The following is a 54,817-nucleotide window of genomic DNA, read 5'->3' as shown; positions in this document are numbered from 1 at the left end:
AGGGCCTTTGTAATGCACTGTATTTAAAAAAACATGTTTTACAGGCCTATTGTGAGCCATATTGATGATTTGGTTGTTGACATTAGTTTTTAAACCATAATAATTGCATTTTCAGCTCATCGTTTCTAGACAAGTTTATTTCCCAAAGGATTCAGTTACATTTGTCTAAACTTCACAGTGCCTGCTATTTTGTTAACAAACACATCATACTGATTTAGATTGACAAACTTTAATGAAAAGATGACATCATTCTTATGTAAATTTTTTAACGATATTCTTTCTATACAGCCTATCACATATAATAATTTATAATTATTAATCCATTCAATTAAATACATTGAAAGCACTGAAATTATTCAGGTGATGTTTACAAAACTTTTTCTTTTCTTTTCTTTTTTTTTGGTTTTAGCCTACGGCTTTACCCAAAGGAACGGTTGAAAGATGTAGATTACAGAAGAGAGAAACCCTTTTTGCTGCCTGTTTCCAAACTAACTTTTTTGTTTGATCCATCTGTCTTGAGACATGCAAGATGAGCATAATGAAAAAAAACATGGATAACACTCAGGAGGCACACTTACATTATGCTCCAACCCATCACTTCTCAAGAGGTTCACTTAACTGAGCAAACGATAAGATATTTTAATCAGTTTTTGAGCTTTTAAAATTAAGATAAAATAATGGCTTAGTTTATAACTATGCAATGGTCTTTTCTTATGTTATCAAATAATGTACGCTGACAGTAATGACAGATTCATAAAAATAAAAAAAGACTGCTATTTGTGTACGATAAATAAAACAAGCCCAAACATCGGAAGAGTTGGAGAAATTTCAAACATCACCTACTCACCAATGGAGCCTCCAAAGTGAATGGGTGCCGTCATAATATTCCACACGACTTCAGTCCATCAAGTATTGTGAAAAGCTGTGTGTTTGTAAGAAAAGTCTCGAATACATTTTTAGCTTGATCTGTGCCTGTTTATTTCCTGATTTAGACTAAACTACTTTTTCACTGGAGAAAGCAATATTATTGATAGAGGACCCATATTTTAGCCTACTTGCATTACTTGGATTATTGTGATGTTTTTATCAGCTGTTTGGAGTCTTATTCTGACGGCACCCATTCACTGCAGAGGATCCATTGGTGAGCACATGACAAAGTTTCTCTAAATCAGGTTCAGTGAAAATACAAACTCATCTACATCTTGAATGAGAGTGAATACATTTTTACGAAATGTTCCTTTTTGGGTGAACTATTCGTTTAATGACTCTCTTTCTCAGGGCAAGATTCTACATGGGGTTTTTGACAACACAAACCATTTCATATAAAACTGCTAATGTGAACTGCCAACTCAGCACAAATGGCTCTCCAGTGCATTCTTTAAAACTGATTCAGAGGCCTTAACCAACAATAAGCAAGTGACTTAGCAAGAAATACAATCCTATGCATTTGTTTTGGCATTTTTAAGATCTCATATTTAAAAAAAAGTTTTCTTTGAAAGGGGCTGGAGAGCACTTGTTGCTCAGACTGTCTGCTTTCTAATTTAAATCAATAAACATTAACATACTCAAATGTGTGTCCCTAAAATCTATTACAGTACAGGCATCACAACTCTGTCATGTGAAGTGAGTTCAGTGAGGAAGGATGAACTGTTGCCTGTGTGGGGTGTCAATAATTACTTTCCCATCTGAAACTCTCCCTTCTCCTATTACCATGAGTTGAGCCATTACAGAGCCACAGAACAGAGAAAGCACCACAGCTAATTCCAGCAGGACTTGTGCCCAGTGCCCAGAGATTTTAAAGCCAGAAAGTAAGCCAAAATGCCTGCAAATGTATTGTTACAGATTACGAACCATAGGCCATTTAATTCTATTAAAGATGACTAAAAATAATCCCAGAGTATGTGAAAGTTTACTACTCAATAATCTCAAGTATTGCACTTTGGCAAGTCATAACAAAACTATCCTCTACTAACATGTGGCATTAGGCTCATCACATTCTTGGAATCACATCCTGTTCCCTAGACTAGCAATAGACCCCTTGTTCTTATAATAACATGGCATGATATGTTTTAGAGTGCACTTAAAGATCACCAAAAGACATTAACAAAGGTTTCTATGGCTTTTTCTGCTATTTTTAATGATCGTTCCTTAATGTTGTTGCCCCTGTATTGTTTACATAAAGCACATAGCAGTGTATAATACTCCAATTTTCATTCATTCTTGTCAGCAATAGCTTTTGGCAGTGTCTCATAATTAAATCATGATTGACGTGAATGGCCCCCGTAGCGTGTCAAACTCCTATATAACCATTTATGACTAGCATTCTTTGTAACAACAGACAAATGATGAAATGAATTGGTGCTTGTCTGTTCAGTCTGTTTGCGCGGCCCTCAGGGGATGGGCCCATTCTATATATTTCAGCAGGAACATCAAACTGTGCCTGACATAAAATGGAGACTCAGAATGAAACCAGATTGTTTCCACCATCAGCTGGATGACAGAACGCTTGAGTAGATGCAGCAGATGCTTAAGGCATTTAGTGAGCTGTCTTCGGTGCAGCACAACATTACTGAGCACGAAACATAATGTGCAATATTCCCAAATGAAAGGGACTGGTGGTATTAGCAAAGTCCATTTAATGTAACATACATAAGTTTAAGCAGACTGTGGAGGTCAGTCCTTGGAACACACAACTCCTTTCAATTGCCAAAAGCAAAATTAATCTGCAATAAGAGCGGGCTATGCATTCATAACACATGCAAGTATCTAAAATATAAATGGTGATCAGTGCAAGAGCAATAAGGATTTTTAGGGGCATTATGATTGTGAAACTGAAACACAACTGCCCCCAAAAGCCCCTCATTCTCCCTGCGGCATTACATTTAGACTCTAGGGTTTCAGATCAAATGCTTTTGCAACAGTCTGTGTTGATTTTGTGACTACACTGGTTCCAAGAAGAATCTTTAACATTAATGGAACCTTTCCATCGCACTGGAAAAGGGTTCTTTCGATTATTAAAATATTATTTGCCTTAAAAAAAGAATGGTTCTTTTAAGAATTGTTCACTGAAAGATTCTTGGAGAAACCAACAGTTTTTCTTTTATGCAATCATTGTGGAAACTCCCTTATGGAAGTGGTATAGTGTGAACAAGTTTATGCACAACTTTTATGCAATAAAACCATTTGCATCACAATCAGGCACAAACATGTCAACATGATGAAATCATAGTCAATTAAGTACCTGTTACTCATACAGTTGTTTGAGAAATAACTACTTTAAGTTTAACTATGTACTCTTGTCACGCTGTTAGAGTGAGTCCCAGAAGCGGGACTTTGCGGGCCAGTTGGATTGATATTTATACTCATCTTGCCCCCAAAGTCCCGTCACTGAAATCACAATGCATAAAATTCAAACACAGAATAACAATATTATGACTAAATATATTCATATTTATATATTTTGACAGATAATAATATAATGAATAAATATATTTAACACAATTATGACTAAAGCATTAATTTCCTCTGTAATTTGATATACATGACTAATATTAACCAAACTTTTTTTTTTTTTTACACTAAGCACATAACTCATCTCTGACTGATGACAGAACACTTCCTGATTGTAACACTGAAACATATGCATTTCTGTGAAGCTGTTTTGTATTGTGAAAAGTGATATACAAATATGTGAAATGACATGCATGCTCATTAATTCAACAATTTTAGGCTTGTTTCGAAGACATCTGATAACAAATCACAGCAAGTGACCTTCTTCAGCCATGACTCCAAGTGAAAAATGTGACACATATGCATGCACTAAAATAATAAAGTGGGTACAAAATCGATCACATGAACTTTTCAAGCGTATGACTTGAGGAAGACGTTAGAAAGCTTTATTAAAACGCTATCCGACCGTCCTACTACGGGCTTTTGTTAGGAGACACAGGCATCAGTTGAGTCCCAGACAGTGTGTTCGGCTCCCTAGAGAGTTCAGGTACTCTCTCAGACACAATCTGTCTGCTTCTGTCGGGAAGCAATATCCGCGAAAAGGAGCAATAATCACCTAAAATGGCATGCTGTTGCTTTAAAAGACACATCTCTATACGTCCCAGTTAAAGTCGAAAGCAAATTTCCATTGTACGGGTTCGAAGAATGTCTATTATGACATCATCAGTGGAATGAATAAGTATTCTGCCCCAATTCCGATCACACCTGCCACTGAAAACACGCGCAAACGCATATCGATGTAATATCGGTTAAAACTTACCTCGAATGAATAAAGCAGAACAGGGGGACTGAAAGAAACATCTGGCCGATCTGAATGAGATCTTGTTTCTTTAAGTGCACGCTATACGTGCTCCTGCTGGTGGGATGAGCAAGCGTCTGGAGCAGCAGACTGACTCTGTGCATGTTAAGATCTCTCTGCTCGTGCATTGCTTCATGGTCACGCTACTAGGTAAGCAGGGGCCGTGCAGGGGGAGATTGCATTTTCAGCAACACACGCCAATTGTGCGCTAAATTCCTTGCCGACATTCTCCAGTCTATTAATGATCATCAATGGGGTGGCTGATCATCTTGCTGTCCGATGCTTTTCCTCTGCTTTAAAAGGGAGCGAAGTTAAACACGTAGAACTGGATATGGGGCTGGCAGTTTCTATTTCCCTAGAAGTCATTTCCAAATATAGAAACTAGGAAAGGATGTTCTTAGAAACCCCCGAGTCCTTATGAGCGAGTTTACTTGTTTTGTCAGCTAAATGCTCGTGTTAATTGAACGGAAGACCTAAATTATATTAATGATGCAACTGTATATGTGCATGCAGTTATATATCGCGCTTGTTCTGCGCTGAACGTCACAGATATGTCAGACGCGGAGTCTTTGAATACGTGAAAGTGTGATTTATTAATCTGCAATCAAACCTGTAGGATTACTGTATTGATTTCTTGCTCTTTGTCGCCCTCTGTTGCTGAGATTGTGACGTTGCTTTTTTGCGAAAGATGAAAATGCCGTCACGTCACGCACAGACAACCTTCCGGGTTCCTCAGACAAGATGCTGCTGATACATTTTTTCCACGTGTACTGTATATATAATCATATTAAACATGCATCAGTCATACTTACCGTTTTATAAAATAGATTTAATTCAGCATTTGAATTTGGCTGACGTGTCAGGTTGCTGAATAAGTTTATTTTTTTTTTTAAATAAAATTGAACATACTCAGCAGACCAACACAATTTAAGACAAAATTTCACCACATTACAAGTTGATATTCATTAGATCGAAAAGCATTTTTTAATGCAGCTCAGTCAGTCGTTTAATTGGATCCACTGATATATAGCTGTATATATATATAGTACAGACCAAAAGTTTGAACACATTTTCTCATTCAAAGAGTTTTCTTTATTTTCATGACTATGAAAATTGTAGAGTCACACTGAAGGCATCAAGGGCTATTTGACCAAGAAGGAGAGTGATGGGGTGCTGCGCCAGATGACCTGGCCTCCACAGTCACCGGACCTGAACCCAATCGAGATGGTTTAGGGGTGAGCTGGACCGCAGACTGAAGGCAAAAGGGCCAACAAGTGCTAAGCATCTCTCGGGGAACTCCTTCAAGACTGTTGGAAGACCATTTCAGGTGACTAGCTCTTGAAGCTCATCAAGAGAATGCCAAGAGTGTGCAAAGCAGTAATCAAAGCAAAAGGTGGCTACTTTGAAGAACCTAGAATATGACATATTTTCAGTTCTTTCACACTTTTTTGTTATGTATATAATTCCATATATAATTCCACATGTGTTAATTCATAGTTTTGATGCCTTCAGTGTGAATGTAGAAATTTTCATAGTCATGAAAATAAAGAAAACTCTTTGAATGAGAAGGTGTGTCCAAACTTTTGGTCTGTACTGTATATATATATATATATACATATATATATATATATATATATATATATATATATATATAGCCTATATATTCATACACACACACACACACACACACAAACACGCACACATATATAACAGGAAACTGATGAGTGTTTTGTTTTTAACACGGTACTATATCTGTAGGGATGGCAACAAATCTTAGAAGTAAATGCAAAAAAAACGAGTGTATCACAGGCTGCAAGATTAAAGAGGTATTATAACACACATTATACCACTGGGTTACTGGGTTATTTTAGGTAAACCAATGCACTCAATCAATCAAACAACATCCACTGCCTATAAGTGAGATTTCTCATGATTTATGATATGATCTTACACTCCGCTTCTGGGTAACCCACTGTCCTGGGCAGTTCCAACCTGTTCCAGCACAACTGGCCGAAATCTTAAAGTGTTTAGAAGACCTGGTTCATGTTTGTTTCATTTTATGACCCCCGGTAGCCCATACAGACAAATCATATTTTGCCCATTTCTGAGTTTATTTCGTTCCCAACTTTACAAGACCTTGAGGTAAACCCTGAGCATGTTAAGGAGCGGTACAGTATTGTGGTAAATCTGTTTGGTTCATCAAGTCCATGCATTTTGAGCCCATGTTGGACTGTATTGGACTTAAAAGGCACGGACGGGGTTCGAACCCGTGATCTTCGGTTTACGAGACCGACGCCTTACCACTTGGCCACCGCGCCTGCGCTCTGAGATACAGCTTCCGACTTTATATTACGAACATCACTCAGCTTCCAGTCTCTATCCTGAGAATCCATGAGTGATCAGAGGATACTCGCATCATAAACAGCATTTAGCTTCTACAAAACTACCCATGAATGTTCAGATCGCATGAGAGCAATGAACGCAAGACCATCACATCACATCTGATTTTCTCTGTAGAAATGTCAAGTGTCGAGAACAAGCATCCATCAGAGAAATGCCTGTGATTTTTATGTTTTGGACTGTTTTCACGCTGTCAGTGGATTGTATGAAGTGGAAATATGTTGCAATTCACATAAAATGGTAATTTCCGATCGTTTTAGCCCAGAAGAAAAGTCTCATGAATGATCATAAATGGTTGATGATGAGTGATTCGTTCTTATGTTAGGAATTTGTTTGGGACTTTAACAAAACTATGCTGTGACATGTTGAAATTATAAACGATAGACTTTTGACATATATAATTATACAAACTGAAAGGGAGTATTTCACATTTGTTTTCTTCTGGAAACATTGCTTATAGATGAGTAGTGTCTCGGTGAATCAGCTCATTGCAGTGAATTGTCCGAGTGAACCGATTCGCTAAAATGCATCGGTCTGCTAAGGACTTAGTTCGCATCCAGTTCATTCTCGTTAAAAGTGATTCGTTACATCCACCAGGGGAGGCTGTTGAATCGTGGCTTTACTTACGATAAAAATCATAGTGGAGAGTAGGTTTTGTGCTCTGTCATGATTACCATGGCCATAATATAAATTGAGGCTCTGGAGCTTCTGTCTTGACCTGATAATATGTGAAAAGTAATGGAAGGATTCTTAACGCAGTGTTGTGTACGTGGGTCAAAATATCTGCATGGAAAATAACCCTGGCATCGGACTGGATTGCTTAAACTCTAGGATTTGTTTTGTATCAGAGTAAACAGTCCAGTGTGTTCAAAATAATGAGTTTTACATGATCATCTTAATCAGAACCCAAATCTGTTCCTCATAGCTCTAAATTCTATTTACAGAATCTTTGTGGCTGTGGCTGCAACTCACTCAGAATTATATAAATACACATAATTGGAACCCCAGCCTGACTCGGCTGTGAAAATAAATCTGATTTGTTTATCCCTTTGATTGTTCATTAAAAAAAACCCACAAAGATCTAAACTGTCACTGAAACAAAACAAAAAATTGAACAAGAGGGGGAAATCTCGTCATGAAATAAACATTCTCCAATACACGTTGGCCACAATTATTGGCCCCCTTTTATTCAATACTTTTTGCAGCCTCCATTTGCCATGGTTACAGCTCTGAGACTTCACCTATAATGCCTGATGAGTTTGGAGAACAGCTGACAAGAGATCAGAGACCATTCCTTCATCCAGGATCACTCTAGATCAGATCCTTCAGATTCTAAGCTCCATGTCGGTGCTTCTCCTCTCTAGTTCACTCCACTCATTTTCTAGAGGGTTCAGGTCAGAGGACTGGGATGGCCATATCAGAAACTTTGTTTTGTGCTCAGTGACCCATTTCTGTGTTGATTTTAAATTTGGTTTTGGATCATTGTCCTGAATGAAGATCCAACCAAGGCCCATTGTAGGATTTCTACCAGTGGCAGTCATGTTTTTTAAATAAAATGTTTTAAATAAAATGTTTTTTAGTTTTATCTGACCGTTACCTGACTCTGTTTAAATTTCCAGTTGTGTCTGGCAACTGAATATGCTGGAGTTTGTTTTTGGATGAGAGCAGAGTTTTTTAGGCTTTCTGACCCCAAGACTCTCCTTCTCATCCTGCATTAAGACGATATAGACACACTTCCTCTTCAAGGCAGACTCCTAACATCTACAGTTGATTTGGAACGTCTTAATTATTGCCTTGATGGTGGAAATGGGCATTTTCAATACTTCAGCTACTTTCTTAGTCACTTTTTCTGCACATCTGAACTGTGTTCTTTGGTTTTTCTCATCGTGATGGATTATTAGGGGAATTTGGACTTTGTAATACCTGATATTTATACTCCTGTGAAACAGAAAGTCGGCTGGACAATTTCATGCTCCTATACACCCTGGTGATCTAAAAATGGGAATATACTTAAGAAATATTTTACTCAGAATTTCTAGGAGTAATACAAATTGTGGCCAACATTTATTGGTGAAAAACATTTATTTCATAATGTGATCCCCCACTTTCAGTGCAGTTTTTTTGTGATTTTTTTTTTTTACCTTTTCAAAAGGTCAAGGAATGTACATTTATTTACACAGCCTTCTTTTAGCCCCCTTTGCTAATATATATATATATATATATATATATATATATATATATATATATATATATATACACATATGTATATAACTTAAGTTATATACATAACCTTGCTTTCAGACACAAACCCTTCTTGCACAAAACCTACTGCATGATCATTATTTTGCACACACTTAAGGGCCAGACCATTTTCAATTTTATCATTTGTGAGTATGTGAATACGTGGTCTCTTTTCTTTTATAAACGACCTCCACAGCGAATTCCATATTCTTTTCTGTAAGCCCAAATAAAATTGTTAAATGCAGATTTTGAAGAATATGCATTAGCTAGATTGTGTCCTTCCAGAAGTATACCATTTGCATTTTCCGTTCAGCTCAGTCAAGCTCATGAATTTGTATTAGAAATATAATTTCTCCCTCCCTAAATACAACTGCATAAATCTGCAGTATTTGTTATTCATCCATTCCAGTAGATTGCACTGGGGGAAGAGCTACACTAGATTTTATGTTGGTTTTTGTGGTATTTCTCAGAAGGTTCTATGGGGGTCAATCGTTCTTCTAGTTTGTTCTTGCTGAACTTATTGTATACTTTGCAGCATCTATGTCTGAATCCATAAATAAACCCTCATATTTTGTGTTTATGTTGCTGCTTCCTATATGTGGTTGCCTGCACTGCGGTTCTTACACCTCTGCATGTAATTGTAGGGTTAAAAAAATGGTTTTGAGTAGCACAGATGGTTTGGTCAGATGCACTCCTTATATGTCTCGGTCCTTTAATCTTCTCTTGTTTTGTGTGTGCTCTTTCATGGCAGGCCCGGGCTCCAATCTTACAGCCTGAGGGGAGGAATAAACAAGAGTCTCTGAGAGAGACAGCCAGAGGTGGGAGAGGGAGAGCTGCACAGAGATGGGGGTGGGAAGAATGCAAGAAGAGCTCATTTTTGTTGCTGAAACCTGAGCAGGCTGAGCTCTGGACTGAGATTTTAGAGCGAATAGGAAAGGCACTGTATAGCAAAGGGCCATATTTTGAATAATGCTCTGTAAGTGATATATTTTCAAAGCGCTGCGTGATATCTGCCCATTTGTCTTCTGTGTTTGTGCTGCTTTTGATGTATATTAATGTAGACCAAGATGAAAAAGGTATATATAATGACATTCATTCATATTTCACACAGTTCATAATTTAATATACAGTACATAATGTCAGAAAGAGTTATGATACCCTTTTTCACAAATGTAAAGAAAGCCATCTGATCATATATTATATGTGTGAATATATATATAAATTTTTTTTTTTTTTTTTTTTTTTTTTTCTCACACACACACAAACACACACACACACACACACACGCACACAGTAATTGCTATAGCTGAGCAAATATTTAATGTCTATTAATATAAACATTAATAGATATTAAATTATAATAATAAATATGATTATAATAGTTGGAATTTTAAAAAAGTGTTGATTATAGCATTCAAACTTTTACCAGAGCTTCCAGGTATGCAGTATTTAAGTAGATCTTAGAAAGTGCTTTCAGTTACTGCAAAAAAAAAAGAAAAAAAAAGAAACAATGGTAATAAGTAGCACATAAAGCAAAGATAAACAAAAGTAGAATATAAGAAATAAAAAGGCAAAACATTAGTATTTTTTGTTTAGTGTTATTATCCACACAATTTTATTTTATTTACTGTGTCAAAACATACTTTTGGAATTTGTACTTTTCAATTTTGTATGCTTTATTTGCATGTTTTTCTTTCAAAAAATGCATAGAGCTATCAACACTTAGCTTTATTATGCTTCTCTTCATTTTCGTTTTAGTTAACTAAGATGTAAAATAAAAATTAATGGAGTTTTCGTAATTGTAGTTACTATAGTCAATTCTATACTAGATACTATAATTCAATACTATAGTCAAGTTTTTCGTCAAGATGTCAACCTTCTTCTGTAATAATAATTGAGAGATAATAATTATTTCTAGAGATAACTAAGACTCAGAAGGCTATACACTTTGCAAATATGCTGTAATTGAATTTGGTTGTTTGGTTTGTGTGTTCGTACTTAAATATGACATTTTACAACATGCAGATTTGCAAATCCTATACTGTCTCTTTGTAATTTATGAGGTGGGATTTGATTTGTGTTCATCAAACATCAAAATCAGCACACTATGTCTCATCTTAAGCCAGAAGTGAATGTGTGTCATTGGGGGATGGAGCGATGTTGTATTTTATTGTAATGCAGAATTGATTCAGTTCTCTGAACACCTTTGCTCTCCGCTGATCTTCAAATCAATGCAGCACCGCAGTCGTATAACCATCCCTGAGTCTCAATATCCCTTAATGAGACATTTTTATTCATGCAACAGTCGACTAAAAAGTCTGTTCAAACCGTCTCAGTGAGAACAGGGAATTCTAGGTGAAGCAGTTCACTGTTTGAGGTGAGAAAAGCCTTTCTCGGAAGCTCTTGCAAGACAGTTCTGATTGGTGATCCTGGGGATAAAATGACAGACTGTCTGCCTTACAAAGGAAAATAGATTTCAGCACGTGACGTGCAGTCCTCGAGGAGGATAACAGAGATCTAGAACGGATGATTCTCTTGATTGATCTTCAGCTGTTGTCATTTTTATTAGAATTTAATATGCTTTTTTTCTGGAGCAGTTCAGCCAGTGTACGTTTGATTTTAATAGATGCCAGTGGGTATGCTAATGTTAGCTCTATTTTAGAGCTGTTACATTAAAGTGATAGGAACTGTTCGCCGCCCTTATTTTACCAGCAAGAAACTGGATACGCTTTTGACACACCTTCAAAGCCTCAGGATATTTCACTCTGTTTTGGCTGACACTTTTAAGCCACTCCTCTTGACATTTCCAGTCCGTTTCAGTGCTTGAAATCGATACCCTACTATTATTTGACACTTTTCTGTCTTCTTATCTATTTAATCAGTCATCTTGAGCTAAAATGTGCACTCACAACATCAGTTCAGTCTATATTTAAGATCTTGTAAATCACATGTATCACAATCATGCCACTCACAATCTAAGAGGCAGTAAAAATGGTTTAATCTCTTGTATTATTCAGAAGAGAATTCTCTTATGAATAATACATCAGTCTGCTCTATAATGACCTATACATCGACCTCAGCTACAGTATGACTAGGTATTGTTTGTTTATGAGCCAAATAAAAGTATTTTGAATCTCCCCTGGTGCATAAGGTTGTTTTGCTCTGTACGTGGTGTGCAGTATTTTAATGATGTGCTGCCATTGTTTATTATGTGCCCTTTTTTCACTGCTGAAGGGGAAAAGCGAACTGATCTTTCATCAGCAAAAGACAGTCCCACTGCAGCAACTGCCAGTACTTTGATTAAAATATATCATCTATTTACTTAATACTTCCACTCATAATATTATTTTAAAGCTAGTTTGGCTGGTTGATTTGTTATTTACCTATTGTAACCGGGCTACTTACTTTGGAAATTATTTTACTTATTTTGTAAAATGAAAAACAAATGTAGCTATTTTAGCAATGCTGTTGCTATTGGGCTGAAATAGCTCTTATTAGTTGACTAAAATAACTAGACATTCTTTGATGAACTAGACAGTCCTGACAAAAACAAATGTTATCCTCTGGGTTTTGAAATTTTCTTTTTTCTTTCTTGTGAGCATATTTGACATTATCAAAGTAATTGGTGTAATCATGCTTATAGTATTTAAAATCTGTAAATTATGTCCATAATACTTATCTGTATAGTTATTGTACATATTATAGACCTTGTATATTCTGTACTTACTGCTTATTGCACTTCTGGTTAGATGCTAACTGCATTTCGTTGCCTTGTACCTTACATGTGCAGTGACAATAAAGTTGAATCTAATCTAATTGGAATTTTTATAGTAGCATTAATATAACATTATAGCATGTTGCATTTGTGTTTTTAGATGCCTGCTAAAAAGTGTGGTCTAAAACCAAAAGGTGAATTTAAAGGTACAGTGCCATTCAAAAGGTAAGGTTTTTAATATGTTTTTGAATGAAGTCTCTTATTCAAGGCATCAAATATTTGAAAAAAAATTATAATAATAAATAAGAAACCTAATATTGTGAAATATTATTAGCGTTTTTTTTTTTATATACATTTTTAAAATGTAATTTATTTCTGTAATGGCAAAGCTGAATTTTCAGCTGCAGTCTTCGGTATCACACAACCCTTCAGAAATCATTCTATTATGCTGATTTATTAATATTATCAATGTTAAAAAATAGTTGTGCTGCTTAATATTTGTGTGGAAAATTTGAAAAAAAAAATTCAGGATTTTTTTATGAACAAAGATTTAAAGAATGTGTATTTGAAATTTAAATCTTTTGCAACATTATTTAATTTATTTTCTGTCACTTTTGGTCAGTTTAACACATTCTTGCTAAATAAAAATATTAATTACCCTAACTTTTGAAGGATAGTGTATTTTAGAAGAACTGCATTATTTATTTATTCTAAGTTTATTATATACATTTATTATATTAATATGTCTTCCAATTATCTATAATTGTGCTCCTTCTATGAAAGAAATTTTCTCTTTAAATATGTAAAATAATAACTTAAACAGCTTTAGTTTTCAAATGGCTAGTTTCTACTGTAGGTTTTCTTTTTTGTGATAAACAATGAAAATGACTCATTAAACATAATGTATCTGTGATCTCCCTCCCTCGGTCAATAACCCCCCCCCCCCCCCCCCAAACATATGAGCCTGTGCAGGGTACTGAGGGGCCACTGAGACTAATGGCCAGCTGCTATTTTGTAGTGACTTTCTTTTCTCACTAGCCACATCGCTGTTCTTGAACGTGTGGCGTGCGGAATCAAAACTGTCTTTTCAATAAGAGTCCACCGCTAGCCGACGCGAGCCTAAAGACACCATGATGTGAAGTCCTGAAAACAAGACAAAGTGTGTGTGGTAAATTTGTTTGAGAGTGGCGGCGCCAATGCAAATGCAAGTGGCAGGCAATACCAAGGATCCACGCCAGGATGGTTTGAATGGAAAATCGGTCATTGTGGGAAGGGTTTGCTGGGTCTGACCCTGGCTTCTACTAGACAAGCAAGTGTGAAATCCGTATGAAAGGTAAGCAGCTGATAACATTTCCCAACAAAGGCAATATCATCTTTCGCGTTCTCTATGTTTTCCTTTCCAGCACTCTCATCTGCCTACACCGATTTTGTTCATCTCGCCTCGCCATGTATATTTGTGCATTTTTTCCCATCGATGGTCTGTTGTTGTTTTCTTGTGATGAATGAAATGCTCCCAAACATCAAATAGCATTGGCGTGAAGCACTGAAAACTGCATAGCTGTTTGAAAAGGACCGCTACTCTGTGGTCTTTGTGCTTCCCTTTTCATCCTGCTTAGAATAGGCAGCGTATTGGACAGCGCTCAGCTTTGTTTTCGTTTTAAAGCTTATTGCATTTTTGCAATCGTCACCCCAAGGTTCGTCACACCTTGTGATAATATCCAGTTCCATTCCTAATGTTTACTTTGCAATTAGGAGCAAAACACTCATGCCTGTGGGGTCTGTTGCTATAGTTACAATAGGGTTCTGAGGTCTATCATCTGGTCTTTGCGTCCACCAATCAGGTTGCAGAGCTGGAGCTGCAACATAAAGTAAAGATGCACATCTTTCAGCAACACAGTAGTAAGAAACAGAAAGAGATTCATGAGTATAAGAAAGTACTCTGGGGTTGCAAGTAGGCGACTGCGCCCAGTCATGGCGGACCACAGAAATCACAGCGGAGGAGACACCCAGCAGGAGAGGCAGGTAAGAGCATCAACCATTTTGAGACTAAACTCACATTATTGGTCTCGGAGTCGACTCTGTGAAATGTGTCAGAGATGTTGGTCAACGAGATTAGCATTACCAGTACAAATAAATGCTGGTCGTCCTGGAGCTCGAAGAATAATAGTCTGGACGGTGAACATTGGGCAAATGAAAGCGAGAAAAAAGCGACGCAGGCGTAGTTTTCAATTTGGTTGTTGAAGCCTCTTCAAATCAATTTTTTTCCAAAGCGCGATCAAAGAAATCCAGCTGGGCTGTTGTTCGGTTTTCGTATATATTTTTCAGTTGATTCGCGGATGGGAGGAATCGCTGTGTAAACTTAATTCGATCAGTCAGTATGCATATGTCCATGTCTTTGTGTTTTCATGTGTGTGTGTGTGTGTTTGTGTGTGTATGAAATTGGCCTAGATTAATCATAGCACTCTAAATCTCATTACTTGGAACATCTGAGGGAACGCTGTCTATAAAAGGGCTCTTTGGAGGGGGCTTTCAAATCGGGCCTTCATCAGATCAAAGGCCTCAGATCTGGGATGAATATTTGTCCTTAGTGGAAATGTTTTGAGATAATCAAGCATGGTCAGAGAATCCACCATTGGATGAAGCGCAGCAGCAAGAGCTCCATGTTCTCACCGATTCCCAACCGAGCCGTCCATGAACCTGTCGATATCACAATATGATGTCAAAAGAAGAGCTCTCATAACAAACTGAGAGGGGGCTTGGTGGAAAGCAGAAGATAAAGAAAGATGGAGGGGAGGACCATAGCCAACTAAACCCAGTTGTGATTAAAGATGGCGGCCGGCGATGTTGCAGACTGCGTAGCACGAGACCCAATCAGTTGAGACAATCAGGAAAGTCTACGACGAAGAACGCCGAAAAAGTTGTTCTTCCGTACACTGAGGTAACCCTGAAGATGGCTTGTGCATCAATTGTGTACCATTGATAACGGCGGCAGTTTCTTCTTTCTCCATGTAGCGCTGTTTGCCAGTGTCTTTATTATTTACGTCTCGTAGACTCGTGTCTGTCACGGCCCTCTTGCTTTCAAAGACGCTGCTTCAATTGTTGCGACCGCTTGCTGTGTATTTCTAGTTCATAGCATTGGCGATAGTAACAAGCTTTTAAGCTTCTCTGACTGCACATTTGTTAGCGTTCTGAGTCTTTCGCCCATTTGTCGCTGTAGCCCCGTGCCATTAGCGCCACATTGTTTGCAGACAAAATAAGCTAAAGCGCCCGAATGTGGCATACGTGCATGTTTTCGTATGGAAACATTAATCAGTAGTTTGGTTTTAGACAAACCTCAAGCAAAAACCTGTTTAATCCTCTGTGGCTAATCCACTCTTGGCCTTGTTAGTCACAATTTATTCAGCTATGACAAAAGATATCAGCAGGACTCCAGAGCCCATTCTGACAGTCTTTAGATACCACCTTTCTCCCAAGACTTGCAAGCACTAAAAAGAGCAGCTTATCAATACACCAAAGACATTTTCCCTTTCTGATGTCCCAATCATTAAAATATAAATCAGCTTTTCTGGACCGGACCCTCGTCGCCTTTGTTTCGTAGTGCTGCCAGCCCGAACATTTCAAGCATGTGCTTCTTTGTCTCGAAAATCTCAGTTTTTCCTCATAGTTCAAAGTCTTATTATTCCACTTTTTACAGAAGTGCTAAAAGGACCCTTGAAGTAACTTATTTGAAGGAATAATTATCTTTTGTAGAAATGAGAAGAGCAGCACTCAGCTTTAACATCTAAATGGGCTATTGTCAACTGATCAGGCCCCTCAAAAGATAAGCCTATTTCAAGCACAGCCTACAAGGAGGGGTAAATTTGCACTGGCAGCTGTAACAAAAACCAACACAGAGGAATGCTGGCCAGAAATGGGTTTTCTTTCTCCTGTCGAGAGGACTTATATCATGACATCAGAATGATCATTCATTTTTTTGCTCATAATGGTTCTTTGTTTAACCATGTGTCCACAGCAAATTACCAAGTTAAAAGTTGTACCGTGCACAAAATTGAACATCTGTCTAATTTCTAAAAAAGGGATTATGGAATATCTATTAGTTTTGACTTTCTTAATTTTAATAGTGGCATTTAACTTGCTTCAAAGCCATTAAAAGTTCCTACTGTGGTAGACGTGGTCATTTTACCTTTAGCTTAGTTGGGTAAATTCTTTCATCACACTAAAAAGTCCTACACTGAAAAAAAAATAATCGTTTAGGATTCATTTGAAACTATTTTCACTAAGAAACTGCTAGTAAATTTCACAAATATGTACAAGTGACAAGTAACATTCAATTAAATGTGAAATTTTAAAGTAGAAAGAAAAAGTATCTTCTTTAAAACCCACATTCATTGACAGAGTAGCGGTACAAGTGCCTAGTAAACATTTTGTCCTTTTGCATTTGATGATAAATGAATATCCAGTTTGTTGGAATCAGAAATAGTAACTAGAGTCTCAAATTGATTCATAGCCAAAAAAACACCTGCTGAACTCACTCCTTTTCTTCAAATCCTCATTCACCTAACATGGCTGTCATCGCCTTTTTTTTGAAGGCTTGAGTCGCATATTAGTCTGTCACAGCCGCTGAAATCGTTACGCCGAGGCCTGGTGACATGCAGCTGAGAGACTGGAATGTCTATTGTGTAGTTTATAGGCTATAGTTGTTGTGTTACAGTCATTGGTGTCACTGACCATGAAGATTAGATGCCGCGAAATCTATGCAAATGAATACTGTATTTACTCATTTTCCATGTTTTTAAAGGTAAAAACTGTAATGGAAAACAATACGGAGCTATTAAACATCTATGCAAATAAGTTTAATGGATCTGAAAATGTTTTAGTAACTTATGATTTTTTAGTTCCTTATGATTTAGTAACTTAATTTAGTAAGATATGTATGGAGATTCCCACCATACAACAAGCAACTGACCGTAAAGATTAATTTAAATATGGGTTATTCAAAAGAAGAAAGAGATAAGAAGTTATTTGGCGAGTGTGTTTTCATTTTTATTATCATGAGAAAATTAAATCTCCATTTTCTGAGGTTTCTTTTTTGGTTGAAGAGGGGTATTGGTTCAGTTCCTCAGATGAAGCATTCCTTCTGTGATGTTACAGCGGGGGTCCCCGTGGATGCCCACTCATCTGCTCCTGCGCTTGATACTGGCGAATCTGAGCAGATGGGACTGTCACAAACAATAGGTTCATGGAAGACCGCCGTGGGCTTGACTTAACTTATCCTGCTTAACCTACCAGATGTGAGATGCCTCAATGGGATGGGAGCCACCACATGTTTTAGTCAGAGGTGATTTAAAAATTAAAATGAATGACCGTGGGCCAAGAACTTATCCGTTTCCTGCCACATTTACTATCATGCTCCATTTTCATTTTCGGTATACCTGCTCCCTTAATAAGAATTTTAACATGACTGTAAATGTATGTCTGTTGCATGCTTCAATCTAATCTTTATTTATAGACAGTCAAAGGTGTCTTTGAGCATTATCCAAATGTTGTTGGAAAACTCTGCTGGTCATATGTTTTCTGTAAAAAAACAAACAATGGTTTCTACAACATTAGAATTAATACTCAGTGTACCAGTGATTTTAGTAAGGTATATCTTATTTTTATTTATTGTAATATTTCTGGACAAAGCTGAACCAAGTTACAAAACACCATGTTTAATCTCAGACGTTAAACAACAAAGATGTAAACATAAACCTGTTTTATGTATTTATTTACTCATTATTACTTCCTGCAGTGTCACATGTTGATGTAACGAACATTTGAAGAATGTTTGTGATGTCATCGGCAATGCTAAAAAATAGAAGGTAATAACTTTTATGGGCTTGCTATCATGCCGTGTGTCACGTATACCACAAATTTCCCGAGTTGCATTTATGGTGCGGGATGTCCTTGAAGCTGAGAATCACTCTTGCTGATACAGACAATACAGAGTGACACAGCAATCCTATTAGTCAGACCTGAAAACCTTTGGAATTTTCAATTACCACAGTTCAGCTGGAGGCCCATCAAACTACACCCCCCCCCCTTTATAATCATAAAGGCCATACCAATAAGTTTTTGTAAATTTAACAAATGTACTTTTAAAAATGCAATATAATGCCTTATAATACTACATATTTTAAATATATATGTGCAGTGATAGTAATAATGTGGGAAATCCAAAATAATAGTAACACTTTTTAGCTTTTGCCTATGAATTTAGAAGTTGTTCAGCCTAAAGCTTTGAAATGTTGCCTCAAACTTTTGTGGCATATCAGTCATCACCTGTCATTAAACGTGTAAGTTTAACAAGTTAGATAAGCCAAACTGGAAGTACATGTGTATGTATATTTTACACAAGATTATGTGACAGTTTCTTCCTAACATAGAATAACCCTCATGCTGGAGGAGCCTGTTACATTGCGTAATTTATTGTAATATTGATACCAAGTCAGGTCCAAAAAACAACAATAAAACATATCTAATTATTAAAGGAGAGAAAAGTGCTTGTATAGTTAATTAAGACATTTAATTCACTTCAAATGTTTATTTACTTAAGTTAATACTATGCGTTATGATGGAAGTGGATAATTTCATTGTGTGTGCATTAGGGTTATTTTCGTTAACTCTAATGTGAACTAAAACTAAAATCATACAATCTTGAGATAAAATAAACATTAACTGAAATAAAATAAAATATTTTAAAAATGTTCTTCTTTCATTTAAGCTAGCAATTCTCATTTTCGTTTAGTTTTAAGTTGAATTATTAAAATAGCTAAAACTATGTAAATTAAAACTAAAAACTCAAATTAAAATGAAAAGAAAAAAAGTAGAAATAAAATAGAATTCAAAATATTAACAAAAACTACGATAGTATAATATAAGGTTTCTGATAAGGTTACTGAAAGTGCATTGTGAGTTAAATTATTACAGGCGTTGCACTGATTTATCATCATATTTATACCGAGTATACCCTATTTTTTGACATGACTGCATCTAATTTATCAAAATTTATCTTGCAAAATGTATGCCTTAAGTGCTTCATTTTGACATTGCAGCTGTAACAGTTTCTTGAGTGTGTGTTTATTTGAGTATTCTTCAGAAGAAAAACAACGGGTTTATTCGATAGCTATGGACAGAATGGTGGGGAGAGCAGAACTGGAAAATATGAGCAAACAGTGTACTTCAGAGCAGACTTGCTGTTGTTTTCTTTGTCTTGTGCAACCTACCAGCAATCACCCCAGCTGCTTTGTAGAGGAGCAGGTACTTAAGCTGAAAGTACACCTGTCATGTCATTTGTCTAAGAGTTCCAAGGCCACTCAACAGGTAGCAGAATGGCAGCTACAGCTGCCAGTCACAACCTCCATCAAAACTCATGCAGGAAGCTCGCCAAACACAGCTGTCAAATGATTCCAATAGTTTCCTCCGGGACTGTGACTTTCACTATATGTAGAAGAACAACGATAGAACAATCTGACATTCACCCACGTGACTCTGACCTCTGGTTACAGTTTCCCAAATGATTCCTGCTCAAATGGTTCAAATGCAAGAATAATCTGGCTTTGAGCAATTACTAAATACTCTCCTAATCTCCACGATCTCTCCAAACCATTTCCAAACACCTCTATTTCATGCTATTTACCTCTTGATTGTTTTCAAGTGGTTGCTCAGAGGTTGTGCACTGGGTTGGTATGCGCTCATGGCCATGTGTTGGCTCGTGGTGGGGGGCCCAGTAATCAAAGCCAGGCCTCAGGAAGGGCCAGGATAGATCTGAGTTTGCAGCTGCTGATGCCATCTGATTTAAGCACTGGCCCAGTATTCACTAGCCCATGCATAGTCTGTTGACTGGAAAACATTATTGGAAAAATATGCAAATCATCCAAATTTACTGTATATATAAATATATATAAATAAAATATGCATGTGTGTGTGCGCGCATGTTTGTGTAGAAATAAACAGAATATAAAATGTAAAAAAACAAAAAAACAAGGAGCTACATTGTTAAAAAATTCTAATGATTTGATATTAAAGTTTTTTCATGTTTCAGATTCGAATGGGGACAGTCAGTTACCTGGAATGGACCATTTTTTTGTGGACTTTCACATTGGATTCTCTGAAAAAGAGGAGGATGCAGTTTTTACTGGAACTTGATCTAGTTAATGGTATTGAAATGGAATCTTCAGTCAATGGAGGGAGAGCTGGGGGAAGCCAGAAAACGCAAGACAGAAACTTACCGTTTCATCAGGTAATCAGTTTACCTTTTTTATTCATATTAACTGACTGAAGTATGGGAACAAAACAAAAGTGAAGTGCATATATATAGTTAGGAACTGCTATGCCTTGATAACAAATGTATTTACAGTACTGTGTGTGTGTGTGTGTGTGTGTGTGTGTGTGTGTGTGTGTGTGTGTGTGTGTGTATATATATATACTGTATACACACACACATACATAAAAAAAGTGATTTCATAATAATAATAAAAAAACACCCACCAAACCCAAACTTTTGAACAGCAGTGCATCTTGTATACAAAAAAAGAAAATGAAAAAGGAATTGTTCATTTGGCATGGTCATCAAAATTTCTTACATTTTCGGTAATCTTGGCTTGGCAAACCATGACAAATGTTCCTTTAATGTTCTTTTGTGAAAGTTAAGGTGTGTCAAATTCCGAGATGAATGCCTAACTACACCCAGCCTTGATTTTCCCATGAGCAGTTTGTAATATGTCATTAAATTCATGGTTCCTCACAAACCCCTCTTTCATTTTCAGATGAGCTAATCAAATAAAGTCATAAAAGGAGGAACAGGGCTTCACATTCCAAAGGCCTTTGATCTTTTTGCAATGAATCCATGAGATTACATGCCTGATTATATCCAGGTGTTGAGTCATAACTTCAGAGGTTCAGAGCATACAAAGTAATATTCGTCTTCAAGGCCTGCTAATTTTTTCAAAGGCAAGTCCTTTAACACTATACGGCCCGTTCAAAGTCATAAGATGTGAATTCCTTCACTGATTTAACTCATAAATCCAGAATTACCTTCCACATATCATCTGCAGAGGTTTTGACTCTCACATGTAATGTTCGCCTGTCTATCTCCACTCTGATGAAATACAGTATTTCTACCCTTCAATAGGCTAAATATGGGATGAAGGATATTTGTATTTCCAGTAATGTCTGTAAGGTTTATAAGACTTTAAAAACATTCTTGAACAGGATTATAAAGATACATACTTTCTGCTGCGTGCTTTTTCATGACTGAAAGAAAAGAGCAGTGTTTAAATCTCCTGCATTCTTTCTTTTACCATGTTGCTTTCATCTTTTGTCAGATGGAGAGATACAATGCAAAATGTACCTTGATTCTAATCTCTGCTCAAACTGAGAGAGTTGAGGAGGCTTTTTCATACTCAGGTTTTACTGTTCTAAGCTCAGGCTGGGGATTTTAGTTTAGTTTAGTTTTTTTGGTATGTTAAATTGAAATTTGAACAATAAATGTATGTGTAAACAGTATTTGAGTATTGCACACAAAAGGAACTTACTGTAAAATGAAGGGATTTACTTGAACCTGGTAAACTTTGTTAGATTACTGCACCTTGATATCTAGAAAAAAAGAATTGAAAACAGATAGCAAGTCCAAGCTGTCACGGCAGAGCCATTAAATGTGTCAATGACACTGCAGATGGAAAACTGATGACTTCCTCAAGTTTATAGTCCACTATAATTGTACTAATCAACATACATACAGCTGTGCATGCATACAGGAATATCCTCTAAATCCATCTTTTGTTTATTCCTTTTCGGCTGTTTATTTTGTGTTTTATACTACATATTCATATATATACATATATATTTTGTGTTTTATACTGCATATACTACATATTGTTTCATGTTGTTGGTGGCTCTGGTCTGGAGACGTTTTTGCAGTGTGGCAGCTGTGACTGTTGTTAATTTCCACTCTGTGCTTGAAGTCCTGCTGTTTACCCTTGGTCTGTATATATGGAAGCCGGAGGTCGTTGCTTATGTTTCATCACTATAGCAGAGAATGATTGCTTGTTTGGATATTTTTTGATTTTACAGATGCTGATGCACCATTGTAGACTCATTAAGTACATAAAATCAGTAAAAATAGGGCCCCATAGACAGGGTAAATGCCAAATGATTTTATGTGGATGAAAAAGAGGGTGCATTGTATAGACCTGCAGTCTTTATAATGGAAATCCCTGTATAAAGGTCCTAGATCACATGTGATTTTCAAAACACACAACTTTCAAAAAAATGACATACTTAAAGTCTTTTGGAAAGATGTTTCATCAAAAATGTGTATGTTGTGGAATATTACTGATAAATGCTTATATAAAGACAACCGCACACCGACCTGTGAATCTTTTTTTCCCCTGATAATATTTCAGCAATCAGTGTTTTCCATGAGCTGTTTAGACTCTGAACAAGTGATGCATGATTTGTGAATGAATCACTTTTTCGATCTAATCGGCCAAACTGATTTGCATAAAGGTATTTGATATTCAGTTTGATTCATTAGAATCAATCAAAACAAAAACAAAAGAGCACTGGATGAGATCAACAATTTACTATTATAGGAAACAATGATGAAGAAGCTCTTTATTACGTGTGCAGCAACATTATACTGCAGGTAAAGATTGTTCATATCCTTTTATATCCCAAACACCATTTAAAGAAGAGTACCAAAATATGGGCACTTTTTTTCCCACTGATGAAAGGCTAGAAACACCCCTATAGCAGAAAATTACTAGTACATCTTCCAACAGTTTGTTTGTTTTATTTCAGTGCAGATTATGTTTGTTTATATATTGTTCAGTATGCATGTTTGGTTTAGGTCATCTAGTGAAAAGTAAACAGTTTTAGTAGTAGTACTGGTAGCATCTGGTGCTCTAGTCTGTATGACTCGGCAGGTCATGTGATGTCAACATGGCGTCGTCCGTGAGAGGGCGACCTGCTCAGTGAAGAATCAAAGCGCTTTTTCTAGAAGACTGCTGGCTTCTCTTCTCATGCCTATGTCATTTTAATTATGTTCCTCGAGGCAACGTTCACCTCTGAATTGTTTAATTGGCAAAAAGTATTTCTGAGAGCACATTCACGGTGTAGTGGAAGTGAATCGAAGGCGCTCCTCCTCACACACTCCAGGGTTTCCTCGCCTTCATCCTCCCTCCCTTTTTTCTTTCTCCAGGCGGCAGTGTGATTTCTGGCCGTGTGCGGCGCTGCACATCTCCTGCTCCTCTCTCTCTCTCTCACTCGCACACGGGCACAGGAGTGTGAGAGACAGCCATGGAGAGGTGGAGAAGCGACTGTTTTCTTTGTTATTTTTAAACTCCGAGAGCCGCATCGATGACACGATTCGCATCTCGCCGCATACAACGCTATTCCCGATGCGCTCGGAAACGGAGAGTAGGTTCTCACAGGTACAGTACGGAGCACTTTTTTCCCTCCTCCTGGCTTGGGTGTAATGGGGGTTTGCGGTAGCGGAGTGTGTGTGTGTGAGAGAGAGAGTGTATGTGAAAAAGAGAGAGAGATGAAATGCACCGCTGCTTTTTCGCCGCTCGCGTTCGAATCCTCCGCGAGATCGAGGCGCGCGTATAAAGCTCTCGCGCTCGGTCTATCGGCGTGTTTTGGAGTGCGAAAACCAGTGTTGCAAAGTTGCACACTAGTCCCTGGGCTGCGGAAGGGCCTGGCTGTGTGTGTACGGAGTTTGTTTCTTACTTCCCCCTCCCCCATCCGCTCCTGCTGCTGCTGCTGAGGCCGAGACATGAATGCGATGAATGTGGGGCTCACTTCAAAGCAGATCGCGAGGGCTGTTGTAGTAATGCCGTCAGCGAAGGAAAAGCGCAGCGAACGCGATCCGTTTTTAGATGGCCGCGTTTTTCACCGTGCGTTAGTGGGATGATCGGATATATTGGCGTTTGTAGCGGTTAAAGATGGCTAGCGTGCTGTGACAACGTGTTTTCACACTAGTTGAGTCGGATGAGTAGATCAAGCTCGCTAGAAATGTCGGCCCGTGCGCTCAAGGATGGTCAAAGTGTTTTCACCATCTTTGCTCACTTGTTCGGGAAGGTGTCGCGCCGCACGTAACGTTACTTCCTCTCCTCGCGCGTTATGTTATTTGATGCGGTTAATGTTGGTTGTATCTGTGTTTTAAACTCATCATGTTTTGCTTTGTAGCTAGCTAGTAGCCTCCCCAGGTTAGCACTAGGAGCGTTTAGCTGGTAAACTACAGCATTAGTGCGTGTAAAATGTTTATACATTCGCGTCTTGTGCTGGATTAGCCTGCTAGCTCATCGCCATTGAAGTTCACGTTGGTGAAGTTATTGACTGGGATAGCTCAAGGTTTCTTTCCTCCTCCGCTTGCTTATCAAGAACATCAGACGAAATCTATTTGGCAGGCAGTCAAAGGTTTTAAGGTCGGAACTTGAAAGTGTTGGATTTATGGTTGGTGTCGTAAAGCGAGTCACAGGTGAGTGTTTGTGCCACGATGGCTGGCCTTTTTTTTTTGCTATCTTTGCTTTAAGATAGATGCCCGAGGCCACTGTAAACTTAATGGGATTGTACAGCCCTGCAGTGTTTAATTAAACCTAGATGCATAGTTTTTATGGGCCAACACGTGTACCGTTGGAGCTATTATTACAGTGTAATTGACTCGTATCTCTTTAAAGTTTAAAATGTTATGGTAACACTTATTTTACAGTGTCCTTGTCACACGTTGCGTGCACTAACAGTTAATTATGCATAGCTGCAAGCAGCTAACTTTATAGCAAATACATGTTGTTTAAATAAACTAACATCCTTTACTTGTCTAATCTTTTAATGCTGTATGCAATGTGCAGAATTTATGTTGGGAATACACTTGATCTGCTTCTTGTGACAATTGGTGATAAAAATTATTGTTTTGCTTGATGCATGTGCTAAGGTGTGACACAACTTATCACTTAAAATCCAGCACACTGAGAAAGCACTATATGAAATCAATTCGAGTAGTTAGTGACACTGTTGTCCTCTATGTAATGTTATTTTCTCATGGATATTCTGTTTATGAAATGTTACACCCACATTCAGGTAAAAGTGTTTGCATCAGATATTTGGTTCTTGAACTGATCAGCACTGCTTTATACATGGTTTTACACTGTTTTTACACTGCATCATCGTTTCAAGCATTTCTGAATGTTTTTCCATGCCCTTTCTCTCTTCTCTTATAGGAGGAATTCTTTTGCAGTGGCATTAATAGAAGCCTGGATATAAACTTTCTGCCTTGTGGGCTGTACTGGGACAGGGTGCAGGGACAGTGTGAGCATGAGCATAAACGAGACGGGCCGTTATCTGCCAGATGTGGGCGGCAGCTTCACTGAGGATGCCCCCAGACCCCCGGTTCCCGGGGAAGAGGGCGATCTGGTGTCCAGAGATGGACGGCAATATGGCCACAGTTTTTACTCGTCTAAGAGCGAGAGCCTCAAGAACGAGACCTCCATAGCTACGCCCAGAAGACCCGACCTGGATCTGGGCTATGAGCCCGAGGGTAGCGCTTCCCCGACGCCACCCTACCTGAAATGGGCGGAGTCCTTGCACTCGCTTTTAGATGACCAAGATGGCATCCACTTGTTCAGGACTTTCCTCAAGCAGGAGGAGTGTGCCGACATGCTGGACTTCTGGTTCGCCTGCAGCGGCTTCCGCAAGCAGGAGGCCAACGAAGGCAATGAAAAGATGCTGAAACTCGCGAAAGCCATTTACAAAAAATACATCTTGGATAACAATGGAATCGTGTCCAGGCAGATCAAACCGGCCACCAAGAGCTTCATCAGGGACTGCGTGATGAAGCTTCACATCGATCCTGCCATGTTCGACCAGGCGCAAACCGAAATTCAGACTATGATGGAAGAAAACACCTACCCTTTGTTTTTAAAGTCCGACATATACTTGGAATACACCAGGACGGGCGGAGAGAGTCCCAAACTATTCTGTGACCAGAGCTCGGTGTCAGGCAACGGCAAAGCCCTGCCAGGCTACTTGCCAACTCTGAACGAAGACGAGGAATGGCGGTGCGACCAGGAACAGGAGCAGAACCATGAAAGTGACTCCACTCCCAGCAACAGGCTGACCCAGAAGCTGCTCATGGAAACCGTGCCTCAGCGGGTGGCCAACAGTAAGAGATATCAGGACAACCGGGAATACAGGTAAATCCCTGCAGCTTTTCAAAGCTTCTCTCCCTTCTTCCGTCCCCCTTCCCCCTCACGTTGCAAGCGCAGTCAGAAGGAAAAGATAAAAAGGGAATTGGAGTTAAGCACAGCTTTCCACAGGAGATGAGAAGAATGCAGTATAGGCAGAATCCTCTAAGTAGCTGCGACTGAGGTAGCAAGACAGATAGTGGGTCGCAGCGTTGTCTTTGCCTACTGCGAGTTGCTGCAAGTGGGTACTCTTTGTGTTCTCCATGCAGGTGTCTCTTGAATGGCAGGCTTTGCAGCAGAATAAAGGTTTCTTCAGGAAAACCACAACATGGATTCTCTTTAGAATGTGCACAAAGGAAAAAACTGCATTGAATATTTTGTGCGAAAGAAAGAATGCGCACACTCCAAAAAGTTTTGGGGTATAGATTGAACAGTTGCGTTCAGGGACGTTTTGTGCATCTGATCTAATGCACTTTGAAGCCCACAGCTTTGTAGAGATACGGTGTGTTTCTGAATCTGTTCAGATCTCTATCTCATACCACCTGTGGTTTGCGTGGCTAGCGAGCGTATTGGAATGTATGCTTCAGGTATTGTGTTTTGTAATGAATTTTTTGTGCTTAGACATTCCTGAGACATTCCTCGCCACTGGTCGTGATGGCCTATTGTGCTCTTTTAGTGCACATATCGCACGTCGCTGCGGCATTGCTTTTTCTGGAGAGACGTGGTTTTTAAGCCATGCTGTGAAATTTACAGCAAATCACTTGATGCATCAGAGCCTTTAGTCCCTCCATATGAGCAAAATGGGATTTAGAGATGCAACTGCTAAATACTTTAATCCTTGTCCTGCTGGAATAGAAAGTGGTGCATGTGGGCCTTTAAACAGCCTCTTCTTAAGATTACAAAGCTTTCCATCCTAGATTTAAAAGCAAATATGGACAGGTGCTTTCACAATGACATATCAAAGCAATAAGCCACTCCAGGTTTGAGGTGTTCATATAATTTTTCCATGGTAAAATCTCTTTTTACTTTTACATGTGCTGTTATAAAGCTATAGCTATAGCAGGTTTTTTTTTTCAGTCAAGCAGCGAGCGTTATCTGTCCACGTATATACTATGCAATGCATTATCGAATATGTGAAGGTTTGGATGCGTGTCAAATTTTCCATCTTTGTTAGTCCAACTTGATAGTCTACTCAAAAATAAAATTTATATAATTTAATCAGCCTCCTATATCATTCCAAACCTGCATGAATTACTACTTCTGTGCAACATAGAAGATATTTTATGAAATGTCTCTGTGTTTAATGGAAGCTAATGGTAACCAAATTGTTTGTTGAAACAAAATCCTCTTTTGTGAGCTATAGATGAAAGTAAGTGACACAGGTTTTGAATAATGTGAGGGTGAGTAAATACTGACAGAATCTTCATTTTTTGCTGAGCTATCTCTTGGAAAAAACTGGATTGGTGTTTTTTTGGTTGTTGTTTTTTTTTTTTTTTAAGACTGATTATATACTTCTGCAGTTTTTTGGAGGGGTGCACATAAGGCTACGGCGTAGGTTCGATACAGAAGTTTAAATTGGGCTTTGGTCTGAGTGGTCCTTTAATGTTTGTGTCTGGTTCTCAAATTTTTTACTTCAGGACCCCCAGTGTTAAATTGAAAGGCCCCATGATTTTACTTGTTGTTTGTAATTGACTGGTTAAGAATTAAGTAACAAAAAAAAAGTCCCCATTTAAGACATTGAAGTGAATTAAACAAGAAATTTTGATTTTGAGAAATTTGTTAATTGAATATTTTTTCATATTAAATAATTGTAAGTCATCTGCAGGCCCCCTTAGATGTTTCCTGAATCCCCTGACTGAGAAACACTGATGTAAATACATTTACTGTGAAAAGTAGGGCTGTGTTTTAGGGCTGTGTATAAGCAAGAATCTGGCAATATGTTACGTATTACGATACAGGGGTTAATACGATATGTTGCGATACATTACGATATTGTAAGCAAGGCAATATATTTGGATATTTCTTATTTTAGGAATGGGATATATTTTTTAGGAAAGCTGTCATCAAGAACACACCACCATATGCAAACCTTAGCAATAAATAAATACAAATTATTTAACCAGAACACAGTGGTATCTGCATTTGTAATAATCAGACCCTGTAACATTCAACGATATAGAACCACTTTTTGTGCAGTACGAGTAAAGGGGGGGAAATTAAAGTGCTTGGATCCTTTTATTAAATGCATATGTATAAAATGTCTTTTATAAAAATACCATATGTTTTAGACCCTGCTTTGGTTCATAGTTTAAGTTCACAATTGTGACATACAATGGAAAGGGAAATCTATTATACTTAACAATGTTCTTCTCTATTTTTCCAATAGGCAGTTCAGTTAAATGTTCAATGATTGGTGAACATTTAATGTTCACTGCCGCTGCCGCTCACCAAAAAAAAGTAAAATATTTGTATTTTTTGGCGGCGCCTGCCGCGGAGCATCTTGCCGTGGAAGCAGCAGCATTTTGGGCGCGTGAGCACCGCTTCCGCTCCGCCTCTGCGTCACCTGTGAAACCATCCGTTTTTAGCCAATTTTCGCATGTCTCCCATTGAGAATGAACTAAACTCTCGTGACTGCCGCATACCATGTTAGGGGCAGTTCACATGTCACGCCTAAAATGCTAGGCGCCCCGCTTTCTCCTTTCCAAAGCGCTCGGCAGTTGTGCTCCTGAGGCGTCTGTCGTTGCTAAGCAACCATCAGCTGCGATCTCCGTTACAACTGAGCGGCAACCTCCCGCTCTCTATTGTGAAGCCAACAAGGAAGTAAATAAAACTGCAATTCATCGACTGACCACTTGAGGCTTGCTGCAAAAGGGAGTCAATCCCATAGATTCCCATGTTAAAATGGCCAACTTCACAGCAGAAAAAAACATGTTTACAGCCTGGTGCAAAAAATGAGTTTGGTCTATATAGACGGTTTCAACGGCAACAACATAAAGAAACGTTACTGCACATGCGCGCTTTTATGGCCCTAACTTAACTTCCAGTAGACTTCCAAATAGAATCAATAACAATAGCCAAGTCCCTCTAGAGTAGATATTTTTTTTTGATGACAAACAAAATATGTTTGCTGCGTAAATCAGGTGGACTTAATGAAAATTCAAATTAATTATTTCAGAGCAGGAGATGCATAAAGCGCGAGAAATAGAGGTTTCCCCAGTAACAGCTGTGAACAAAGCAGAGCTACGCTCACAAATGCTGCGTTATCAGGCATATAACATGCAAGTCTTCCTTCAGAAATAGTGATATAAAATCACCCGTGACTCGTTTTGATATTTAAACACATAAATGTAAGGAATTATTATAATTATTATTAAACGTGCAGTACGTAACGTTACTCATGTTTATTCAACGAAGCCTTTTTGAAAATCAATCAGTTTTAAAATCGTGGCGAGTCTACAAAAATAAATAAATGTATGGGAAACACATCCCACAGCACAACCACCTGGGCCCAACTTCAGTCTACTCATCACCTTGACTTTAACTGCATTTGTAGAAGGCACCGCAGCCAGACCAATATACACAACACAGACAGGAAGTTAACTTAGGGCCAGGCGCGTACGCCCGATAAAACAGTCTATAGCTAATTTTGTCCTTCATGACAACTGTGAGGGGGGTGAATTTCTTTTATAACTCATCTTTTTTAAATTATATTAAGCCTTAAAGTTCTGCATAATTAAGGGCGTGGCCATTTGAGTGACAGGTGGATTTCCGCTGCTGACACTGCTGTCGAGCTAGGTGGGCGTATAAACTCAAAATGAAACCACTGGCATCAATCTTTTGATTCAATTTTATTTTTTAAATATCGATATTCCGTTTTTGAGAATCAATACAGTATCGCCAAACAAAATATCGCGATGTGAGTATCAATATTTTCTTACACCCCTTAGTGAGTAGCCTATTACTTTTATAAAACTTAGGCTAAAAGATACAGTAAAACGGCAATATCAATAGTTTGTCAATAATCACAATCAGAATGAACAGTTTTTCTTATTACCCATTTACAGCTGTGATACAACTTGAACATTAATTTGAAATGGCATTTTAACAGCGCCTTTGAATGCAGGACATCCAAATTAAAAGCAGAGTCTGAACAATTGTTTACTTCATGTTAGGGCTGCATGATTAATCATATTTTTAACTCGATCACGATATCCACCTTTCTCAATTAATAAAAAAATAATCGTTATGATATTGGCCGGCTCGTTATTTATCCTGAAACGTCTTTTTAATTTGGCATTTGCATTATCTTGCATTGCTAACAAGTTTTCACTAGCGTCCATGCTTGTGGTTGCCAGATGTGAAGAGCTTTAAGCCCCAAAACAGAGCTTTTCTCCTTTAAAGATACACTTTCTGTCCGGTATTTTAATTTGTTAAATCTGCGCGCTCCCTAATGGCGGAATAGGTGCTGATGATGATGATATGAAAACATACGATTTTAGTTATCTCTCCACAGCGATATTCTGCTTGCATGAAATTGTCATATAGACAATGTGTGTTTTTTCACAAGCCATTTGTACTGTTTGTGTTACCAAATGTGCCATGATCAAACTTTCACTGAGTTTCAATAATGGATCTGTTGTGTTTAAGGAATAACTGCTCTTGGAAAAATGAACATAAATTGGAATTTTGGGCATTTATATTAAGGGTTTCTAAAGTTTTTACCAGTTTTTGTGTTGAAAATGGCATGGCAATGTTAGTTTTCAGTGTGTATTAACGATCTTTGAGCAAATTTACTGTGCGATCTGAGTGGCTTTTTCCCATTTGAGAACAAATTGTCACTTAGAAAATGTAATGTGAATACAGATGACAAAACACTAACCAAAACCATGCGTTTTGTATTATCATAGTTGGTTAAATGAAGTCAGTGGGGGTTAAAGGACACATGAAATGTTATTGCATTTTCTTGCTGAAAAAAAATAAAATAAAATAAACCCTAAAGCCAGCCTAAGCTGGTTGACTGATTTTAGTTGGTCATCCAGCCCGGTCTTTGCTGGTCAGAAGGTTTTATAGGGGTTTTGACCACTTCCTTAGCTGATCAGGCTGAGAGACCAGCTGGAACAACCAGCTAAAACTAGCTTAGTTTAGGCCGTTTTTAGTAGTTTTTTTTTTCAGCAGGATAGAATAATCGTTATTAATAATAAACCCTACTTCATGTGAATTTCTGCATTTGTACTAGGGCTGTGTGATTAATCGAAATAAAATCGCGATTTGAGTGTGCGCGATTTCTAAATCGCTTTATAGCACGACTTTCCGCAGCACCAACCTCCCACAGTATGTTCTGAACCAATCAGGATGCAGGCGAAAACAGAGCAGACTGGTTATATGCCAGGTTCACACACACTGTCTGTGATGTGTAGCCTTTTTTTTCAAACCCATGTTAACGGATCAGAATGTTCACACTGAACGCGGTAAAAGATGAGAACAGAAAAGGTTATAAATAGAAAGGTGCGAAAAGATTTAATATGAGCACAGAGAGAGTTGTGAGTGCACAGGACACAGTTTGAGTGAGAGGAGACACGTTGTAAGGCAGCGTGTATCTGAGCCTTATACAGTCTATGATCTGAGCACCCGCGTATGGTTTTGTTAACAGAGCAAAGGAAATCTGCGTGCGAGCGGATACATTCGTGCTCGTGCATTATTTTAATGTGCTTTCGCGTTACAATAATGCGCTCTCGTTGCTGCTTCTGAACCGCGTACACGTAACTTACTGTATACGCACTGCAGACGAAGTATGTGTGAACCTTGGGCAATAAATATATTGGGCATATCATATAACACCTGAGGCACCGCTACAGTGAGCTTTATGACCAATGCATGGCAAAAAAAATAAATAAAAAATAAACATCCCTGAACACGGGTTTTATTTTTATTTTTTTATTATAATTGTTTGCCGTATGTCTAGATTTTGTTTGACATCTTTACTTAGTGATTATTTTGACTTAAGTCTGTTCTAGAGACATGTTACAACTTTTTGATAAAGCTCTCATTGGTTTTCTTTTGGAAATATGTTTCAAATTTATACTGAATACATTTATGACTGTAAAGCATGCCTGTGTGTGTCAAAATCGTGATTAAAATCGAAATCGCAAAATTGATAAAAAAATCTTGATAGGTTTTTTGTCCATATCGCACAGCCCTAATTTGTACAACATGTTTTTCATGTTATTGCTAAAGCTTAAATTCTAAGCAGGCATGGAGGAGCAGGAGGAGGATTTACAGAGCCTGATTTAGCCTCTGTAAAATGCTCAAGCATACCTTGTGCTCCGCTGCTCTGATGTGCTCAACTGCACTGTGCTCACTGCTGGCACTCCTCCCGCAAAGAGATTGAAAATTGCGTAAATCTACCCCTAGAAGTTGACCCAGTTTTCTCTCAACTGTCTGAGACAAACCTTGACATCTGTTGATGGTGCAGTAACCTTGTTCTGTCCAAAACCTCAGCGCTTTAGATGTTCAGGTGAGGTATAAAGTTGAGAAACATCCCCAGGAGTGTTCTGAAAGGAAATGTGCCTCTCTTTAAGATTGTTTTGCAGCATCTTCTTCCTTTCCTCCTTTTGACTCGCATCTTCTCCCAACAGTTTATGTTTAGGGCTTTACATAGCATTTTAATTTTTGAATGTTGTTAAAGGGTACTTCTTTTAACAAGCTTTAACACAAAAAATTGATATTATTAAACTGCAGAAACACCCTCCATTCTCCACCCAGCTTAGTGTATGTTCCATTGCCTCTGGACCTGATGTGTTTTTAATTAGCGGGAGCGATGCATTTGTGCGGCTGTGTTAAAATGATTTTTTCATTAGGACTACATGAAGTATTTGGCTGGAATTACAGAAAGACATCACATTTATTTTTTAAATAGCCTTTTAGGTAAATGCTGTAGGGTTTCATGCATGTAAATTTTGCAGGAGTCATATGTCTTTGAATTGCTGGCAAAAAAAGGAAGTGAGGGAATACTCAGTATGGTAATGTACTGCCAGTTAGTTTGGTAATAAGGCCACAGTGATGGCCTGTAATGTGTATCGTTAAGTCTAGAAATAATTTCAGATTATTTGATAGTTGTCAGAATTTCCCCTTAAATATTTACTTGTACATGAATATCATTGGCCATCAAGTTAATCTTAACAAACACTCTAAAGAACACTGTTAAATCTAAGGCTATGTTAAAACTAGTGCATTTTCTTATTAAAATGCAAAACCTTTGCTACGGTTACGCCTATCGTTTTCACATTTCCCCCAGTGTTTTTGACTCTAGAAAACAGACTTTTGAAAACGCTTCAGACCTTGTTTTAGTTTGAAAACTACGGGGATGTGTTTCAGTGTTAACGTATACTTTTGAAAACATTCGATCTGCGTATCCTTGAGGGCAGTCTAAGCAATGACATCATGCACATTGTCGTACCTGCTTGAATGGTCATGTGACCTGCTTTTTAGGTTGTGTAGTGTGGACGTAAAATAAAAACACACTAGTGTAAACGCAGTCTAGTTCTCATAAGGAAATCCAATACTGTGTTCTCAAACGTTTATACTGTGCATTGTTGTTCTAAATTCAATGAGCTTTTACATTTTAGGAAAAATACCAAATTGTAATATGACCTATTTATTGCTTAGACTACCATCCAAAAGTTTGTGGTCCATAACATTTTTTGGAAATTTTTTTTTGGAGTTATGCTCACTAGAGCATCGGTCCGTGGGCGTGACGTCTGACGTTGAGACTAGGTTTTTGTGTTAAGACTGAATTTACTGTGTTTACATAACTTATGTCAAGATTAGGGATGCACGATCATGATTTTTCATGGCCGATTCCGATACCGATTTCTTTTTTTACAAGCAAACTGGCCGATTTTCGATTTTATTTTTAATTTTTTTTATTATCTTTAAGCAACAAACAAGAAAAATGAAAATGTGCATAAACAAAATGTTTATTTGGTATTTAATAGGCCAAACTGGCTTTTGGCTATTGAAAACAATAACCGCGTAACCATCTGAAATTAACGACAGTAACTGCACAGTAAGAAGCCTAAATTCAATACAAACATCGATGGTACAGACATCAGCAATTAGCTTTTGTTTTTGAATTTTGTTGAAACTACAGAGAACTGGCCTTAAATTAAAAGATTAACTGTAACCATGTGAAATTAAAGGCAACAATTGCATAGTTCTACAATCCAAACAACACAATCAACTAGGGCTGGGCGATATACAAAAAAAAATGATATCTCGATATTGTCAAATTTTTTACGATATTCGATATATATCTCGATATGTTTGCATTTAAATAATAAAAAATAAAACATGATTTTATTTTGCCCATTAAAAAAAAGAAAAAAACATTTAGATTAAACAGCTAATTTAGGCAGTTAAAAAATCCAGACCAAGAGATCTGCTTTTTATTAAATGAATATATGTAGGCCTATATGTAACTGAAGCAGTGCAAATTAAGTAACAGTTACAGAAAGTGCATTCTGTCAACTTTTTAGTGCATGCAATTCACAATTTAAACTATGCAACTGGGATAAGTATTTTATTTTAATTTTTTAACAAGTTTTTAAGCTAAGAACACAAGTCTGTCAACTTTCAGAGAAGCTCTGTGGCATGAAACTATGTTCCTACTGACACTAAAAACCCTCTTAGATGGGGAGCTAGTTGCTGAAGCACATAGCTATTTCTTATATATAAATATATATAAATGAATACCAAAGACTTTTGCATTCTCTCTGTCTATATTATGGAAACTGGTAAACATATCAGTGAAATTCCTCAATAGTAATTCCAAATGGCCATAGCCTATGTTTCTCTATTCAAACATCAGCGGTCGAGTAAGTGCATTTATTTTGCGATCACAAATGCAAACAATACAGTTGAGATCTCACGACAGAACACAGACCGGCTGAACGACGCTTTCATTAGATCGCTCAATTCCAGCTTGTTAGTGTTTTCAGATTATCGTCGGCAGCTCTTCCGCAATGAGGAGTGAGCACGTGCGCATGGTTGCCAGATTGCTTAAAATAAGCAAACACCGGGAAGAAAATGTATCCTTGTAACAGTGGAGCTCTGATTGGGAGATTTAAACTCTTGTTATCTGGCAACCGCTATCATTACAGCTCTCGTAGTAGAGGGGCCTAGAGCAGTCAGCAGTTACAGGTTCCTTTTTTGGACATTCGGCGCGTTCTTTTGGGAAAGTATGCTTGAATTTGAAATATTCGATATTCCCGATATATTCAAATTGTACATCGTCGTCAAAATTATTCCGATAGTATCGCTAATATTCGATATATCGCCCAGCCCTACAATCAACACACATTCAATAAGATGTTTCTTAATCAGCGTTCAGTATTTGTTTTAGTTATTAAATTGGCTTTTAAATTAAAAAAGTCTTTACCAGCGAGACTAAATAAAAGTATGCTATATAAATACATTATTCCAATGTTGGTGCGAATAAAACAAAGATGCAAAAAGTATTTCATTCATCCAATAATAATAAAAAAAAAAAATAGGGTAATGATTCACATGTATATTTTTTTACTTGAGCCAATGAAAAATAAATGTATTGTCTCAAGTAAAAAAAATATAGATGTGAATCATTACCCTAATAAAATTTAATTGGATGAATGAAACACTTTTTTTTTGAGTGTGCTACAGCAGGTGATTTTTACATCAAATTAAGTCGATGTAATTTCAAGGTAAAATAAAAATAATCATCCTAATGCAGAGCTGACGTTTACTTCTGGCTTTTCAAACGTGTATGCAAGTTCTACTTTACAAAAAAAACAAAACATTTCAGTTTTGTCACAGTTTAGTCCATTTCATTTCTCATCCAACACGTGAGAAGTTGATCTGAACATCTCTTCATGGTCTACTCGTGTTCAGAGCGCGGACCGGTACAGCTTTAGTGCGCGCAGGAAAGGCTCTTATTTGTGCGCCAGTACAACAACGGCTGTTCGCTTCCTGCTATCTGTGCCTCAGACATGAAGCTCTGCATTTCCAGTGCTGAACGGCTGCCCGTGTCCTGCGCACAGATTTCAAAATACTTCCACACAAATGACATAGCGAACCATTACAATGTATTCTGTGCACGCGAGCGCACTTCTGAAAAAAATCGGCCGAAAAAAGACCAAAAACTGGCCGATTGCCGCTAATGTATTTTAATCAAAAACCGTCCGGTTACGATTTATGGCCGGTCAACCGGTGCATCCCTAGTCAAGATAAAATGGCAAAGGGGAATGTCAAGAACTCTTCACGGTGTGTTCATGTGTTTATGTACGCATTGAGTATGGATTTCTTTGTACATTATTTTATATGTCGAGTATGACCGTATGATCCTATATGACATGATAACGATAGTTGTTCGGTAGCCGGTCAGTGATTTCTCTTTGATTTGTGATACGTGGCTCTGTTAGAGGTAAAGTGTAATCTGAATCTCTTTTACCTGTGCTCTTGAGCGCAGAAGTCGCTTTGAGTGTTTAATCTGAAGGAGTCTGGAGCCAGCTGTGATCACATGCAAAACGGGATGACAAAGAGCTCATAATTATGATGAAATGTGTGGAGGTGCACAAATCTCGGGCACAGCAACGTATCCTGTATCTAGGTAATGGCTCCTTGCCGATCATGTTTTTGTTTCAGTAGAGTTGCTTTGGATGCAAAGATTCTTAAGTGGTAATAGGCTGCAAGGGAGCCAGTTAAATCCTAATCTGCTTGTGCTTTTTATTTAATTTTTTTAGTGAGGGCTTGCTTTCTTTATTTAACAGATGTCACAGTAATTGTGTTAGCTCAGTTGGATGTTGGCATGTGTATGTTATTGGGGAGAAGAGAAGCAGATCGATTCGTTTTGAATCGCAGTAATGATTCAGAGATTCCAGATGCCCCCTGCCTGTTTTGCAGCCTTTGTTTTGTGAAGAATCAAATGGAATTGGGAATGCTGGGCATGTGGAGAGAGCTGCTGAAGGCTCGGGATCGTCTCTGAAGGCTTCTGGGTATTCTCTTATACGGTGAATATTGACATGGCTGCTGCTTGAATCATTAGAAGACCGTGGATGGGTTGAGAGTGAGGGATAATCACTGGAGATTGCAGAGAGCTCGGGTCTCTCTCTCTTCTCCCCCCTCCTCTCTCGTATTCTCTATTTTTCTCGTTCTATCTGCTGCTGTCTGTTTCTTTCTGTCCCTGGTCATAAAGAGATGCTTCTGTCTCGGTCTCTGAAAGGTTCAAGCAGTGCTTAGCTGTTCCCAAGTGTCACACAATAAATAAGCCTCGAATAAACACAGTGAGAATACCATATTTTAAACTCATACTTCAAAACACTGCCTGCAACCTTTTGTACTTGCTCGAAAATTACATGTGTGCAGTAATGAATAATTGTGGAAGCATTTCAATTTGTGTCATACCTGTTCTTCCAGGAAGGAATCTGTATCGCAAGGTTGACTACCTTGTTACGTTGCCCTTGTTTTCATCATCTCTGTGTTATGCTCATATTGGCCATCCTGGATTCTGTTACATGCCTCAGTTAGCATGATATATGTTAGCTGGGTAAATTCAGTCTGAGGGAAGAGGAGAACGCAGACATTAATATTAAAATGGGGAAGAGGAAATGGAAATTCGTATTCTTGAAGACATTTTCAAAACCACAGCAAACAGTACTGTGCTTTTGTACACTTATTGAAAATTTTAAATGTAGATAATAACAAATTAAACTTAACTAAATGGCATATAGAATTAAAGTATCAAGTAAACGTTGTGAGAGAAAATATTACTAAATATAGGAATATTATAACATTAATAATTAAATTATTTTAATTATTTTAGCTGATATAACTATGGCCCTATGAAATGTTTTTTTTTTTTTTCAAAATCAATAATTGTCCTGTGAAATATTTTATATTTTCTAAACTGTAATGTTACATTTTTTGAGAAATACATTAGTAATATATTACGTTAAGATTAATATTCACGGACACTAGTCCATACATATAATGATTAGGTTAAAGGGTTAGTCCACCCAAAAACCATTAAAACTGTGTGCACGGTATACTGTCCATGTCCAGAAAGGTAAGAAAAACATCATTTAGTCATTAATGACATAATTTAGATTTTTGGGTGAACTAACCCTTTAAGTGTACTACCCTATTTTTTCTGAAGTTCCTTGTTTTCTGCATTGCTGAAATCACAGACCTCTATATAAACATTCAAATTGATTGATATATAAAAAAAATGTAGCTTTTTTTTCTTTTTTTGTGCCCATGTTTGGTCAAATTAAAACATGAGAAGTTCATTTGTTATCCATTTCTGATCTTGACAAAGGGTGGGTTGGTGGGTTTTATTTTTTTATTAATATTTATTTATAATCTTAATTTTTTTCCCACATCACATAAAGCTAATGGAATGGTGTCTTGTAGCTCACACAGCAGAACATGGTGCTAACAGCTCCACACTCCTGGGTTTGATTCCCAGGGAGCGCATGAACATGATGAAATGTGCACCTTCAATGTAGCGCAAGTCACTTTGGATAAAAGCATCTGCCGAAGTAAATGTGAAAAGTAAAAGGTTCAGAAGATTAAATAGTGTTATAAAGTGCAGGACTATGTACTACTTTTAAAAAGTTTCCCAGAGTCGGTTTCAAATTGTTGTATATAAAAGTAACTATATTAAGGAACTGATTAAGGTCATTTTGAGCGTAAATAGTTTTCTTTTTGGGTGATCTGATTTTTTTTTCTGTTTTCTAATTAATTTGATAGTAAATTTACATTTACATCTCAATTTTCAGCAGTTAAATAAACCACTTGTCAGGGAATAAGTCATTAAGGCAGCATACGGCACAATTTCAAGAGAATGCTAGCTTGGTGAAAAGGCATTAACCCAATCATATTTTAAGACCATTTAAGCAGTGTTACACTCATTCTTGTTGCAGTTTTCGCATGACAAGATGGTGTCCTCAACTGTGTGGTATGTTTTTGTTCTTTGTCGGGATTGACTAATTGCAAGATAATTTGTTTTTATGAGAATTTGTCTGTGTTTTGCCTCCACCCAGCCGAAAGCTCATTTTGAAAATGTTAAAGGTTAATTATATGACGAAACCCTTGATGAGGTGTGTGCTGTCATGAATAGAAGACAGGTCCTTTTTTTAAAAGGGTTTTATATACAATAATAAGACTGAGCAGGTAGGGTGCAGTGTTATCTTTATGACCTGTTAGTTTAGTAATTTTGTAATTACAATTGTATTATGTTGCTCCAGTCAGGTTTTTACGGTGATACACTTTTGTCTTGTCATCTCAATAGTCAAATGCCAATCCTCATTTTTATTCTCTCTCTCTCTCAGAACCAATTATTTGTAAGCTCTCTGTTCAGTCACTTTTAACATATCCTAATTATCAATTAACCAACAATATGACAATCTAGACCACAGCTATGGTATATTTTATAAAAAATAAGCATGAATTTTAATAGGCCTAAAAAGAGCAAGTAGGCATACACAGAATATCCATATTAGCATGCATAGTCCTATGAGCAAAAAATTAAATTATTCATTTAAACTCATTGGTGTAATGAAACTTGACGTGAGAGCTTTCATTATTGTTCATGATTGATAGTTGTGTATTCATCATTATTTTTTAATCATTCATTCCTTTTATTTATATAATTAGCAATGTTTTCATTTACTTTCTAAATAATGGTTATTTAATTATTTATAATTACATTACCTGCCTTTTCATTTTGTTGAGGTTGGTAACATTAGTTTCTCTGTTAATTGTTTCCCTTACAGTTTAAAGTGATGTTGAAGTCTTAAATCAGACTGGTGTCTGGGTGCAGTATTGAAATGTGATCCGGTCAAGTTGACAGACCAACAGTCGAGTCATTGAAAGGAATTATCAACTGATTACAATCAGCTGAGCGTTCTCTCGAATGCCATTATTACTTAGTAATGAGTGAATATAATGTGTTGTTCCACTGAAATGACCTGTATTGTCTTCATAATCACGTGTCTAACCGGAATCTCCACTGTCTCATTTCTCATCAACAGACACGCTTCATGGAGGGAGCCCATCAACCCGTACTATGTGAACACTGGTTACGCGCTGGCTCCCGCCACCAGTGCCAACGACAGCGAGCAGCAGAGCATGTCCAGTGATGCAGACACACTCTCCCTGACCGATAGCAGTGTGTACGTACACATCTGTAGACACACAAACACACACAGCATCCTCACAGCCGCGAGCTGGTGGAACGTTCCATCCAAGGGCTTAAAGCGATTCAATTTCACCATGTTGTCCTGAGTCGGTTTGGCAGAAACTTGCAGCGGGTTCTGCAGAAACCCAGATATTTCAGCAGTCGAGAGGAAGACGCGCAGACAAAGCTCAATATTACTTGTCATTGCCGTGTCTTAAGCCAAGGCTGGCAGCAGTTAGCAGAGACTGGTCTCAGAGCAGTGTCTCGTGCATGCAGAATTTGTGCCATTTTCCCCTAGCTCCTATGCTCTGGGAACAGAAACAAATCTGCTCTCCTCTGAGGAGGACCATCTGCTCATTATCCACACCAATGAAAGCTTCTAAATGTCATTACTTATGCTAATTATAGAGCTTCAAATTGGGAGGTATGAGGCGCTGCAGGCTGTAATTTGAAGGCTTTGACTTGTTTCCCTTCAAATTAACTTTCTCTGAAAACAAAGGAAATGGCCTTCACGTTGTACCGTACACAGGCAGGTTACGGAAAGAAGCAGAAAATGAAATGTAGAAAAAGATGGAATAAATGGTATTTTGGCATTAGGTGTAATCACATTTGTTCACTCGTTTCATGGCTTCCAAAATGATTCCACCTCATGCAAATTTTAAATGGTCGACACAAGGACGTCGTCAACTGGAGGACGTATTGTGATATGAAATGATTTGTGGAAGTGGTTCTAAATGTAAAGCTTTTTAAAATGTGTATTTTTAAACCTGCTAATGCGGCCAATGGTCGTCACATTAGTGACATTTCTGGGTCAAAAAAGGTCTATTGTCAATGGTGTAGTGATGTATAAAGCACAGCTCACACAGTTCTTCGAATCTGTGTGACCAATTTGTACCTGTTGCAAAATCTGCATGGGGAAATCTTTCACCCTCACAAAATTTCTAATTGTGTGTATTCTTATTGAAATGGATGGATTTCGCCCATGAAAAATTCACGCAATGACGGTAGACATAGCCACACCTTGACTGTAATTTAGATGAAATGTACATTTTCATCATGTTTCACAGGAAATCCGTTATTTTTCAGTGATTTTTGGGAGGATTTGGACTAGAGATGGTTTTCGCTAGAGAAGCAGCAACAGGGAGTGTTTAGAGATGGCATGAGTGATCCATGTTGCACAAAAAAACACATTAAAGGCACGTCAGGGCAAAACATGTGTCTGAAGTGGGCTAGATTAGAGGCCATTATCAGCCGTTTGCCAGGCACAGATGCAGGGGGGTCCTCAGCAGGACCCTGGGGGATTAAAGACTTCCCCTGCATGTGTCAGTGAAGGACCCAAAACATGCTTCGCTCTGAAGCTGCCCCAGTGAATCAGTCAGATGTGGGAAGGATTTTCTTTTTTTTTCTTCTTTTTTTTACAATTTCAGTCCCACAACAAAAACATATCACTTTAGCTCTGCAGTCTGAGGTCTGTTCACACACAAGGACTGTCTTGTATGCAGATATTCGATGTTACAACGCATTAGCACCATTTTGTTCCCTATAGAACTGACATTTCAAGTCAAGTGAGGTGACATTTTACATTTAGCAAGCTCCGTTACCTGATGTTTAGTACATGTTTTTCAGCACGAGTTTACTAACTAGCACAAAATACAACTGGTTATGTAGGAGCCAGCTTCTGCATTTCATGTAGATTAGACAAACGGTACTATGCATGGCTAGGGATAGTTGGTTCAAAAATGAAAGTTGTCATCGTTTACTCACCCTCATATCGGTCCAAACCTGTATGAATTGGTGTGTAAAGAGAAGTTAAGTCTTGTTATGCTCCTCCCTACAGAGATGGAGTCCCACCTTACAGATATCGTAAGCCGCATCGACATGAGATACACGAAAGTGCCAAAGTTAATGGGCGAGTGCCACTACCTCATATTCCTGTAAGTATGCTTTGGGTTTGTAGAACACCTTGTTGACTTTACACTACTTTAGTGTGTGTGTGTGTGTGTGTGTGTGTGTATCTCTACCTTTCTTTCCATCACTCCTCTCTCCCTTGCTCTCCCCCCCCACTCCTTCTTTTTATTTTATTTTCTGTGCCTGGTCTCTGTCCGTCATCTTCTGGTCTTTCCCTGTCATTCTTCCTCTCTCTTTTCTTCCCCCTGCCTTGTCTCTCCCATCGCCCCTAAAATGAATGTGCATTCTTAAGATGCACAGCGGTGGCTGGGGAGCTTTGATCATGTGCCGGCGAATAGCTGATGGAGAGTGAGAGAGCGTGAGTGTGCTGTCTAAAGCGTTCCTGATGCTCTCGTCAGCTCTGCCTGCTCTGCCCCAGCAGATGTGAAGCCTCCCCCTCTGATGGCTCGGCTTTCCCACTGCACCGGCTCCAGCATAATTGGAGCCTCTGAGATAGAGCCCAATTTAACAGAGCAAACATACACTTCCCCTCAGCAGGGCCTTTCACTCATCCTATAGAGACTGAAAGATGTGGAGGCAGCGAGAACACTTCAGCTCGAATGCACGTGTGACGCACTGGAGAATCTTTAACTGTGTTTTTTTTTTGCGTGCACACCAATACCTGATTATCCAATGACAAGATGCAGATGTACAAACTTTCTTAAAGGGATAGGTCACCTGAAAATGTAAGTTCTGCCATAGTTTACCTCATGTCGTTCCAAACTGGTATGGTTTTCTGTATTTGATGGAACACTAAATGATGTAGCAGTTTGTTTTGCTGTGTCCAGGGACTGTCAGGCGCTAAAATGACAAAAAGAACCGCACTTTGTGTTGTGACTTATACGGCACAGGTCTTCTGAACTATGATAGTTTTGTGTGAAACTAAAAATGTATTATTCACTGATTCCAATTATGCCACATCAAAACATGGCACATCAGTGATGCCAGATGACATTTGTTGATTTCCGATCTCTCTAAACCTCAGAACCTTTAATTTTGCATGCATGATCTAAAATACAGTAATATTTCATAATGTTACATTTCAAAACAACTGTTTTCTATTTTTTAAATATATTTTAAATTGTCATTTGACAGCCCCTGATAACCCTTCAGATTCATTGTATGGGGAAAAAACCCCGATCTCGCCTAATGGCTGCATTTCTGTTTAACTGAAGAAAGAACATTTATATGGGTTTGGAACAACATGAACTAAGTAAGTGAAGAATCTTCATTTTCTGACGAACTGTTGACTTTTAATTGTTATTAGAAAGTGTAATCCACTTTGCTCCGGTTTTCTCTTCTGGTACATTACGTTGACATTATTTTTATGGTTCTAAACTTTTAACACTCTCTCGCTTGGATGTTTTTTTTTTCCCGTTTGGTTGCATTCATGCGTTCTGTCTCTGTTAGGTTTAAAAGGCTCTCTTATATTCTGTAAGCGTGGTCTGCGGCAGGGAGGCAGTGTTAGGAACCAAAACGCCTTGTCAAGACTGGACAGATTCTGCAGTTCCACTGGGCATGTAGCTGTGTGGGCTGCGGAGGAGACTGATGAATCTTAAGCAAACAGAAGGCCAGAACAAAGAGACCTGAAACAGACTTCAGATCACATTTGGCCCTGTAATCAAAATTTTAACGGCTCCTGTAAGGCTTATTGGAGCCTGTCCATGCACTGCCTGCAACTATATTTCTTCATGTGTCTGTCCTCCTCCCCCATCTCTTTTCTCCTTCCAGACTTCTGGAATAATACATTTCCTGAACTTAAGTTGTTTCGAGTCCTGGTGGTTTGATTGCAAAAACTAGTATAATAAAGATGTGTATACACATTTCCCCTGAGCCACCTAATCTGCTCGGATAAAGAGTGATAATCTGATATTCAGCTCTTGGTGGTAAATTTTGGGCTCATGTTGCAAGCTCAGTGTGTGAAGGTGGATTGTGTTTTTTCTTTTTTCTCTCAATTGGATGGAGTTTTCTAAAGGTTCTGTTAGGAGCGTGAATCATTGTGCTGTCACTGATGGTACACTAGAGGGAGACCGTGTGTAGGAGTTTAGTTTATCCAGGAATAAATTACATTTGAACACATTAAAATAGAAGATCATTATTTTAGATTGTAATTATTATTCACAATACTACTGTTTTTACTGTATTTTTAATCAAATATGTGAGCCTTGGTGAGCGTAAGACTTTCAGAAATGATAAAAAAAAAAAAAACATTTGAAAAATAGTGTATTTATAAAATAGTTTTTGTCCTTTACATCCAGTCCCTCATTCTGAGTCAACAGTAACAGCGCAACAGTTTTCACTTTTGTGTCTTAAACTGTCATGTATTACCTTGAGTACTGACTCGCATGGTCTTCCCATCAGCGCACAAACCGGATGCCAAAGGATATTCACGTTGAGCCGGAGAAGTTTGCGGCGGAGCTCATCAGCAGGCTGGAGGGGGTGCTGAGGGAACGTGAGGCGCAAGAGAAACTGGAGGAGCGGCTCAAGAGGGTTCGGCTGGTGAGTGCATCCCAATCCTCACCTCACTGCCCCATTTTCAGCCATAGAAGGTTTTTTTTTTGGTTTTGTTTCCCCTTTTATCAAACACTGATGTCTCGAGACGGTCGGATGTTTTCTGAAGACTTCCTGTCTTATCAAGGGGACTGCTCATTTCTTTCGTCCTTCTGTTCAGTGTCAGGTGAATCTCCTGCTGAGATTGAGCTACTTGCTAGTCTGCCTCAGTGTAATGACTTTGTTTGAAGTCAGCCGGGGCGTGAAGAAATGCTTGCGCACACCGCAAATGGGAATCTCTTTCCCGACTCAAAGCCAGGTGTTAAGTCTCAAGGAAGATTATTTATGTAGTTTGGCCTCCTGTAAGAGGAACTTCCGGCACAGAACAGTGACTTTGAGTTATTAAGAGCCGAAGGAGGAATGGCATTTGTCTCCTAATTGATATTCTCACCGGAGCCTCGGCTTTCAGCAAACTTGTTTTAAGTGTTCTGATCAGTCTTCTATATACAGCACTTGCTATCTCTGCTCCACTGAGCAGAATGGAGTCTGACAGTTAAACATGTTTTTGCCAGCAACTGAACCCTGACAAGTCTGAATAAACTCGAATATCTCCATTCTGGGCGTTATTCAGTCATTTTCAGACAGAATTCAGTTTTTTTTTAGAGGTTGAGTAGATGCCATGAATATTGGCTGCTTTGCGCATTGCGGTTGGATTTGTGTTGTGTCTCCCACCTCATCTCTTTTTTTTTTCTTCTTTTTTTTATTTGGCATGGTCTATCAAAGATCATCCAGAGCGCTGACCCACACAGCTGTTCAGTAAAAATAAAATTTTGCATAAGCCAAATCCTCCAAATTCCTTATCTCCTTGGACTTCACTACCTGGAGAGAGAATCAAAGCATTGCACACAAATGACCAGCTCTGGATTCAGCTTTATTGACTTTCTCTGTTATGATAACGAGAAGACGACCAAATTAAAAGGAAAATTTGATAAATAAGGAATTTGGATGGAAATAAATGAAAAATGTGACCGCACTTTTAACAGATAATAAAATAATATAGATTAATATAGATGAAGAGGTCTCTTTATCACCATTTATTTGATAAATATTCTGAAATATTAGTTTATAATAATTGTTTTCTATTTGGAAACATTATCATACTTGTAAATAAAATCGTATTAATATAGAAAACGGTTATTAAATGCTAATATTTTATGAAATTTGGATGCCTTGATACTTTTTTTTTAAAATAGAAAGTTTAAAACTGAATTTTTTTGAAAATCTTTGTAAAAATATAAATCTTTCTTGTCCATTTTGATTCATTTAATGCTTCGTTGCTGAAATGGCTATTCAGGGGTCAAGTGGAAAAGTGACATGTCGACTGATCACGAGATCCGTTGATGTAAAATAATTGCAGTAACTAGCAGCAAAGAGAATACACAAAGGCAGTTTACGGAACACTGTGCATAGTTTAGCCCACATCAACATAATACAAGCAACAATGTCACTGCATTACAACTAACTGAATATAATAACATAATAAACTATTCCTTAAAAATGGTATTGATTGAAACATCCACACAAAATGATTCATTTTGTGGGGGAAATGATCGGAATTACTTGAACTTCTGCAAATGCCCCAACCTTTAGTGACACAACCTGAATGTGTAATATGCTGAGTGTTATTCAGAATAAAGATATGGTGGGAATGCAGTTACAGTTTAATTAGATTTAGGTCATGACTGCTTTCATAGAAAAACTATGCTTTTTCATTGTCTGCGAGTAACAATATAGAATGTGACTGAATGGCAATTGAGTCACCCTACTGAAACTAAATTATCAAAGAACTCCGTGTTCTTTGCCTGTCAAATCAAAATCAGAGAATGGCTCAACAAATACGCGAGTAAAATCTTGTCAAGAGAACAGGCATGTCAGATCATTTAGAATCTGCTTGTCGAGAAGGGTTTTCATTATTAAAACGAATATTAACGTGATGTTTTGAGCTCCAAGGGGTTTTTCCTCATAGCTCTTTCAGGTCATTGTGTGTTTTTGGTGTGACCATAACAAAGGTGTATCAATAGTCTTAGGAAAACTATAAATGTATGACCTCTGCTGGTTTAAACATGTTACTGCACAGTGCTTCTACATCCCTTTGTTTTCTACAGTAGATTTGCTCCACCTGTCAAATTTGACTCATTCACTCACTCACTAGAAGATGTGTTTTTGCTTTATTGAATAAGAGCGTTTCAGATGCAGTTAAATATTTAAGTATCTTGTTATTATTCAATAATCTCTTATGTCCTGTAGGAAGAGGAAGGTGATGATGCAGACATCTCCACCGCTCCCTCCCTAGCCAATCACAGGATCCCTCCTGCGGTCCATGTGCAGCATTTTGGTGGTCGCTACTCTGAAATGAGCTACAACGGATTGCAGCTACGGGACGCACATGAGGAAAACCCTGAGAGCATCCTGGACGAGCATGTGCAGCGTGTCATGAAAACCCCTGGTTGTCAGTCTCCGGGCACGGGCCGCCACTCTCCGAAGTCCCGCTCGCCTGACGGGCTTCCCGCGGGCAAGATTCCCGGGATGATGCTGCCGCTGTCTGGTGTCCAAGGCAAGCACCAGACTCGGCTGGGCCCAAAGGGTGAGGCAGCGAACATGTACCATCACAAACACATTCTCCAAACACACCATGCCACGGGAGGGAAGCCCAAAGAACAGGTGGAGGTGGACACCACGAGGATGCACGGGGGATTCGCCTGGAACATGGAGCAACACCACTGTGGATCCAAGACACGCAACTTTGCAGATGGGATGAGTGTCGGCCCCAATGCCATGGACCCCATGGTTTATGGGTATGGGCTTCGACATGTTTTGTTAGATATGTACACTACTGTTCAAAAGTGCGGAATCCGTAAGATTTTAAAAACATTTTTGAAAAAGCCTTTTATGCTCACCAAGGCTGCATTTATTTGATCTAAAATACAGTAAATACACTAATTTGGGGAAATTTTTTTTTTTTTCTTTTTTTTTTTTAGGAGTCCTTGATGAAAAGAACAGCAATTATTTTAAATATAAATCTTTTGTAATATGTCTTTGGGGAATAAAAATTTATTTCTTTTAAAAAAGAAAAAAAAATGGTACTGATACCAGACTTTTTGTAACTTGGAGACATTTAGCGAAGGCATTTATCTGGACCGCTTCAGTGATTTTGATGTTCTCCTGTCTCATTGTAGCAGTAAAGGAAGCACACTGTCAAAGCGTCCAGTCAGGAAAGGAGATGATGGTCGAAACTTTGAGATGCGAGAGCCCTTGCCCCATGATGATATAGAGAGGAACCAGAAGATACTGCAGTGGATGATGGAGGGCGAGAAGGAAGCTGGACGCTATAAGAAGAGCCCTTATGGGTAGGAACCCTTACTTAGTGCAGTAATAGGAATAGAGGTGTCTAACAATTCAAGCAGTTCAAAGAGTTTTGTTGTATGTTATGCTAGATAGATAGACAGACAGATGGGTAGATGGATGGATTGATAGACAGTGATATTTTTTACAATTAATAATGTAAAAGCTAATTTTGGTCCCTGTTATTTCATAGGAGCATCTCTGGCTCCAAGAAGGTTCAGGGTCACGAGGTGTCGAGGCCCAGCTCGGTGGAGCGACCGGGGGCTGTGCACCCTTGGGTTACCGCCCAGCTCCGCAACAATGTGCAGCCTTCCCATCCCTTCATCCAAGATCCAACCATGCCCCCCAACCCAGCCCCCAACCCCCTCACCCAGCTGGAAGAGGCACGCAGGCGGCTTGAGGAGGAGAGGAGGAAGTCTGGAACATTGCAAGCTAAGCAGAGGTGAGAGGGCATGTCCACCACAAGATGATATTTCATAAGTCATACATGGTGGCTTGATTTGTTACTGCATGACAGTAATCTCATGCAATTAGCATTTTGGTTACTGATGCAGTTACCTGAATTTCTGAATTGAAAATCATTTTGATATTTTTGGGGGAGAATGTCGAAAATGTCAGGATGAAACATTTATAATATGGTAATGAATAAAAATGTCTTAAAAGAATTAAGTGCTTGAGAAGATCCTTTAAAAGAAAGTGGGTTTGGGATAGTCTTTATTGTAATTTGTAAGTTATTATTTGAATTTGTTCCATTTCAGACTACAATCGTTTAAGAATTTATTTAATATTATAAATATTTTAAGACCGATTTCTGCCAAATCAGATGTGCAGTTAAACCACTACTGAAACAAGCAGTGAAAAAATTTTTTTTTGATAAATGAAATGATATAGAAAGGATATACACCTGCAGAGCCTTATGACTGTATGTCAAGGCCAGGAAGTCACTTAATCTTCAGATAATTTGAACTTTCTGCGACAAGGTAAGGTTCATCCAGACTGGATGTGACTCCTCAAAAATGATGATAATTGTAATAAATATATATGTATATATGTTTTTTTTTTTTACTAAGACACGCTTGCATGTATTTGAGGTGTAAGGAATATGTTATTACGTTTTATATCCTGAATCCATATGCAACCAGCATTAGTAAAGATTACATTTTTAAGCACTTTGCTTTTACAAACTACTTCATTTTAGAAGTTATCTTTGTCAGTGATCCCTCTATGACCCATAATGCACAATGCAAGCCTGTTTCCTCCTCCCCCTGTTTTTCTAGTAGTCATATTCCTGCACACATTGTGGCTGGCTCAGGTGCATGCGTATAATAGGCGATGTAAGCCTTGGAACGCAGCCGGTGTGTCTAACTCGGGGTTGTTCCTCAGGTATGTGATGGAGGTGATCCAGAGAGGTCGCACCACTGTCAGGCCTGCTCTGTTCCCCACGTTCAGTGTGGTGCCCGCTGTCTCTGACATGGAGCTCTCCGAGGCCGAGTATGTCCTCCTTGCATCTCCATAGAGTGTAGCCCTTCTCTTCAGCATCCCATGCCACCGATACATGCACCGCACGTGTTTGTCAGGGCTGTGCCTTCATGTAGTTCACTAACACTTCTGTGTAGCGCTATCCAGACTTGTTTAGCCTATTCCACTGTTAAAGGAATAGTTCAACCAAAAATGTAGATTTACTCTCTAGATTTGGATAAATGTATCATTGCTTCACTTGCTCACCAGTGGATCCTCTGCAGTGAATGGGTGCCACCAGAATGAAAGTCCAATCAGCTGATGAAAACATCACAATAATCCACAAGTTATCCATGTGACTCCAATCCATCAGTTAACATCTGTGTGTTTGTATGGGTCTTCACTCCATAATATTGCTTTCTCCAGAGAAAATGTCATCATCTCTGAATCAGGAGAGAAATATTCACAGATCAAGGACCACATGAAGTATTATGGATTATAGAATCCTGTTTTGGCAAGAAGGAATGGTTCAAAGTTAAAACGCCTTTTATGATGGATTTGTTTTTTATAAACATGCAGCTTTTCACTTAATTTGTTACTTGATGGACTGGAGTCTTGTGGATTATTGTGATGTTTCTATCAGCTCTTTGGACTCTCATTCTAACGGCACCCATTCACTGCAGAGGATCCACTAGTGAACATGTGATGTAATGCTACATTTCTCCAAGTTTGTTCTGATTAACAATAATCTTGGCTGGCCTAGGGGTGAGTCAGTTTACAGCATATTTACATTTTTTGGTGAACTATTCCTTTAAGAATATAATATAGTTTTACCAGTTTTAGTACGTAGTTATTCTCATGAATTTGGTTGCAGTGAAGTGGTGTTCCGGCGTATTAACATCTGATCAGCTGCAGATGAATGAGAGGCCGTGGATGAGTGCCTGCTCCTAATGCAGAGAAGCAGTTTAGTGACATCAAAGCTTTGGTGTGGATGAGATGAAAGTGGCACATCGATGCCAGTGTTTTTTTCTGAGGAACATTTGTCAGGCATCTGGAATCAGTTTAACTTTGTAACAGTAAACCAATCCTGTGACACCCACCAGCACTCGTGCCCACTTCAAGCCGAGCAGAGCATATACAAAAGCCTTTGAAATGCGGCTCTGGTCCAGACATCCTTTCAGGACATTGAACTTCTCAGTTTGTTGCTAGAAAAACAAAATGCATAATTTTGTTCTTTATTGTAGAACAAATGTTTGCCTCTGGGTTAATTTACAGGCATAAGAACGTGAAGAAGCAGCCCTGTGAGAACATCACTGTGGCCTATTACTTCTGTGGAGAGCCCATCCCATACAGGACATCCGTCAAAGGAAGAATCGTCACACTGGGACAGTTCAAGGAGCTGCTTACTAAGAAAGGGAGCTACAGGTAATCCTTTCCCACCTGTCATGTTCTTAGCATCAGTAAGTTTTTGGGAACTGTCTGTAGTGTTTAGTTTATATATAGATTATTTTAGATGGCTCACACACACACACAAAAAAAAAAACAAGATCTCATCGTCATTTACTCATCCTCGTGTTGTTAAATGTATTGACTACACAAAAAAGAGCATGAGGCAAGCAAATTTTTGAATGAGCCATTTCTTTAAACTTCTTTCTAGTATCAAATGGCTATATATATATATATATATATAATGCTAATAATTTTACAGCAACGTCAGCTGAATGGAATTACTTGACTGATATACATGGTCTGTTAAACCATCCCTATCCCTTTTCCTCCACATCTTAGGTATTATTTCAAGAAAGTGAGCGACGAGTTTGACTGTGGGGTGGTGTTCGAGGAGGTACGCGAAGACGATGCCATCCTGCCCATCTTTGAAGAGAAGATCATTGGAAAAGTCGAGAAGATCGACTGAGGCTGTGAGGGAGGCAGGATATGGAGAATGGGAGGAAGCGGCGAGCAGGTGCTGAGATTGGTACAGCGAACGTGGAGGTGCAGAACAGGGACTAATACACTATTTTCTCAGAGGCTTCTACCTCCGCACAACAGCTTTTAAAGTCACACCGCTGCTCGGTGCTCAAGATCACCGCATTGTGCACGGAAAGCCCTTGGACTCCGAGACGAAAGCGCGAGGCGGCGTTCTCTCACCTTTGCTATGTTTCTAACCCTGAAAAATGTAATGTAGCAATGTAAAGTTAGCTTAGAAAAAAAGTACTATGAAATGTTTACTAAAGCTGCATATTTTTGATATGACGTATCAGAAGGAACATATCCTTTCTAATTTAACAACTCTTGTAATTTTATATGTGCTGGTACCAGATGTGTACAGACTGTCTGTTTAAAAGGAAAAAGAGAAAGTTTTATATCTATTTAAATATTTAAAAAAGGAAAAGAAAAACAAAAAAAAAACAAAAGCGAAATCGGTTCACCCATATCAAAGCTGAGGCGTCAACCTGACCCAAGACGGTGGTAGATTTCACAAGACTGTGGTTACGAAGAAATCCTAACCCACGCTTTACCAAGTGCTTTTAACTCACAGTTTGTTAACCCATTGGAGAGGGAGGAGTCAGTCGACACCGCACTTTTCACCGCGTTATGCATTGATGTCAAAGGAGAAGCGCTTCGAGCGGATGTCCTGTACGACGATGCCTTCACATTGCTGTCTTTAGTTGATGTCATGACATGCATAATTCCTCCCCTCTCATCATGATGTAAGGGCAAAGGATGAGTGCGCACAAATATCTCGTATAGATCTATAGTTATATCCAGAATCTGTAAGGTCGCTTTCCGGCGCAGTGCTGACGCCTGTTCAGGAGCAGGGGAATGTGAGACTCGTGGAAGAGGACGCGACGTTCTGGGGTTCATCGTCTATCTAGTGCCATTGGACAATATACTGATCATGTTTACACTTACCTTAATGTATTTTACTGAACAAGAAACAAATAGAAAATTGTAGCTTTTTAGCTTAACACGGCTAAATGTGGTGCCTGGCGAGAATGAAACGTTTTAAAAATGTAGTTTTAACCTAATGTGTTCTGCCTTGTTGAGATCATGAAACACCAAAGAAAACAATCTACCACAGGAGTCGAATAAAATCCGTTCGCGTCGTTTCAGCGACAGAAATGAAGCTCCTTCATAGAGTTTTCAGGCTGCGTGTTGTAATGAAACGCTGAGAAGTGTACTAACCGCTAGGAATGGCCTGGAGAGATTGAGCTAGACATGGTGCTGTAAGGTTAGAATGCTTTCTGTTGATCTGGCATCCCATCTTCCCAACTCCCGAGTTTTAACCTTTTAAATTCCCCGTGTAGTTTGATTTAAGTTGCTGTTGTCCGTTCAGTGATTTGTCATGTCTTCCCCCTCCACCACGTTCTGTTAGAATTGTTTTAAGCTGTCGTCAACTTGAACAATATGGGTACTTGATGGAACATTTCTCATGTTTGTTTTGACTCATTTTAATTCTGGTGTAATTGCCAACTGGGATGTAAAGAGTTAACTACTGTGAATAGCCTGGACTTGAGTTGCTCTCACTGAATGATGGATGACCTGTACATAGACATCACACAGTGCCTTTCTGACCATCCTTATCTCTGATCCACTGTCTGCTCTCCTCACTCCATGTGTCCAGTACCAGGGACTTGCTTTGTTTTTAAGTTTCTTAAGAACTTTTTTTTTTCCTATTCGAAGAGCATCAACACACTTTAAGTCTTTCTGTGTAAATATGTAAAAAAAAAAATTAAGTGTCTTCAACTACAACCAGCAACCCAATTTGGATATTTAGTGCCCTGGTTCTGCTTAAGTGTGCCGAGTTGTACAGTTATCATTTTATGGTACTTTGGACAATAAAGACGTTATAAAATAAATATGGAGTTAATAATTTTTTTTTTGTATGACTTTAATAAATAATTTATTTGTATGCATGTTATAGTTAATCCATGGATAAAATGAAGCCTTTCTAATTTGTTTTAAAGGACTAAACAGATGATGGCGCTCTTGTATCCTAGCAACAGTTTCACGAGCTCTGCCAAGATCTCAAAGGCTCCACATACCCTGATAGCACAGGTACATCACCGAGATGAGACGTTGTTTCCTGTCAGATGTCAAATAGATGTTTGGAAGATGCCTTTAAGATGTTTACGATTTATAATTTATGGAAAGCTGACATCTGGAAGATGTTTGTCAGATGTACAGTACAGCCCAAAGGTTTGGACACACCTTCTCATTCAAAGAGTTTTCTTTATTCTCATGACTATGAAAACTGTAGATTCACACTGAAGGCATCAAAACTATGAATTAACACATGTGGAATTATATATGGAATTATATACAATAACAAAAAAGTGTGAAACAACTGAAAATATGTCATATTCTAGGTTCTTCAAAGTAACCACCTTTTGCTTTGATTACTGCTTTGCACACTC

The 54,817-nt window shown here is 38.3% G+C and overlaps 1 protein-coding gene and 1 non-coding gene across 6 annotated transcripts; one reads left to right on the top strand and one right to left on the bottom strand.

Annotated features, from left to right (window-relative positions):
- Window positions 1–6,555: 6,555 nt before the first annotated feature.
- On the bottom strand, window positions 6,556–6,627 carry trnat-cgu (transfer RNA threonine (anticodon CGU)). The gene has a single exon. It is a non-coding gene; the product is annotated as a tRNA-Thr (tRNA).
- Window positions 6,628–20,756: 14,129 nt separating this feature from the next.
- Window positions 20,757–54,255, top strand: LOC132149387 (axin-1-like). 5 transcript variants are annotated; one of them, XM_059558576.1, is made up of 11 exons: window positions 20,757–20,946; window positions 25,928–26,899; window positions 40,957–41,097; window positions 42,940–43,036; window positions 45,411–45,548; window positions 47,847–48,394; window positions 48,776–48,946; window positions 49,135–49,383; window positions 50,325–50,432; window positions 51,675–51,824; window positions 52,188–54,255. In XM_059558576.1, the coding sequence occupies exons 2-11, from the start codon at window positions 26,022–26,024 to the stop codon at window positions 52,312–52,314; spliced, it is 2,607 nt and encodes an 868-aa protein (XP_059414559.1). In that variant the 5' UTR covers window positions 20,757–20,946; window positions 25,928–26,021; the 3' UTR covers window positions 52,315–54,255. The 5 variants fall into 5 exon arrangements, with proteins under 5 accessions (XP_059414559.1, XP_059414560.1, XP_059414557.1 ...); XM_059558577.1 differs by lacking the exon at window positions 20,757–20,946 and adding an exon at window positions 23,624–24,139 and having other exon boundaries at window positions 48,779–48,946; XM_059558574.1 differs by lacking the exon at window positions 20,757–20,946 and adding an exon at window positions 23,626–24,139.
- Window positions 54,256–54,817: the final 562 nt, after the last annotated feature.

This window comes from Carassius carassius, chromosome 9 (assembly GCF_963082965.1).
Source record: "Carassius carassius chromosome 9, fCarCar2.1, whole genome shotgun sequence".
NCBI classification, from domain to species: Eukaryota; Metazoa; Chordata; class Actinopteri; order Cypriniformes; family Cyprinidae; genus Carassius; species Carassius carassius.
The sequence above is the reverse complement of the archived record's forward strand: the minus strand, read 5'-3'. Positions and strand labels throughout refer to the sequence as shown.

What these genes read in the sequence shown, in the direction of transcription:
- LOC132149387 (XM_059558576.1), top strand. Translation starts at nt 26,022, where the DNA reads ATGAGCATAAACGAGACGGGCCGTTATCTGCCAGATGTGGGCGGCAGC. An exon ending in CAGGACAACCGGGAATACAG is followed by an intron (nt 26,900 to 40,956) that starts GTAAATCCCTGC and finishes TCTCATCAACAG; the next exon opens with ACACGCTTCATGGAGGGAGC. An exon ending in TCCCTGACCGATAGCAGTGT is followed by an intron (nt 41,098 to 42,939) that starts GTACGTACACAT and finishes TCCTCCCTACAG; the next exon opens with AGATGGAGTCCCACCTTACA.